Source organism: Haliotis rufescens, unplaced genomic scaffold (assembly GCF_023055435.1).
Source record: "Haliotis rufescens isolate VD_foot unplaced genomic scaffold, xgHalRufe1.0.p SCAF_16, whole genome shotgun sequence".
NCBI lineage: Eukaryota > Metazoa > Mollusca > Gastropoda > Lepetellida > Haliotidae > Haliotis > Haliotis rufescens.
In genome coordinates, this window is record NW_025963846.1 from 3,252,448 (window position 1) to 3,314,450 (window position 62,003).

The 62,003-nt window shown below is 40.0% G+C and overlaps 2 protein-coding genes and 1 long non-coding RNA gene across 6 annotated transcripts; 2 read left to right on the plus strand and 1 right to left on the minus strand.

The window, feature by feature from the left end:
• The first annotated feature begins 11,825 nt into the window (after positions 1 to 11,825).
• On the plus strand, positions 11,826 to 15,247 carry LOC124144892. Its single transcript, XM_048396714.1, has 3 exons — positions 11,826 to 11,997; positions 13,092 to 13,348; positions 15,171 to 15,247. The coding sequence occupies exons 1-3, from the start codon at positions 11,933 to 11,935 to the stop codon at positions 15,245 to 15,247; spliced, it is 399 nt and encodes a 132-aa protein (XP_048252671.1). The 5' UTR covers positions 11,826 to 11,932.
• A 205-nt stretch (positions 15,248 to 15,452) lies between these two features.
• LOC124144894 lies at positions 15,453 to 16,787 on the plus strand. Its single transcript, XR_006862482.2, has 3 exons — positions 15,453 to 15,789; positions 16,092 to 16,414; positions 16,682 to 16,787. It is a non-coding gene; the product is annotated as an uncharacterized LOC124144894 (long non-coding RNA).
• A 4,233-nt stretch (positions 16,788 to 21,020) lies between these two features.
• LOC124144893 lies at positions 21,021 to 59,268 on the minus strand. 4 transcript variants are annotated; one of them, XM_048396791.1, is made up of 28 exons: positions 59,170 to 59,268; positions 42,822 to 42,894; positions 42,245 to 42,364; positions 40,526 to 40,771; positions 40,032 to 40,214; positions 38,897 to 39,034; positions 38,563 to 38,700; positions 37,438 to 37,578; positions 35,245 to 35,376; positions 34,759 to 34,902; positions 33,322 to 33,433; positions 32,933 to 33,030; positions 31,570 to 32,204; positions 30,842 to 30,929; positions 30,627 to 30,691; positions 30,022 to 30,058; positions 29,299 to 29,396; positions 28,579 to 28,704; positions 28,231 to 28,370; positions 27,692 to 27,827; positions 26,752 to 26,898; positions 26,277 to 26,376; positions 25,532 to 25,605; positions 25,134 to 25,256; positions 24,241 to 24,372; positions 23,702 to 23,838; positions 22,767 to 22,902; positions 21,022 to 21,648 (listed from the first exon to the last, which is right to left on the minus strand). In XM_048396791.1, the coding sequence occupies exons 2-28, from the start codon at positions 42,874 to 42,876 to the stop codon at positions 21,577 to 21,579; spliced, it is 3,753 nt and encodes a 1,250-aa protein (XP_048252748.1). In that variant the 5' UTR covers positions 42,877 to 42,894; positions 59,170 to 59,268; the 3' UTR covers positions 21,022 to 21,576. The 4 variants fall into 4 exon arrangements, with proteins under 4 accessions (XP_048252750.1, XP_048252748.1, XP_048252747.1 ...); XM_048396790.1 differs by lacking the exon at positions 59,170 to 59,268 and adding an exon at positions 51,615 to 51,925; XM_048396792.1 differs by lacking the exon at positions 59,170 to 59,268 and adding an exon at positions 51,615 to 51,924 and having other exon boundaries at positions 24,244 to 24,372.
• Positions 59,269 to 62,003: the final 2,735 nt, after the last annotated feature.

The following is a 62,003-nucleotide window of genomic DNA, read 5'->3' on the forward strand; positions in this document are numbered from 1 at the left end:
ATACCGTATGTTCCCAATTTGTTGTTTTTCAGGTGAAAAATTGACATGCCTTTGCGCGTGTGTAACGGGCGCCAGCGTCGCGACAGGATGCACTCAATTTTTCACGAACACCTGGTATCATCACTATTAGATAGTGTTTCATAAATATATGGACCCGTGAAGATCCGGCGTGGAATAAATAGGTCTTCAGCAACCCATGCTTGTCATAAAGGTGACTATGCTTGTCGTAAGAGGCGACTAACGGGATCGGGTGGTCAGGCTCGCTGACTTGGTTGATGCATAGGTCATCATGATGTCAATCACTGGATTGTCTGGTCCAGACTCGAATATTTTACAGACCGCCGTCATATAGCAGAAATTTGAATTTCATGTGGATATCGAAAGGGTTTTGCAGCTTTAATTTATTATTAAATTATTAAGGATAAGGATAAGTTTTATTCCACACTGAAAGGCCACATGCCGATAGTACAATTCTACTTTCGGGAGTGGTTGCAGATATGTTAAACCACTCCCGAAATGCGATGCGATGACATGCATCAACCAAGTCAGCGAGCCTGACCACCCGATCCCGTTAGTCGCCTCTTACGACAAGCATGGGTTTCTGAAGACCTATTCTACGCCGGATCTTCACGTGTCGTGAACACGATGAAACTGACTGTCGCTCATTTCCCGATAGTTGTCAGACTATACAGGACTACTTTAGGGGAATTCCTAAATGTCTAAATGTAACATGAAAAATTATTAGGGAAAACTATTTTTTAAGGTTTCATGGCTGCTGTTTCCAAATATTCAAGTGTTCAAAATGGTACCCAGCCAACTGTCTGAGAGCGACATCGATTTTGACTATGACTCCAAGATTGTTAGTTACAATTCACGATAGACCGTTTGGCAATTCTGTCATGGGGATGAACACAGGAATATCGGGTCTCGGAAATCGATGTATGGTAACAAACACCCATGTGTATGCGCGTGACGGATCATACAATATGCAACTGTAAATGTGTGATCATTAGCTGCACAATCGCAAAAAAGTATTTTCTAGTTCACATACTTATATCGATTAATGAGTACGATAATCAAGAAACTTCCTTCAAGGGTAAATTAATATCATGCTATTGTGGACATAGGATTGGTAAAAAGACTGAGATGTACACAGTACACAGTGCCTTAAGAACATTATTGATAATCGGCTATCGATACGTGTGGATCAGGGATTTTTCAAATAATAGCAAACACAATGGCGTCGTCCACATAGCAAACAAACTAATGTAATACGAAAGATCAAACAAGCAAAAAACGTTTTTCATTTCTATTGAAACTTTGGATTTTGAACACACAACAGTGGAAGCATCTTCATAATGGTAATTCTCTAGTTTATTTGTGCGTCATTCATATTACATGATCAATATAAATTATAAGGATTCTGTCTTTTTAAATCATCAGTAGCCGACAAGTAGTGATAACACAACAAGCATTCTGCAAGGAAATATATTTGTAATTTTATTTTACTTCGGACCCGTGAAGATCCAGGTCAGAATTGGTCTTCAGCAACCCATGCTTGTCGAAAGAGGAGATCGGGTGGTCAGGCTCGCTGACTTGGTTGCTGCATATCATCGTACCACAACTGCGTAGGTAGATGGTCATGGTGTCAGTCTCTGGATTGTATGGTCCAGACTCGATTATTTACAGATTGCCGTCATATAGCTGGAATCTTGCTGAGTGTGGCGTTAAACAACAAACAAACTTTACTTCGAGATATAGATGAATAAACAATCTTTTTTATGGATAGTTTGTTCTTTGGTCAGTTGGTTGCGTTTTTCTGCATTTACCATCATGTTTATCACGATTATTTTGTTCAAGTGCTCATATCATCCCTCTCAATATATGATTCCTTGTTTCGTTGAATCCATGTGGTGTTAGCTACGATAGGTACAGAGGTGACAAGTCGTCATTACATGTATATTGAACAGTATAGCTAAATCTTTTTAGATTTTTGTTCATTATCTAAAACAATCAAAACAACAAAATGGTGTTATATATTTATAAATAAAGTTTACAACAGTTTTAAATCACTCTTGTTTGAACATCACAAAAGATAGACGCATGAAGTAAAATGAATTGAAAAAATCAAAATCGCAACGAAATCAACATTTATTATGACAATCATACATCATCCGATATCGGCATGACCGTATCCCGAATTAAAAGGTGGCCAAAACAAGCTTTCAACGTCACGGACAAAGAGCACACACATCTAAAATCGCTCAAGTTCATTGATCCTTCACATAATAATAATAATAATAATAATAATAATAATAATAATAATAATATAGTTTATTAATGTGTCATGTGTACATAATACACCTGGCCATTACTGGCCTAAAAGACACCTAAAATTATACAATCAATAAAATACATCAATAAAACATTATAACTTATAATGTCTTCATATGTAAACAGCAACCCCCCCCTAACCCCACAGACACACGGACATATACTCTCACGCAAGTTCAACCTAGTCACCAGTTCACACACCCCCCCCCCCCCCCCCCCCCCCCCCGTTCCCCCATATACATGTCCCAGATCAGCGAGCCACAAAAATTCCACTCAGTCACTCAATCACACGCATTATTCATTATGACCCACACACATTCAATCATGCACAAGTTCAACCGTGTCAATCAATCATTCTTTATTCAATCTGCCCAACCCTTCCTAGCACACACCCATATACGCCCCAAGTCACACCATGTCGCACAGTCAAGCATATACTTTAATCCAGTCATTCTGTTTATCCCCAATCCCCTTGGTCAGTCTGTCATATTTCAAATTTTCTACTTAATCACCTTCTCTCACAAATAATATACAACATATGAAACACAGAATTATACATAAGGATATTGTTCACTAAAAACAGATATTTTTATATTATGGTAGTTTAGATAATCACAAACTACTAATCTACTTAATCACATTCTCTCACAAATAATGTACAACATATGAACATAGAATTATACCTAAGGATATTGTTCACTAAAAACAGATATTTTTATATTATGGTAGTTTGGATAAGCACAAACGCCTTTTGCTGTACATAGTGTGCAAACATTGAGATAACTGGTACTGGATGTTGTCATTTTTAAGAAGCCACGGAAACTTTTCAAAATTTGAAAATTCAGTGAAATTTGTTTCTTGTATTTTAGCTATGTTAAATATAGACAGTCTGATATCTTTATAGAAGTTGCATTCTACAACAAAATGAAATTTATCCTCTATGGCTTGCTTGTCACGTGCGCAGAGAGTACATAGTCTTTCTGAAAGAGGAGTGATGGGCTTGGTATATCTTCCACATTCTATATAAATTGGCAGGTTACCACAGCGCAATGATGCTAATACACTTCTATATTGCCTTGGTAGAGACATTTTAACATAATGGCATGTTTCAATTTTTTGTTGAAATAATCTAAAAGTTCTTAGTTTCCATTTGAATTATTTTTGTCATTAAAAAGATCTGGATACCACTTCTCTCTGTCTTTCTTATCTAGCTCCTGCAATGCTTGATCAAGGAACACTGGCCGGCTTGTGTTATTACAGTAATCATATACAGTCTGGCCTCTGTTGGTGATAGCAAGCTTTTTAACCATGACCATAACCCTGTAGTCCCATGATGATTTCCGCCTTACTGACCACCTGTGAATGATACCTATTATTGAATCTGGTTCGGCTGTGACAGCTCTATGAAAACATCTAAACACTTCAACTTGAATCTTAGTCTGTTGATTTCTCCATCCCATATCACCTCGTACAGCAATATTTGAGCTATTTTTCCGAACACCCAGGAAATATCGACAGGCTTTGTTTTGTATATGGTTAATTTCTTTATAAGTGTTAATACCCCACACACTAGCGCTGTAGTTGAGGACAGGTTGAACATAGCTGTCAAACAAATTAGTAAACACTTCATGACTTAAACCACCCATGTTGTTGAACTTGGCTAGCACAGCCCCAAGGGCTCTATTTGCTGATTTACAAATTTCAGTCACAGTTTTTTTGTAATAACAATGCTCATTCAGCCACATGCCAAGATACCTGTATTCCATACAGTAATTAATATTGATTTCACCAAAAGTAAACTGGTAAGTTCCCATAGGGATAGATACAGGTCTGCAATGCATAATCTTTGTCTTATCTTTGTTTACTCCAAGTTTCCAATGTTTAGACCAGTCAGCGAGACCATTAAGAAGCTTCTGCATGTTATATTCATCCGGAGCTATGAGCACAATATCATCAGCATACAGAAATAGTGAAATGTTCAAGTTATCAATATTAATACCACATTTCAGGTCACTGATTTTATCTGCCAAGTCATTTATGAACATTGAAAATAAAGTTGGCGACAAACAGCAGCCTTGTTTCACACCCATGGAGACATCAGACCAATCAGTTCTTTCTGTATTGACCTTTACACAACATTTCACTCCTTGGTACAGAGACTGAATGGCATTCAGTATAATTCCTTGACTTCCAAATTGTTGTTTCAGTTTGAACCATAGTAAATTTCTTTGTACAGAGTCAAAAGCCTTTTTCATGTCAATAAAACACACAAATGTTGAGAGCCTTGACATCTTTCTGTTGTATAATATTTTTGTTAAGGACTGTAAATGGTCTTGACAGGATCTTCTCTTACGCAATCCATTCTGCAGTTCTGTTAAATAACTGTTGGTTTCTAACCAGTTACTGATTCTGTTATTAATAACTTTTGCATATATTTTATATGGTTGGTTGGTTCGTTGTTTAACGCCGCACTCAGCAATATTCCAGCTATATGACGGCGGTCTGTAAATAATCGAGTCTGAACCAGACAATCCAGTGATTGACATCATGAGCATCGATCCACGCAATTGGGATCGATGGCATGCATGGTACACATTGTAATGTAATGCCTCTGTAATTTGTTGGTACTCTCGGGTCACCCTTTCCAGATTTTGGAATTGGATTAATGATTCCTGTTTTCCAAAGTTCAGGCACAAGTCCAGTTTTAAACATAATGTTAAACATTTTGTGTAATAAATTCACACTCACTGAGTTCTTAAGAATTTCAGCTTTAATATTGTCTATTCCTGAAGTTTTGTTCAGTTTAGTATGCTTAACAGCTTCACAAACTTCTTGTTCACTTATGGGTTGATTAAGAACTTCAGAGTCTACAGCAGTTTGGATTGTATTCAACTCTTCATTGCATAGGTGATTAATGTTGTTTATAATGTTAGTAGAGTTGTCCTCCCTTTGATTATATATAATGCAGAAATCGTCTCTCCACTTTTCCATCACATCTTTGTGGTCTACCAAAAGTGTGTCATCATCATTTAATACTGTATTCGGGATCAATGGTCTCCTTTCATTTTGTATTCCCAGCTTTCCAATATTTTTTCCAGAATAGTGCAGGATTATTCAGTGACTTGTTTAATTATTTCAATGTTCTTTTGTTTTCCCGGTGACATTTATCAAATTGTTTTCTAACTTGACAGAATTCTTCTCTTAAATGTCTCCTAAAAGTACTGGAGCCTTTACATTTTGTCCATAATTTCTCTTTCCTGCAGGCAAGATTCCATAGTGTCTGTAGCTCCTCATGCACCAGTATGCTTACTTTCTTGATTTATTAGTCTTGTGTTGTTCTCTATTGTGATATATCGTCCTGTGATCTAGTTTAGTGTTCATTTCTTCTCTAAGGGCTTTTAGGAATATATCATACATATCATTAATGTCTCTTTGTTGTGTATTACACTCCTCAAGGTTTTTAATCCATGCATAAAGAAAATTCACCGTTTCATTGTTCAAGATAAACTCTTGTGGCACCTTGCTCACATCACATCTAATGTAAGTTCATTTGGTGTAGGTATTGTATTCTGTCTAGAGACTTTATTTCCAGTAGCCACATCCAGATTGACTCGAAGTGTGGTGGTGAGATAGGTGGTGAAAGATTATGTCACTTGTACTTGGAAATCTCCAACAAAATTCAATTGTTCATAGGGTGTTTAAACATAATCCACGACAGATCTACCTTGATCACTGATGTATGTGTAATCTTGATATCCAACTCTTCCATTTAGCATGCACAATCCACTTCCTGACATAAAGTTAAACATACATTCTCCATTGGAATTGACACAGGGATCAGATTATTTCTCTCAATTCTACTTCATCAACACCTTCGATGATATCTTGTAAACTGCCACACCTTGCGTTGAAATCTCCACAAATATAGATTAATCCCTTATTTTGGTAAGTATAAAATTGTTGTTGCAACTCTAGGAAAAAAAATTCACAATCAATTAATCTACTGGTTCCATGAGAAGGTAAATAGCAAACACATAAATAGATATCTGGTTGATGTTGTCTTCGGAGCTTAATCGACAGAATTCCTTCTGTATTAAAGTCACTCAATTGTTCCGTGTATGGGACAAGCTTACTATTCACCAAGAAACCAACACCACCGGAGCCTCTTTTTGCACGAGAATGTAAACCAGATCTATTTTGACCATACCATTCATAATTTCCTATTTCTATTAATTCTTTACCTTTTAAAAAAGTCTCACAAACACCAACAATATCACATTTTAAAACATTTAAAATATCACATTTGAAATTAAAAGCATCATAGTGTTTTGCATTTTTGATAAAACCCCTAGAGTTCCATATTCCAAGCCGCAACCCCTAATGGGCTGCAGATGTCTTTTCAGATAATTTACCATTCTTTTGCAATCTTAGCTTATTGCTCGTGTCAAGTGTCCTTAGCAACAAACGCATATTTCCATCACTCTATAGTTCTTCTTTTGTCTTATAAGAGTTGATGTACACTCGCTGCATATGGTCCATACCCTTCAGCTTGTGTTTGGTCCTGAGAACTTGTATTTTCTGTTCCTCTGACGCCATCTGACAGGTAATGTGACCGGGGTTGTTACCTTTAGGATTCTGTTTCCGTACACAGTTCACAACTTTAACATATTTCAGATCTAGTTTTACCTGTATTAAATGTTCTACTTTTTTCTTTAATTCATTTTGGGATTCACTCACTTTATCAGGGTTTAGCCCTTTAATTACTATTGAACATTTCTCAGAGTTCAGATTCTTGTCTTGTCCAGTCTTAACTATACTGGCATAAGTTTTTTCTAAATCATCAATTCTTTTCTGCACTGAGCTAAAGTCTCTTTGGAAGTCTTCTTTCATGTTCCTTACTTCTGTCTCTATTGTTGTGGTTATTAAAGTTTTTAAGTTCATCTCTAGGTTTGTTTCCATAACTGCCATTCTCTGTGTAAGAGACACCACAGCACCTCTCATTTCTTTAGCAAGTTCTGTCACTGCACCAAGTACTGCTGCATCCGTGCTACTGTACTGAATAGTGTTTGATTGTTTATCTCCCAGTGACGAGTGATTTTCCGACGCTTCACTCCCATTTGTCAAGACACCGCCACTTGCATGCACTTCAGCTACCACTACCTCAGGGTTTGCGGCATGTAAGCTTTTTGACCTCTTATAGCCAGGATTATTAGAATCATTGTCACTATCCCCCGAAAAGCATCTCTTGCGTGCGTTCTGTTCGTCAAATAATTCGTTCTCCACGCACACAGGTCGACATGGCTGACCCGCCATGACAGACTCCACAAATTCAGTGTCCATACTCATAATTTAGCTCTATTTCACGTGTTTCGACCGTAAATATAGGATCTAGGGTTTATTACAACGCTATCCTGATACAGTTTTGGTCTTGTGCTCACCTAATTTGGCACCCAACACAATAGCGTTTTTTGACCACCCACTGCTACAGATCTGATGACGTCACGCGGGATACGTAGCAATTCTTCTTTGAGGGCCTGCATCAGTTCTTGTGGGCAACACGTTGACGTTGTTGGCTGCAAGTAAGTTCTTTACAATTTGGCTGTATGGGGTCTGGCGTTGTTATATTGATAAAATGTCACCACGTGGCAGCTGTTGTGGAAAAGGGATGCCAATCGGACGAAGAATGTCATCTATGTAACACTGAGCTGTCAAATTTCCGTTAACGATGACCTGCCCACAAAGTCCTCCCCACACCATAACACTCCCTCCACCATACGGCACGACCTGCTGAACACAACATGCTGCCGTCCGTTCTCCCTTTCGGCGCTGAACAAGCCCTCTTCCATCAGCTCTGAACAGACAGAACTGGCTTTCATCACTGAAGACGACCCTCTGCCAGTCACGTCGCTGTCAACGACGTACAGTCCGGGTACATCTCAATCTCTGACAACGATGTTGCGCTGTCAATAATCATCATCTGTAACGTCTGTAAACCCTAATTCCTTGAGCCCGGAGTCGCCTGCCCCCACTGTCTGTTGACTAACCGTATGCCCTAAGGCATTCGTCGCTGCTGATGTCACTGTCAGGAATCAATTCCGGGGATGCAAAGTACGCAAGTTGGTTGGTTGGTTGGTTGTTTTACGCCAATATTCCAGCTATATGACGGCGGACTGTAAATAATCGAGTCTAGACCAGACAATCCAGTGATTGACACCATGAGCATCGATCCACGTAATTGGGATCGATGACATGCATCAACCAAGTCAGCGAGCCTGACCACCCGATCCCGTTAGTCGCCTTTTACGACAAGCAGAGTCACCTTTTACGGCAAGCATGGGTTGCTGAAGACCTATTCTACCCCGCGTCGAGGCGGAACAGTGTGATAACGTTGACTTGACACGCAGGTTCAACTTCCCTCGTCCTCGTTTATCAAGTCTTCATTCATTGCGATACAATTCATGGACCTATTTGTCCCTGTCTGTGCAGCCGATACCTTGTGGCCACCGCCGAAATAGGGTTAGATTATTACTAGAAGCACCATAAAATCCTACTCTTTCGCTATTGTGTGTAACATTACAGTCTCAAATAATGTTTAAACATCATGTTAGTTTTGTTTATTTTGTTGTTGTTTTAAGCTGCACCGAGATCTAATCAAGCTGTCATGACGGCGCTCTGTAAATAAATCGAGTCTGCACCAGACAGTCCAGTGATTGACATCATGAGAACCAATTGAGATACAAAGAAATGCATCAACCAAGTCATAGGTTGCTGAAGACCTATTCTAAACCGGATCTTCACGGGTCATTTAAGTATGTAGGTTTGATATAAAATAGTCACAAGGCGTTCTTAACATTTAATCGGCGGAAAAAGGTTAACCATGCTGGCAATATACCCAATTGTCTAATCGACCTTACATAGTATTCATTGTTTAGCGCTCTAGGCCACGTTCATTGTCATATATTACTGGGAAAAGATGTGTATGTGTGTGTGTGTGTGTTTGTGTGTGTGTGTGTATGTGTGTGTGTGTGTGTGTGTGTGTGTGATGGGATTGAACTTCGCGTTCAAGATTATTGCACTTATAAAGCGACGTGCATGCAGCACTTATGCCGATCGCCAGACAGGGTAACAACAAGTACCATCTTTTAACGGGACTCGAAACCACGAACTTCCGTTCTCATGGCAGACGCTCTAACACACAAGGGGGCGGTCGGGTAGTCTAGTGGTTAAAGCGTTCGCTCGTCACGCCGAAGAACCGGGTTCGATTCCCGACATGGGTACAATGTGTGAAGCCCATTTCTGGTGTCCCCCGCCGTGATATTGCTGGAATATTGCTAAAAGCGGCGTAAAACCATACTCACTCACTCACTCTAACACACAAGACCACGGAGGTGATGTTGCGGACTTGTGCATTTAGTTTGGAGAGATTAGAAAGTCGAAAAACACAAAGTACTGAAATTCACCCTTCCAGTCCATTTCACGATGAGACACAAGACGATATTTCCTGTTATTTACAGTCATTTGTACTGTTTGACAGGACGAAATGTACGGATATAGACCATTACAAAACGTCGTCATGTGAGTTCGTGAAGCGCTCGTATAATCATTACAATACACAAAATTACTCACAGAATTCATATCAATATCAGAAACATATTTTAATTCTTTAACGCTCACGTACTGTAAAATCACGTTTTCTGGTTTTAATGAGGGACATTGAACAATTCATAAACTCATGGCATTATCGAACCGGGTTTCGCACCCACGATCGTTGGTGTCTGGCGCACCCAAGGGACGTAACTCTGCACTGCGAATGCGGTGCCTTTGACGACCGGGCCACCCGTGCCTCCACAGAGAGAGAAAGTGTGTTTGTGTGGGGGTAATACCGGTTCTATAGTTTAGGCCCACTGAGATACCATGCCGTAGTTTAACCACTGACTCCGAGCTGACTCACTAGTCCTTGTTTTAGTCCCTACTGCCGAGCGTCAGAGAAACCACGAACACAGCTCCCCTGCACAGACGCTCGACCCCTTAAGACCACGGAGGTTTTCCGCACCTGTAAAAAAAGGGTTGACGTCTGCCTGGGCGTGGCACTTGACTCTTATGTTCGATTCACTCTCCAGCTGCAGTCTCTCGCGTATTTCCTCATCTAAATCGTTGTCGTTCTTCTAATCAGTTGAGTCATCAGTCGGCGCGCGAGACACTCGCTCAATCTCGCGATAAACTCTGCCATATTTGTTTACGAAAGTATGCAAATTATCCATGACGTCACAGGGCAACGTGACAAGATGACCAAATGTTCGCACTTTGCCTGATAACGCGCACGCCGTTTCTTTGTAATTGTAGCCAATTTAGCTATAATGTACCGCTTCAGTGACAAAAAGGATGTCTGATGCAATTTACTGCATATTAAAATTATGTTACCGTGTTTTTTTCAGGTGAACAATTTACTTGCCTTTTCGTGTGTTTGTGACGGGTGCCACCGGTTGGATACTCTTACGACACCTGGTATCGTCACTATTTGTTGAACTGCGCTAAATCTTCTGAAGCGCCCATGTTGCCAAATACAAGAAAGTCCCGTGAGGAGTCCAGGGCCCACTTGCACAAAGCGATCTTAGTGCTAAGATGATCGTAACTCCCATACTTTAACATAGGCTTACAATAGTTGTAGCACTAAACATCGTAAACGTAAAATTCATCTTTTTTTATCGTAAATGCTTAACGGAAAATACCACAAAATAACTGCCTGACGTAAATAAATTATTTACTGCGACCCCAATTTTTTTTCGCGACGATTATTTTGAAAAAGAAGAAAAAATACTGCTTAATGAAAAAGTACTCTAAATTTTACTGCTTACTGCTTATGGGACCCCCATCAGGACCCTCTTTTAAAGCAAGCATGGGTTGCTGAAACCAACCAACCGACCAACAAAGCATGTAACACACTGGAACGCAACTTAAATCCAAAGTTCAATATACATGTACCTACCTACATGACTATAACTGTTTGTTTGTTTGTTTTGGTTCTTTTTGCTTTTACGCTCTATGTTATGTGTTTCGGCAAATATTCGAGAATGATTATTCTCTGGCGTTCACGTTTCAACTTTAGTAATGAATGAAACCAATGATTCAAAACGATTTGTTATTTTTCTCTTTCCTTATTACAAGGGCTAGGACCAAATCCTCGTGGGAATTTAAGTTATGTCATCTGGTTAATCATTAAACCTTGTTATCAAGTACAAGACCTCATAAATGATTGAAACGGTTTCGCCATCATTAGTGTAAATGAATATCTGCTGATCTATATACTTCCTTTTGAAATAAAATGATTACAATCGCTGAGACTTTTTAATAAACAAACATATAGGGTGATTGTGATTTTAATTACAGTCAAACTTGTATAACTATTTTGTCATTGATTATCGTAATTGCTGTGTTTCCTGTGTTGCATGTACAGATTGATCTTTCGAGTTGTTTAAGCTTGTCAAGGAATATCGCTGTATTAATCACGCTTACCGTACTGTGAAGACTGCTCCACAGCGGTAACAGAGTTACAAGCAGTTCACAGTATCTGTTGTTCAATGAAGGTAATACGTAGTGCATGTATCCAAAGAAGATGATGCGACTGGAGATCATGCTCTGTCTGCAGTTGCTCTCCGCGTTGACGTAAGTGTTCTAACATTATAATGATAATAATAATAATAACTTTATAAATGAGGCCAGCACACTTACCGTTTCATTTTGCGTTAAAGAAGTTGCCTAGTTGCATACATTGTTGTTAACCACATGATTTTGTGTAGATGGCCATTCAAGAACTATGCTGTCAAATTATAACCACTTATCTAAGCCTGGTAGTGCGACATTGTAAGTTTCTCATTTTAATCAATGGAAACTATAAATTATATTTCAATAAACCAGAGGCCATAATAACTCAGTAATTTATATTCAATTTGAAGGTGATCGTGTAGAATGACAAGAACATTGAGATTTAGTACGGAAGGAGGGATACATTTCTTCGCTGTCAACAACGGAGTATCCGTTACACGTTCTTTGCCGTTCGTATCTAAAACCAATTTTCTTCTTTAGAATGTGTCTCTGAAATAAGTTAAAAGGAAAATTAAATTCTGCCTTTGTATGTTAGTGTTCTTTTCGCGTTTGGGTGCAATATCTGGATATTCACTTTCCCCAGCAGGTATGAACGAAACCTAGAGAAGTGACAATTGGGGTTGGGGTTGGTTTGGGGTGGGGGCTGGGGTGGTTGTACACATATGAGGGAATTTGGGTTGTTTGAGTGGCTCTAGTATGTTTCTATAAGCGCATCCAAACGAAAAGCAAGTCCCCGAATCCTAGAGCCAAGCCATGTTTGTAACAACATCATGTTGTTTTTTGGTACATATGGGACCTCTCCATGAAAATTATGATACAGAGTTTACAGTTATTTTAAGTTGATAATATGTTCAGGATGTAGTTAGGTAGTGACTTGGCCATTCATAAGTCTTCTGTTGGGACACGTTAATAATACATATAAATGATATGCATAATGATCACCCTACACCGTGTTCAGAGGATTTGACTAAATATGACACAATGCTTGTCAATATGATGCGCGATCTCATCACTTATTTTCAGTTATTATCATAAAATCTCATGACTATTTAATCTGTTTCGGCAGATATTTTAGACTGACGACGTTTTGAATTTATTGATGACTGGAGTCAATACTTCCAAATCATTGTTTTTTTCTCTGTCTTTATTTCAAGGACTGGAAGCAAATCCACATTCGAGCTCCTGGCACGACGTAAACACGACTTCTCCATGTACCTGTTCAAGAAAGCGGAAATGATGTCTACACGAGTAGATGCATGTGCTGTCAACTGTGCACGAAACCCAAGATGTTCTGTCTTCAAGTGCGACATGCTAGCATCCTTGTGTACTACCTTTGCGCCAGACAGGTTTCGTCAGGCTAGCACCGGAGACCTGGAAGCCCAATTAGGCTACTACGCCTACACAGACAGAGGTACATGTATTACAATTACAAAGCCCTACTTACTACTGACCACAGGTTGTTATACAGCGTTCTTTAACTTCAAAAACGAAGACACACGCACACACACGCACACACACACACACACACACACACACACACGCGCGCGCGCGCGCGCACGCACGCACGCACACACACACAGACACAGACACAGACACACACACATACACACACACAAACACGCATTCTCTCTTTCTCTCACATACACACTCTCATATAAAGTGACCTCAGATGCTGATACCCTTCTTGTCCATAAACACGCGTACAGTAATGTGCATAAACACATACACACTCTCTCTCTCACACACACACACACGTACACGCACACGCACACGCACACGCACACACACACACGCACTCACATTAAGAAACCACATATGCTGATATTCGTCTTGACCTCACACACACAGATGCACAATAACGCAGAATCAAAGACTCCATATACTTTATCCTTCGTAGGGGCGGTCGGGTGGTTAAAGCCTTCGCTCGTCACGACCAAGACCCGGGTTCGATTCCTGACAAGGGTACAATGTGTGAAGCCCATTTCTTGTGTCCCCCGCCGTGATATTGCTGGAATATTGCTAAAAGCGGCGTAAAACCATACTCATTCATTCATTCATTCATTCATTATCCTTCTTAACCCCACACACGTACGAAACGCCAACACTCGTCTTCGCCGACTTGTCTCACTGACCAGTGATCGCTAATCACAGCTGTCGTCTTTGACATAATTCACAATATATAGAGGTTATCACGCGAGTGTGTTTGGGGATGGTAAATATACTGCATAAGGAATTGTATTTAGCGAGCCTTGGCGATCAAAATACGTAGTGTTTATTCCTAATACAGAATATTTACCATCCCAAAACACACAAGCGTGATAACCTCTTTATCATATAATGTCATTCTTTAATTCTGTGCTTCAAAATCGCTTTCCCTTACTCATAAACATTACTAAAACATTGCAAGTTTTCCTGGAATGCGCGCATTAATATTTATTACGTCACAGGGTAAGTGATGTGTCAGTCGGACAGTGACAGTAGTCAATATAGTTCCAACTGAAATCTGTTTCTTGTACACTGGCGAAGCAACATATACGCAAAACAACAATTGTTTTCAATTGCCTTTCGCGGCAATCCATCGGTCTGTCCGCTAGAGTAACTGCCCTTTGTCAAAGGGAAGCTACTCTAACCCTAGTCTATGAGTCGTCACGGCCATGGTCAGACCTTGTTGACAGTCGGTCTGTCCTGTCATAACGATAAGAAGTGTAGTCAGATGTACACACGGCGACAAAACGAAACAAGGTAACAATTCAAACATATTTCGGCCAAATCCAACTATTTTAATTTGTGGAGAAGGCCTAGGTTTCAAGCCGCAGAGGTTTACAGGCACAGATATGGCTACTGATCTGGCTTGGCTAGGCCTCGTGCCCTCGCAAAATTGTTTCGAAATTTATATCTCCAAAGTTGCCAAAACTTATAAAATGCCTTCGCTACGTCACAGTTAGACACTGACTTTCAGTATATGAGACTGTTCTTTTGATAATGATAGCAATTATCCCTGTAGTTTATCCAGATATCCGATGGTTAATTCTGACTCGATCGCCGAATATCGCCACATCGGGCAAATTTATAGCGTCAATCTTTACAATGAGTGATACGCAGTTCTGCGTGGGTCTGCTCACTAACACGTGTGTTGGTACAGTCATATATGCAGCCTAATGATACCAACCTTGTAAATATATTTCACAATTGAAAGTACTGTAAATTCATGGATCCTTTTCACTTCACTCCAGAAATATACGTTTTCAACTTGGCGGTGTCAGCCATGATCAATCTCATAAAGGGGATTTACTCCAATGACTTAAACTAAATGTGTCGTGCACACTGAAGAGAACAGTTTTGCGTGTTCTATCCCTTTTAATTGTTAAAGCATGCACACCTTATATCCATCATTCACACTTTACTTACTGAGACATAATGAAAACGCAGCAAAATGATTAAAGTAGATATAAGTATTATGGAAATATTTGAAAATTTGTCAAACCTATCATTAGCCTCTTTATATTAACCATTTTATCAGGTTCTGGTAACCCTACGCTTCTTTGCAAGTGGAAGTTTCCTGCAAATCTCTGGCGACACAATAGGGATAGACAAATCAACAACCTCACGAGTTGTTAGGATGATTTCCCTTGCCATTGCGTCTCTTGTGCCGAGGTTTGTAACCTGGCCGTCCGAGAGGGATATAGGTGACATTAGAAAAGAATTCTACAATATATCTCGATTTCCTGGAGTCATCGGATGTATCGACGGGACACATGTACGGGTACTGGCACCATCAGACAACGAACCTGCTTTTGTCAATAAGATCAGGCTACCATTCGATCAACGTTCAAGCAATGTGTGACAGCCAAGGTGTGTTAAAAAAATTCTTAGAATATAATAAAACAACAAATGTCACTGTAAAACCTGTGCATGGAGCATACACGTCAACCCTTCAGAGTCAAAAGGACAATATGTATACGACCCTGACACCGTTCACATTGTTAAACGAAACAGCTATCAGACAAATCTTTATACTATAATATGATTTCAGTATTTGTTGTTTATCGCCGCGATCAGCAATATTTCAGCTATATGACAGTGGCTGCTATACGAACCAGGTTCGATGGCAATATTGACTTATATTAACATTAACGTTTTGTGTCGTTCTGCAGGTAAAGTTACTAACTTAGTGACGAGATGGCCAGGCAGTACACATTACAGTCACGTGTTCACGATGAGTAACGTGCGGCAACACCTGGAATCACACCATACCACTCTACAAGACGACGTTATTCTCGGTGACAGTGGATACGCATGTCGTTCGTATTTGATGAATCCGTAACTGAAACCATCTACCCCCGAGCAAGAGCAATTCAACTCTTCCCATAAAAAAACAAGGTCAACCATAGAAAGAGCATTTGGGTGGCTCAAACGGCGTTTCAATGTTCTGCACGTTGAAATCAGGATGAGCCCAGAGAGAGTTTGACCATCATTGGTTAGCTAACTAAGATAATAATATAACTATGAAATAAATTTGAAGCTAACGCATATATAAGATCCGAAAACTGTACTATTAATAAAGGTTTAAAATGAAATAAAATTAAGACATTAAATACTGATAATGTATAAGGTTTGTAAGTACCCCAGCTCGTATATAGCTGGAATAGTGCTAACATCAGTGGGAAACACTCACTCGCATAACATAAGAATCGAATGACTACAATACTGTAAACCCTTTAAACAATCTTACTATATTTCACAGGTGCTTGTGCTGTGTTGCATAATCTGGCGATAATTCTTCGTGAACCCATGCTGGATGTTGATGGAGAGGACGACCGTAACATTGAAGGACAATATACAGGTCGGGAAGATGGGCGGAGCATCCGTGATTATATCACAAGACACTATTTCACTAACTGAAATGGTCAAACTGTCTCTGCGTTAGTATAAATATCCTGAAGAAGGCAGAGATACCATATATTGTCACTGAAGAGTTAACAGTGTTCGCGGTAGCATATTTTGCCAATGCGTGCCATATAAAATTGTAACAATTGTTTAACCAAAATCTTTGGCGTGCACTGTTGTCATTTCATGTTGAGTCAAAGAGATATGGTTTCCCAGCTTTGGTTAACTCTAATTTAGATTACTGCGTACGTATTGTCCAGCGTATAGTGCACGTTTCCCCCCAGAAAACATACAGCTGAGCGCTACACGCATACAATGAGTTTGATTTTGTTTCACAACGCCAATATTTCACGGTGATCCTGTAAGGTTTCATTGTGTATCTGGAGTTATGAGTCTGTGATATCAAGTTTATTCACGGTATATTTCAATATGATTTACATAAATTTCGTCGAAATCGTGTGTTCACTGATCCGCATATCGCACCTAGTCACCTTTATTTACAGCAACATACGTAAAGAACACCCGGCAATACACAAAAGTACTACGTCCTGTTGTCCTTCCCTTTCTCATTTTTTGTTTGTTGTTTAACTCCGCACTCAGCAATATTCCAGCTATATGACGGCGGTTTACCTTTCTCAGAAGACAATCACAAAGGATAATGTTCCAACAGGACCATGCCAGGTCCCACACTGCTCGAAAAATCCAGGACTTTCTCAACGTCAGTACGGTACCCGTGTTGCCCTGACCGTCACGCTGACCAGACCTCTCACCGGTGGAACATCTCTTGGATTATCTAAGGCAACGCATAAGACACCGTCCAAACCTACCGAACCTACCGAACAGCGTACAGCTGGAACGTACATGTACATTATTGAATATTGACAGTAGCGGGTGACCTCGCCTAGGTGAGGTGAGGTGAGGTGAAATGGGGTTTAACGTCGCGTCCAAGATTATTGCAATTATACAGCGACGTGTATGTGTGTGTGGCTGCTTGTACTAGTCCGGACTGATGCCGATTTATAGTGCTAGCACACTGAGATACCATGCCGCAGTTTAACATGAATACCCCACTCAGACACAGTATACTGACTCCGAGCCGACCAGTCCTTGTTTTAGCCCCTTAATGCCGAGCGCCAGACAGGGTAACAACAAGTACCATCTTTTAACGTCTTTTGGTATGACGCGGCCGGGGATCGAACCCCGGACCTTCCACTCTCCGGGCGGACGCTCTACCACTAGCTCGCGGAGGCGGTCTCGCCTAGGTGAAAACTACCAGGCTGACTGTCGTTCATTTCCCAATGAACGTCAGTATGTCACGTGATTACGTTGTCAATCGCGCGGAGACATACAGAACTACTTCTGGGGAATTCCTCAATGTCTAAAAATAACATTAAAATGATTAGGGAAAACTGAGAGCGACATCGATTTAGGCTATGAATGATGCAAGCTTTGAAGTCAAACAGATCATGTGTATATCGGGTCACCGAAATGAAGCGTCCATTCGAAGCTATAACAGAGAATGCTCGACTTACTAAAAGAAATCACCGAGCTCCACACTATCGTTCCTCAGTAAATCCAACCGCGCCGCCTCCAGCGGTAATCCCCGTCATCAGCAGTCGTAGTATGACACACACCAAAAGTTCACAGAACGTTAACATTTATCCATTTTCAGCATGAGCCGGGTCTGGATTGCTTTCCAATTCCAATGCTACTTTACAGGGTGCAACTTGTATTTCAAGCGAATGACATCACAAGCTCCGACGTTCATACAGTTCGGCCCTCACTCTATGAAGGTTCATGCTCCAATGAACTCGCACAAAGTGAAAGTCAATATCGCGGAGTGAAATAGTTCCTCAAAAAGAGAGGTGATATGGGCGTATGGATGCAAAGCTTGCTCTTCAAAAACATCTTACGCAGCACATGCGTTCAAATCATATCCTCATTAGATGAGAAAGTCCTGTACAGAACTACCTCAGTAAGTCAGTCACAATGACATTGCATCGTAATACATTTACATAAAGTACAAGACGTCAAAATGGCCGACACGATAAACGTGGCGGGAGAGATTTCCGAGAGAAGTTGGTAATGAACCTGTGGCGGTTACATGTGTTAGTCATCATTGATCAACTGGCCGATCATTGAAAGGTGAATAAAGACACGTCAAACAGACACAAAGGTAAATTTAGCGATTGCTGGAGACGGTCACAGTCAGCCTAGACACGGATCGAGTCGACACTAAGATAGTTTAGATGTGCATTTCTTCGTTTGTTCATTAGGATAGGCCGTAGCGAGGATATTCGTGAACAATCATGCAGTCACGCTCTCTGACATTTCTCAATGTATACTGAAACGCTGAGACCAAGAATAAAGGTTCTAAATGATCAGAAAGAAGGCTTGTGTATGTTTTCGTGCTAGGGAATTCCCAGGAGTTTCCCCAGGAATGTGGAAGTAGTCCGTCAGTGTTTACGTCATTTCAAGAACACGGTCTCGTGAAAAACGTATGAACGTCAAATTGTGTCGTTCATACACTTTTGAAGGTCAATTTCGCGGTAATGAAACCGACCTCTCGTCCAGTGGAAAAGCCGTATATCGTGTAAACTTCAAATTAAAAAAATATTCCTAAATAAGTGTAACCGCATACCCAATAACGTCAACAGGAGGTTTACGTAAATCGACGAAGCGTTGTGTCTTTGCCTGGGCGCCGAAGAGGTCACGCAATATATTGATTACGTTACTAAAGTGATATGGAAGCGCCCAACACGCTTTGTTGTCAGAACATCATCTGTTTTATGTACGTGACAAGTGACAGTTATGACCACAGATGTGTTTGAGTGATGTTAATTCGCCCAAAGTGCCATAAAATTGTCTTGGGACGTATCGTACCATAAATAATTGGGCTTTAGAATACATTTCCAGTGAAATATGTACAATTTTAGTCTTAGTCGATGTATACGTTCTTTTGGAATATGGAGCAATACTTCCCAACAAAGTAAGACGCCTTATATATACATTTTTATTGCATGTAAACATCGATACATACTATGTGCTCTGCGATTTCATGGAGAATAAAACCACGTCTTTCAAAGTATATTTATTTTGGCCACGTTTTTAATAGTAGTATATATGTTCGTTTACCTTTGGCTAAATTTGTCATAATCGCCAACAGCTGAAGGGATGATGTAAATCCGGCCGGGGTCCATGCAGGTAACAAAAGTAAAAACAAAATGGACCCTAGCATGGTGGTCTACCTTCAGATGCTGGCGATCTATAGCCTGTTTTTATCTTGTATCGTTATGTATAGTGCTATTCTCTTTTATAATTCCGTACTAGTTTTCTATCTTTTTCTGTGATGAATCAAGTAATTTTACTGTCCTTCGTTGACAGGTTTTTATACAAGTTTCAATATATGTATTATGTTTAACTATTGATAGTCACGATATGGCTGAAATATTGCCGATGTGACTTAAAATTTAACTCACTCACTCACTCATTGAGAAACAAGTGAATCATAGAAAGTAGTGCAGGGTATATTTCACCTTTGATGACAGTGGTGGAGGAGTAGACACTTGATAGTGTTGGCTCGTCTTGTAGAAGACCCGGTTTTGATACTCTAGATGGGAACAAGTGCGAAGCCAATTCTCCTTGTCATGAAGATCCGGGGTAGAATGAGTCTTCAGCAAACCATGCTTGCCGTAAAAGGCGACCTTGCTTATCGTAAGAGGCGACTAACGGGATCGGGTGGTCAGGCTCGCTGACTTGGCTGATGCATGTCATCGTATCCCAATTGCGTGGATCGATGCTCATGGTGTCAATCAGAGGATTGTCTGGTCCAGACTCGATTATATACAGACCGCCGTCATATAGCTGGAATATTGCTGAATGTGGCGTTAAACAACAAATCAAACCAAACTAAAAAATCCTTGTCTTCACAATGATATACAGTGCCAATACAATGACATAGAAAATCTTGTCTGGACTAAAAAACTGATATGTGAGTGAGTGAGTGAGTTGGGTTTAACGCCGCTTTTAACAATATTCCAGTTATATCACGGCGTGTCAGCTTAATGTGGGAGGAAAGCCCGAAGTGATGCAGGTCTCCGACGTTTACCACTTCCGTGAAACCCACGAGCACGGGTATGGTGCTGACAAACCTAGAAACATAATCGGGGCGAACCGGGATTCGAACCCACAATCATAGGTTTCTGGCTTGTCCAGGGGACGCAACTCTGCACAGCGAATCGCGGCGCCTTAGACGACGGGGCCACCCGTGCCCCCCAAACTGATATGTAACATCAATGTTTTGCATGGTATACATGTTAAGTGGGATGAAGTACGTGCTACCTACAAAACAATACGCGACACATGTCCATAAAAACTATATTCACAGGGGCATTAAATGAATATTGACCAACGAGGCTGACATTAGGCTTGCTCTTGTTATAACATTTATCGTGATGTTTACACGATATTATTACTTTGTTAACAGAGTAATAAAAAACCCATCAAATGTAATCAAATATACAACAGATGTAGTTCACCATTTCAAACAGTCGGTGCATTGTTTTTCACACGATTGTAGAGAAATAAAACTTTCCTCAAGTTTGATCAACCATAAACACACATAGTTTTGAACACTTTGTACTGTGGATAAGATCAGCATGCAGTCTTGTAGGAGGGCGATCGTCATGTTCAAGGGGTCGGAAAATGTCATGACACATACGTTGTCGTACTCGTCGTACGTTGTCGTACTCATCACACGTTGGCGTAGATGCTGGCGTCGCGGTTGTATTCCTTCACGATGCTGTAACACAGTTGGTAATCCTCCTGAAAGTAACATTTGTAAATAATAATTCCTTCTATCATCACTCGAAACACAGATGGATAGTACGACTTATATTTGTTGGTAATTTATTCCCAGCAGGATTCCGGGTAAGGCCCCAAGAAAAATGTCCTTGTCGTAATAGACAACTAAATGAATGGAGAGGTCAGGAATAGTGAGTGAGTGGGTATGGTTTTACGCCACTTTTAGCAATATTCCAGCAATATCACGGCGGGGGACACCAGAAATGGGCTTCACACATTGTACCCATGTCGGGAATCGAACCCGGGCGTGACAAGCGAGCGCTTTAACCACTAGGCTACCCGACCGCCCCCTCAAGAATAGTGACTTAGTTGATTGCTTGTCATCGTATCCCAACGGCCTGGGACGTTGTTCAAAATATCAATCAATCACTCCATTACACAACAAATCCCTTACACAGTTTGTACATGAAGGTATTTGTTTGTTTGGCCACATTTATTTGCTTTGGTCGCTTCATTGAGCTGTATTCAAAGTTGAGACATATAGTACATTAAAAAAGTTCAAATTGTTTTAGCCACTGCAATGTGACAATGGTTTCCCAATCCGGGCTCCTCATTTGCAATAGTGTGAGCTGTTTTCATATTGGGTAAAAACATCTAATGAGAGACACGTGCACGCATTAAATCAAACAGACACCTTCTCTTCTTCAAAACATTTATGTGAGCAGTACTTCGCTATAACTCTGACGGGGGCACGGGTGGTCCAGTCGTCTAAGGCGCCGCGATTCGCTGTGCAGATCTAGAGCTGCGTCCCTTGGGCACGCCAGAAACCTATGGTAGGTTCGAATCCCGGTTCGCCCCGATTATGTTTCTTTGTTTGTCAGCACCATACCCGTGCTCGTGGGTTTCACCGAAGTGGTAAACGTCTGAGACCTGCATCACTTCGGGCTTTCCTCCCACATTAAGCTGATACGCCGTGATATAACTGGAATAATGTTAAAAGCGGCGTTAAACCCAACTCACTCATTCACTCACTCACTATAACTCTGACCATACAACATATATGGTATGGAAAATGGAACGTAAGGTATTATCAGTTTCCACAGGTTCTGTTGATACAGAATTGCCCTTCAAATACTCACAAAGGACTGTATGAACTGAGGCCTGACACATTGCAGTTCCCTGATGGAGAGGAAGATGTCCACATCTCTGTCCAGCCTCAGTCTGCTGATGATGTTGAGGACACTGCAGAAAACGCCGCTCACACTGGCGCCGTCACTGTCATGTCCAACACACGAACAAATGTGAGAAAGAATGAAGAAAGGTGTCCTGTGCCTAGTTCATATAAATTCCCTCTCACACCAGACAGCTGACCATGATTAATCTTGTATGTATTCAGCATGCTGGTAACTCAGCTGTATGCATTCGACTGAAGCTTATCATCCAAATAATGTAAATGATTTCATTTAACGTTACCGAAGTTTTGATGTGCGCTATTTTGACTATTTCGTGCTTCGAAATCCTCTCTCAGAGTACAAGTATGAAATACTATGTGTGGAACATCAAAGAACGACACGGTCAAATGATACATTTAATATAAACCGTTAACAGACCATCCGTGGTCTAATGGTAGAGCGTCCGCCCGGAGAGGGGAAGGTCCGGGGTTCGATCCCCAGCCGCGTCATACCAAAAGACGTTAAAAGATGGTACTTTTTGTTACCCTGTCTGGCGCTCGGCATTAAGGGTCTAAAACAAGGACTGGTCGGCTCGGAGTCAGTATACTGTGTCTGAGTGGGGTATTCTTGTTAAACTGCGGCATGGTATCTAAGTGAGCTAGCACTATAAATCGGCATCAGTCCGGACTAGTACAAGCAGCCACACACACACTCATACACGTGCATGCACGTCGCTATATAAGTGCAAAAATCTTAGACGCGACGTTTAACCCCATTTCACCTCACCTCACCGTTAACAGACCATCAAACCTAAAGATATTTATGGAATTTTCAACGTGCTACCACAGCATTGCATACACAATCATCTGTCAGGACTATGTATCTGAGAGTGTTGAACATACTGGCAGTGGACAAGGACTTTGTGATCGGCGGAAGTGATGACCATGTGCACGCTGTTGACCAGCTCCAGTAGTGTGGCAGGGTGGGACATCATGTCCCGAGACTTGAGACTGAACACGACGACGGATCGCTCACAACCCTAGATTACAGGGTGCATCCAGTGTCATTATGTGACCATGATGTTTGAATAACGTCTTAATTCTTAGTTTACAGTAGTAATAACATACAATCTTACTGAATATCAACGGCTATTGTTAGTCATGTTTAGATATATCCTTAATTCTGTGGTATTCCGTTCGTAAAGTAACTTCAATTATTAGCTCATGTAGTCAATTCAAAGTGAAGACAAATTCAAGAAGTTTCCGTGCTAGTGAATTTGGTCAACCTTCCGTCACATAAATTGATTATTTGATTCATGTCAACTGAAAATATCAGTTTGTGGAACCGTTAGTTTGTTTGACACATGGCAACATTTGAAGCTTATTATGGATTATGTGTCAATCATATGCACTGCTAAATATAAATCACAGGCATAACTGACCTCCTTGTCATACAGAACGGTAAGGCTTCTCTCTGTGTAACCCTCCCTGTTTGAATTCTCCTTCTCAAGTACAATTGTGAACGGTCCTTTCTTGAAGTTTTGGTTTTCTTTAGGGTACACGTTCTCTACCTCCTAGAATAAACACAAGCATAGTTTTAGATTGACTTCTCATGCTTACAAACAAGACCGTTTCTATGTGTATAAATTGTATGTTTTAAAGGAAACATTTCACCAATAGCTACACATTGTCTGATCACACTTAACACAGAGATCCCGGGTAGAATAGGTATTCAACGACCCATGCTTGCCGTAAAAGGCGACTATGCTTGTCGTAAGAAGCGACTAACGGGATCGGGTGTTCAGGCTCGTTGACATGGTTGATGCATGTCATCGATCCCTATGCTCGATGCTCATCGATCGATGCTCATGATATTAATCACTGGATTGTCTGGTCCAGACTCGTTTATTTACAGACCGCCGTCATATAGCTGTCATATTGCTGAGATTTGACATTTATACGTCTATATAATTTCTTGTAACGGTGGGAAAAAATGATAACTGAATACTAATCATTAAGGTTAGATTTTAACGAAAGAAAAAGTGATAGAGGAAAGTGGTATGAAACATTAACTTACTTAAAATATAAAACTTTAATTTTGCTGTTTGTTCTTTGGCTTATTGATGGGTGAAGTTAGAACGCAATTGCGTGGATCGATGCTCATGATGTCAATCACTGGATTGTCTGGTCCAGATTCGATTATTACAGACCACCGTCATAAAGCCGGAATATTGCAGAGTGCGGTGTTAAACAACAAACAAACAAACAAAAACTGCGGTGTTAAACAACAAACAAACAAACAAACAATAACTCTGAAGTTAACGATTAACGTGACCTTAGAGTGATCCAGGCAGATAACTGTGCAGCAGTCATGGTCGTACACCAGTCTCCAGAAGTCCACCACGGTGTCTGGCAGGGGCGTCTGGGTGACTATCAGGCTGCTGGGCCGGAGTATAGACTGCAGTAGCAAACATGAACATTTATGTGGTATTGTCAATTCCATTTCCGCAAATTTCGAAGAGTATTTCTCTTTATCAATAGGTGGTCTCTCCACATACCCAATGTTAAAAGTCAATAAATCGAAACAATAAGGCATTAATAGCTGTTAGCCTTGAGGTACCACACTCCTTGTAAAATACAGTAAGGTATATATATGCAATACATATGTTGCAAATACATTGGGTACAGTGTGTATGACATGTATACATGCGTACATGTAGAGGTTATACATACAGACAAAACTACAGCATTAATGTAGTTATTGCGCTGGTGAACCCGTGTGGTCAGATGAGGCCTCGTCTTGTTTCCTGCAACAGAAAAACCGTATTATTAATCACAAGATAAATAATCTAGAAAGGCACGAACATGTACAGTTTCTTATTGTCTTCTGTGCTAGCTCTCTCGTGAACTCTTGGAGCCGTGAAGCCAAATGTTTGTACTTTTTACAGCCAGTGTTGGTCCTCATCTTGCTGTTTTGATTCGCAAGAAATACATAAACGTTCAGCATGGAGGCCACTTAGTAGGTGATAACTGACGATGAGCTGTACGTAACATAGTCATGGGCCATCTATTGGTCATTGTATTAAGGTCGAAACATCCCTTCCAGCCATAATGCCTAGAACAGGAGGTGAGGTGAAATGAGGTTTAACATCGCGTCCAAGATTATTGCACTTAAATAGCGACGTACATACACGTGTTTGTGCGTGTGGCTGCTTGTACTGGTCCGGACTGATGCCGATTTTATAGTGCTAGCCCACTGAGGAACAAGCAGATCAGTCCTTGTTTTAGCCCCTTAATGCCAAGCGCCAGGCAGGGTAACAAGAAGTACCATATTTTAACGTATTTTGGTATGACGCGGCCGGGAATCGAACCCCGGACTTTCAGCTCTCCGAGCGGACGCTCTACCACAAGACCACGGAGGCGGTCGCTTAGAACAGGCATAGAAATTATGAATATATTCCATAGCGTATTATGGTACCTGGAAGAATAGTTCGGCTCCTGTTTTTAGCAGCATTCTGAGGTAGAAGAGCTGTCGACACTGTCTCCTCTGACAGCCTGGATGTACTTTCTTGCAGTAACTGAAGAAAAACATAATTTTTACCTCGTCAATTATCTTTTGTGAAGGCTTCCTTGTGTTAGTTAACAAGGTTAAATATACACAAAAACATTTAAGCAACGACGTGGTGTGTATATATAGTATATCACGGTCAGATGTCAAGTCTTTGATCAGTACTTATCAATTGATGAAATGAAGTGGATGGTATACTCCTTTATAACAGCGTTCATCACGACCTTCTGAACGTCCAGGTAACATTTCCCAACATGCGTGTCAATGAAAATGTATATAACCAACTACTTGAGAATAGCCATTAAGTGACGTAACATTCCACCAACTTGAACTGTATTTATTCTTACAGATTACACTAACAAACTCATATGTACAACTAACCTACCTGAAACTGTTTTCTCAGTTTGGTTTCCTGTGTGTCAGTAAAGGTCTTCCCTTGACCAAATTCCTTTTCGAACTCCGGCGACGTGAAGAACGTTCCCCGACTACGAATTGCTTCCAACACAACATCGTGCACGAACTCATACTGGCTCTGGCAGATAATGGCAAAAGGTTCAAACTTCAAACAGCTCGATCTATTTTAGGCTTTATTGTATTTCGTCATTCAAAGAGAGTGAAGGAACATGATATGCATTTAAAATTAATGTTACAATTTATATAAGATTTGGTTGGTTGGTTTGTTGTTTAACGCCGCACTCAGCAATATTCAAGCTATATGACGGCGGTATGTAGATAATCGAGTCTGAACAAGACAATCCAGCAAGACAATCCAGTGATCGACATCATGAGCATCGATCCACGCAATTGGGATCGATGACATGCATCAACCAAGTCAGCGAGTCTGACCACCCGATCCCGTTAGTCGCCTTTTATGACAAGCATAGTCGCCTTTTACGGCAAGCATGGGTTGCTGAGGACCTATTCTACCCCGGACCCATATACCCGCAATCCTTGTATTGTAAAGATATATTCTTTCACTTCTATGAGAACAATAGAAACCGTGGCATATTTAATGGAGAAATGCAGAACCTGTTACCTTGAAAACGCAATAATAACGTAAAGTACAACCCTGAATAGGATTCGAAAAAGGCACAAATTCAGCACTTCTGAGGTCTGCAAGTGTCATGAAGAAATATGAGTTCATATTCCGGAAATGAACCATCCCCTCATTAACCACTATTCAAACTTGTTGCCTTTGATTAAAGTTGAAACAGATAAAAGGTGCATATGAGATCTGGTCAAGTCTAAATCGTTAGTATGCTCATTGAGAAGCTACATCAGACAGGCTATAACATGGATATACGTAATGATTGCAACATTCGCACCATTGTTTGGACCATGTTCATCCGGTCTTCTCTCATCTTGCTAACACACATAAACACGTTGACTTTGTTTTCATTCTCAGCCTCATCCATCAGATGATCAAGAGCAATGAATGTCCCTGTCCGGCCAACACCAGCGCTGATGAAGAAGATCGCGGCATATAAATAAAAGTGACAAAACCCTTTCCATATTCATAAAAAATCTCTGCCAATTATCAAATGTACAATTCCGACTTCATCGTGAGCATGTGTTTATAAATCACTATCATTTGTTTGTTTGTTTGATTGTTGTTTAACACCGCACTCAGCAATATTCCAGCTATAAGACGACGGTCTGTAAATAATCGAGTCTGGACCAGACAATTCAGTGATTGACATCATGAGCATCGATCCACGCAACTGGGATCATTGACATGCATCAACCAAGTCAGCGAGCCTGATCACCCGATCATGTTAGTCGTCTCTAACGACAAGCAGAGTCGTTTTTACAGCAAGCGTGGGTTGCTGAAGACCTATTCTATCCCGGATCTTCACGGGTCTACCTGCAATGAATGACCATGGGTCTGCCTTTCGCGCCTTCCTGTTTGACCATTCTCCAGAAGTTGACGAGGGCTGGGGCGGAGGGGACACCATGGTCTGGCCAAGAGGTGAAGTGGAAGTGTCTCACTACTCTCTCTTCAGTCTGCGTGTAGGACCAATAATGAACTGACGTACATGTATTGATATAATTTGAAACTTGTTCCTAACAGGAATATGTTTCATATGATAATGTAAATATTTGACAATACAATATGTGATTATACCCCGCGAATACAAAAAGTACATACGAATTATATATTTCGTTACTTTCAAGTATATATAATGATACCGATATTATATAATATACATACAGATTTTCGAACCAGAAAGGTTGCTGTGGTGTAGTCAGCTCTCGCGACTGCCTTCTTGTTGGTTATGCTGAAGTCTCCATAGCAGTCACTCTCGTATTCAGCAGGCCAGTATTGTTCACACTTTTTCTACAGAAATGTAGAACAAATGACCACAAAATTCTAATGAGAAGAAAGAACTCATTTTCCTCTGAAAGCATGTGTATCAGTTTAATTTAGTCTAACATAAGAACTGAACTTTGAAATAGTTTATGCCGAACAATGTTACAGCAGCGCCAGCCTTTTGGGGTATATTTGAGCATGCTCTTCCAACCAAGATACGACTCTTGCTCAAACGTTGTTTGATCAAGCTTACACTATTCAAGTAAAGCTTTCAACACGTTTTATGGCAGCCATGCAGAGGGCACATTTCCAAATTTGACGCATCAGTGACAACAAGATGTCTGATGCAATTCCCTATTTTGACCATTATGGTCCCGTGTTCTTCGGGTGAACGGTTGACTTGCCTGTGCATGTGTTTGTGATCGATATCATCTTTAGGGCAGCATGCCCTCACCCTTTTCGTAAACACTAAGTATCATCACTATTTGATAGTGATTCATAAACATGATATAGTCGGAATTGTACAATCGACGGTTTTAGCAGAGATTTCTTGTGATTCGTGACGCTTTTATTTATTATTATTATTAATTTGATGTATCAAAAATACGAAATACGTCCTACTTTTTTCTTTTCCATCAGGTTTGTCAACATGACGATTTCCGTGACATTCTCTTGCCATATCATCTGCCAGAAGTCAGTGATCGTAACAGGTGTTGGGCCTGAAATTACATCCCACCATATGGCAGAGGTCAGAGGTTGTAACAAACCAAAATATGAGTTCATTATTACAACTAAAATATATACCTCTGCCCTTTCATAGTTCTAGCTTTAATATGTGTTGCTAAATGGAAATCGACCCAAGCTATTGATTAAATTGAAACACAATTGACTCCAAAAAAATATGTAATATGTGAGCATACATTCATTCTTATACATGGCCCTCAAAGGTGAGGTGAGGTGAGGTTAGGTGAAATGGGGTTTAACGTCGGGTCCAAGATTATTGCACTTATATAACGACGTGCATGCACTTGTGGCTGCTTGTACTAGTCCGGACTGATGCCGATTTATAGTGCTAGCTCACTGAGATACCATGCCGCAGTTTACCATGAATACCCCACTCAGACACAGTATACTGACTCCGAGCCGACCAGTCCTTGTTTTAGCCCCTTAATGCCGAGCGCCAGACAGGGTAACAACAAGTACCATCTTTTAACGTCTTTTGGTATGACGCGGCCGGGGATCGAACCCCCGAAATTCCACTCTCCGGGCGGACGCTCTACCACAAGACCACGGAGGCAAGACCTTTAAGGCAAAACAGAGACATGGTGCAGTTGTTTTTGTTACCTTGTGTTGCTATGTACTTGAGATTGTCATCGTGTCCCTGTGAACATTAATACAACCTCAAACAATATAATAGTGTTTGCTTTAAGATTTCAACTAGTGACCGCCATGTTAAAGAATACTGTAACGCATTTCTTCAGTCCAAATGAATATACATGCTGGGAACTATTTGTAACTTTACGTGGAGACTCGCAATGTTCATATTATAAACTATAGGTTGGTTGGTTTGTTGTTTAACGCCGCACTCAGCAATATTCCAGCTATATGACGGCGGTCTGTAAATAATCGAGTCTTGACCAGACAATCCAGTGATTGATATTATGAGCATCGATCCACGCAATTGGGATCGATGACATGCATTAACTAAGTCAGCGAGCCTGACCACCCGATCCCGTTAGTCGCCTTTTACGACAAGCATAGTCGCCTTTTACGGCAAGCATGGGTTGCTGAAGACCTATTCTACCCCGGATCTTCTCGGGTCTAATATCCACACCAAAGCATACACACTTTGATCTATCTCGATACGTGTTGAAGGGAACATGAAACAAAGTTAGAAAAAAACAATATAACCCTGATTTACAGTTATGTATAACAGATATGAGACTAACTTTGATGTAGTTAGCGTTGATATAATCGTCAGCCCCTTCCGTCAGCACCACTCTCGAGTGATCATCTGTAAATGCAAATATCATCTGTTTGCAAACTACTAACATGTATATTTATGTTACAATAGCTAAAAGAAGACATTAAATTTCCGGTTTTTGTGAAGGCTTGTGTGTTTTTATATTAATTAGTAACTAGAATGCCAATTGTTTTTACTTACAAGAATACAGGGCGACAAAGCGGTTCTTCTTCTTGTTTTCTGGTCTCTTTCCAACCACATGGGGTCGCCTTGCCCCATAAGGAATGGCCTAAAATTGTCAGAGTAAAGCTATGTTACTGTATTGTGTTGTCTCAAGTTCCTCGCGCGTATTGGTTCCCGATATCCTGTGCGTGTCGCAATGCGACTAAATGTGTGTGTGTTGTTAACGCCGCACTCAGCAATATTCCAGCGATATGACGGCGATCGGTAAAAAAACTCGAGTCTGGATCAGACAATCCAGTGATTGAGAACATGAGCATCGATCCACGTAATTGGGATCGATGACATTCATCAACCAAGTCAGTGAGCCTGACCACCCGCCGGTTAGTCGCCTCTTACGACAAGCATAGTCGCCGTTTACGGCAAACATGGGTTGCTGAAATGGTCAACAGCGATGGCGATGGTTGTGGTATAATCACATCCAGATTCTATTTTTTCCAGACCGCCATGTTATAGCTGGAATGATGTTGATTTCGATGTAGCAAAATATGTATATAATATGTGATGATAAAGTAGTGCCTAGATTGACAAAATAATATTAGCATAAAATACATCGAGTTATATGTAGTTCGATATAACAGACGTGCCGACGTTAGACCAAAGCAACAGCAAATGTTATACTGAGACCAACACATATTGTCTAAAACGAGTAAACAGGTTATCTTGTATATATCACCGTCTTAACAAACCTGGAATTCTACTTCAAATGATTTCTTCTTTTTATCCATGATGCACTGGGGCAGTTTATCCAGCATCATATGAGGAGGTATCCAGTTGTAGTAAGTAGCAGCTGCCTCGGTATCTACGTCTACATCAGTTTCCACAGAAAACATGGCGTCCTCGTCATCAGCATCTAGTAGAGGTCCTGAGTTTGCCCAAGAAGGGTCATCATCTAGTTGAGGTCTTGGTAATGCCCTACCAGATCCATGATCCAGCGGAGGTTCATGCAATGCTCCAGCACGTCCATCATCTAGTTGAGGTCTTGGTAATGCCCTACCAGATCGGTCATCCAGCGGAGGTTCATGCAATGCTCCAGCATGTCCATCATCTAGTTGAGGTCTTGGTAAAGCCCTACCAGATCGGTCATCCAGCGGAGGTTCATGCAATGCTCCAGCACGTCCATCATCTAGTAGAGGTCTTGGTAATGCCCTACCAGATCCACCATCCAGTGGAGGTTCATGCAATGCTCCAGCATGTGTATCATCTAGTTGAGGTCTTGGTAATGCCCTACCAGATCCATCATCCAGGGAAGGTTCATGGAATGCCCCAGCATGTCCATCATCCAGTGGAGGTCCCTCATTTGCATATACATGCAATTGTTCGCCTGTATTGCAATATTATCATGGGTTAATTGTGACTGGATCATATTGAAAGAATCAGATTTTACAGTACAGTGGAGGTTAAAATAATACTCTACTCTCAAACTGGTAAACTTTCAGTATATGTTTGGTTCAATTTCTTGTTTCAGCACTGTAACTTTCAGTCTGTGTGAAGGAATTTGTATTTTACTAATACTGTTACACAGGCATGGCCTTTTACAAAAAGTATTGCATGTATGATTTAAATCAAATGATTAGAAATTAGTTATAAGCTTAAATAGCCAATCCAAGTAAGGAATATTTAAAAGTAACTATCAACATTTACTCCAGAAAAGCGTTCACAGGAGGTCCATGTGAGCATCAGTGTAACTTTCTCTTCTTGTCATATTCATTAGACATTTTAATTTCTTAAATTATGAAGTTTAACATGTGCAGGTGGGGCCGTAGGATAATGACCTATTTCGTATCAGATAATTTGATAATGACTTTAAAAATATATGATTGGCGCAGCTTCAACGATTTACTGGTCGTAGGTCTGAATTCTTGTTTTGACCCCGTTGTGACCCTTGGTGCGTCCTACGGCTACTCGTGAATATTAATGAATATATTTTATGATTTCACCCAAATCGCGTTTTTCAGTTACTGACATTTCATCAGTTTGGCTGTTCAGTGAAGCGATTTAAAATCATCTTAAGGCATTAATATACTAAATTACTGATTACTCAATATTTACCAGAAGTTGAACTTTCCACCATTGTAATCACGTCATATTGAGAGTGCAGACACTCTCGTTTATGTATTTCTGGTTCTCCTTTGTCTTCAGTTATTCTCCTGAAATAAATATGGAAATTTGATTTTTATAGAAAAGTAATTATTGTGACAAAACCCTGTCCATGAGCATAACACGTCTTTTTAAAAGCAGAGTCTACTGCACGATAAGTTTAATAGAGATCTGTATTATGCAACATCACTAAATATGTTGAAGCACATATAAAATTTGAACATTTATTTAGTTAACCAGTCACTTAAGTATGGACAATTCACATAGTCTGATTCTCAGTTCAAAATAATTTCTTATTTCTTATTCAATAGTTTCTATAATTAAACATTGGACTAGCATACCGTCTCCTTCTGTAGATGACGACTGCTGCTAAAAAAACAGCGATGACCAACATTACTGCTATTCCTCCTCCAACTATCGGGATCACAGCAACAGGAGACTGCGATTGAGCTTCTAGAAAATATAAAATAACTGTTTTTAATATGATTATAATGCCGAACGTTCATGACGCAATCATGCTTTAAGGTTTTCGCATTCTGTGTTTGAAAAGAAACCTAGTTCGAATAAGGTCAAGATCAAAGTGAATGCCATTCATAATGTATGCGTATTTTCAGTAAAAATATTGTTTGTTTCTGTGCATGGGGTAGCTATACTGTTTGAAAACTTATCTATGGCAATTGAAGACAAGATATACGAAGTAGGACATTGTGACCTTCGTTCAGTGTGCAGCATACACAATCACAAAAATATTGTTTGAAATCATGTATAAATAATATAACCAAGAGAACTCAGTTTGGCACACTGATATGGCATGTAACGGGTCAATGCCGTTCTCTAGATCATAGCATGAAGAACACTGTTACCACTTAATTCAAGAAGGATGGCGATCAATGAAACTGAATACATGCCATCCGTATAGTTTCCAGATCGTACAACGTCATGAGTGATGTGTGTATAAAGTCAAGGTCATAATGATAGTCATTCGTAAAGGATGCTTTACATCTTCACTTTAATGCCCTTTTCTGCATATATATTAAACTATTTTTAAATCTTATCAATTGTTATATCATTTGAATACTTAATTAATATTAGTGATGACAATATTTCGGTGTTACATTAATTCTACCAAGGGACATCATATTTGATTTATATGCTAGATAGGCCTTTGGGATGTTCTTGAAATAATTGTCGCTAATAGCGAAGGGCAGATTCACTCCAAAGGTCATACATCCAACATGTAAGAATGTCCATGATAACTCCATGTTCTGACTGTCCATTGTAATATGATATTTGGTACATATGTTCAAAATGTTATAGTGGGGCATTGAATATGGTAATCTCTTGAGCGACTTCTTTGACGATGAAGGTCACTGGAATGATCATTCTTAGTTCTGCTTCCGTGTGTACTGGACCAATCCTGTGTTTGCATTAGATGTTTTAAAAGCATGTACTGGAAATAATCAATCATGTGATTGTCTGAAAGATCATTAAAACTAAAGTACATGATAACATTCTATTTAAGGTAACTAGTGGCACGAGGCTTCCTGTGGTTCGGATTAGTACATGTCTCCAACCGGAAGGCACATCATTCAACTGGAAGTGCATACGACGTGATGGAGGCAGTTGCACTGCATTGAACATATGTGTATCCAAAACGAAAGTACTTATAACTTTGTTATTAAGGTACCTAGGGGCAAAATCTTCTGGCATTCAAAAGAAGTTAGGAAGGAGCTGATCCCTTTTTGCATGCGAAGCAAACATCGTTTTAGAGTACTCACCCGTCCGACAGATAAGATCTGTTTGGTCATAGCCCGATAAACAACCCCCAGGACACTCTCCAGACAATCTCTCACATGGGGTATTACCCTGACACTTGCCACATGTTTCATTACATGCTTCTCCGTAGTGAGTTGAGAGGCAGTCTGTAAATACAATCAGTTGACCTTTAAATGTTTAAATGCGAAATGTAGATTTTCAAAGATGTACATGAAGTTGTATATGTACTATACATTTTGCGGAACTTGAAGTCTGTCAGTTGGTATTTCAATTATATTACAAGCTTACATCTTAATGTCAAAGAAACATCCAATGAGGCCGTATAAGACGTAGGCATTTACTGCTTGGTGAAACCTAGGAGTCTGTATAAGACGATCGGGTGTGAAGACAGAGGGATATGACGAGGGACATCACATATCATAATTATTCTTAATGAAATGATGGTGTGAAAGTGTTATTCAACAACGAAATGGATTAATTTAATTTACCCTGACACAATGGCATTGAAAAATTTCCAATACAGCCGTCAATGCAGCTTCCGTCCCTGTTGTTACATTGGAAGTTCAGACAATGCTGGCATTCTGACGTACAGTTTACGCCATACATACCGACACTACATGCTGAAACATATACAATAATATTTGATAGAGTTGTGGATATGAAAAAGTAGTAGTTTTGAAAAGTTTAGTAAAATATGTTAAGCAGCTCTTGCAGACAAGGACCAAATGATATATAGTAGGTCACCATCCGATTTACACGTGCATATACATTAAAAGACTGATGTTTACTTTACTTTAGGGTAGCAAGGGCTCAACGACTTTTTGTTAAGTGAATTGAATGTCACCGAAGACAAAATAATATAGTGTCCATCATATCACCACTTGAAGGGCCCGTATGTAATAAATCAAGACGACTATATGTTTCTGTATCCTCGTTGAATGACAGTATTTCCGAATTCGAGAAACTCCTACTTCCTTTACCTATTTTCCATGTTACATCTTTATGTGAGTGAGTGAGTTGGGTTTTTTAACGCCGCTTTTAACAGTATTCAAGTTATATCGCGGCGTGTCAGCTTAATTCTGGAGGAAAGCCCGAAGTGATGCAGGTCTCAGATGTTTACCACTTCGGTGAAACCCACGAGCATGGGTATTACAACTTTAAGAGGTGACCTCATTAAATTGTAGGTACATTGAACATGCATTAATTGTTGTGTTTCTCGAGGTATTGTATGCATAACACTCTCGGCCTACTGAAAAATACTACATTTTACCACATACCACCAGCAGGCTTTTCTAATGAAAACCATACACTATTAGATGTCGTCGTACATTCGCGGTCTAAACAAAGTACAGTTTATACCTCTAGCTCTTCTTTGCTCTCTCACAATACACACGGAATGTTCAGTTTACAGTAAACTACGGTTATAACGAACTCGAAGGGACTACAAATTTTAGTTCGTTATAACCGTAATTCGTTATAAGCATATATACAGCGTAACTACAGCACATAATCGGAACTTAAAAGTTAGTTCGTTATATCCGTTAGTTCGTTATAAGCGTGTTCGTTATAACCGTACTTAACTGTATATCTATAGACTTTATAGTCCCATAATACAATGATCAAATACATTCTTCATATTTCGGGTTCAGTGTTCAGGTTCATGAAGAATTACTAACAGTTAGTTGTGAGGAAAAGTGTTATTTGATAAGCCTATAATTACATAAAAGGATAAATACCACAAAAATACCAAACATCGACGAAACCATTTCCATTATCACAAGACCTGTCTTCTAAAAGTAGCATACATTGTACGATTCTGACGATGTCATAAACGTGTGTTTATGAATCCGTATCGAATAGCGAGTGAGTGAGTTAACATTTAACGGCACGTCGACAATATTTCAGCAATATGGTGACGAACTATCGAATAGTGATGACACCAAGTATACCCGAAAGGCACAGAGTGTTCGCACGGTTGAGCATTGACTTCTTGAACATCTTTTAAAATGCGTTTATCAAAATGTACATGTAAGTTTCTTTATCCTTTATTTTCGAGCAATATTCCAACGGCTCAAGTCTTGTCACCATTTCAACACTTTTGAAGTACAAACGAGCACGCTCTTTCTACGAAAATTAAAAGAGCGTCTTACGACTCTTGCTTATCGGATTACATTTCCGACATAAACCATGTTATGCGTCATAATTCGCTCTTCATAATCCGACTCGACATGGAGCTACACAAAGTGATGTCCGATGCATTTCCCTATTTTGACCATAAATTATTATGTTCCCTTGGGCGTGTTTTTTTAGGTGAACACTTGGCGTACCTGGTATCGTCTCTAACTAATTGTGATAAACATATGCTTATGATGTAGCATGAATCGCACCACCAACTCTGGTTTCAGCAGAGATATCGTATGATTATGGAAATGACTTTGTCGTTAACATTTGCATGTGTTTGTGCTGGGTGCTATTGGTGGGGCAGGATAGGCTCAAATCTTCTGGACCACCTGTCACCACTATTTGATTGTGATTCATTAACACGGGCTTGTGATGTAGTCGCAATCATGATTTATAGAAAGGGTTTGTTGCTCATATTCGCATCATTTAAGTGACTGTGCTAATGTGCTGTTACTGTTTCAGATATTGTCTGCCCTGCTTCATGCATATTTTGTACTTACACTGCAGGCATGTTTCACCGAGCCATCCTGCTGTACATCCTCTAGGACATGCCCCGGTTGACCTGTTGCACATTTTGACATCATTTATACAGTTTCCACATCTAAGAGCACAGTTGGTACCATAGAAACCGTCTGGACATACTGCAACAAGGATCGAATGACAATGAATAATACGGCCTTAATATACCAATTTTATTGACCTAAGACACATAATACAATAATTATCATATAATATGTTATAGAAGGATACAGTATAATAGCAAACCAGCGCTTTTTAGTACACAGAACTTGTATGTATAACGTAAAATCACACAATATCCTCGTGGGTGTGACAACTAAACGGAAATACGAAAAGGCGACACTCGCATGTGTTGTGTCCGTTACAGTAGCTGAATCCAATACTCTAAATTGACAGAATAAGACAAATGCTGCCACACATGAGGTAAATCGAGTGTCTAAATACATGTACAATAATTAGCATTATCAATCAAGGTAGAGTGACCTCAAATTTGAGCAAGTGGGAAAGATCCATTTAGAACAATTTAGGATTATGCCAAATACACAAAATCTACAAAGAAATATGCGGAATGTTTCATAACCGGCGAATGTCTACCTCCCTAATTTAAGGCAAATCATTGGATGAGAATAGCTAACACGCGTATTTATTTTTTGCTGTTTTGTTTTTGTTATTTAGCGCCGTACTCAGCAATATTCCAGCTATATGACGGCGGTCTGTAAACAATCGAGTCTGGCCAGACAATCCAGTGATTGACATGATGGGCACCGATCTTCGCAATTGAGATACTATGACATGCATCAACCAGGTCAGCGAGGCTAACCACCCGATCCCGTCATTCGCCTCTTACGACGGGCATGTCACCTTTTCCGGCAAGCATGAGTTGCTGAAGACCCCTATTCTACCCCGGATCTTCACGAGTCGCGTATTTATGATGAAGTAAACATAATGTGCGTGTATAACGTAAATGGGTTTATTCTATCCTGATGAGTGACATATCCAAACATAGATCCGATTAAGCGACCCACTTTATCGCCACCACATTGACAGAATAATATATCCTAAGATATATAATGTGCCCCTTAAAAGTAGGCGTGCTTAATACATACGTGTTTGGCAATCTGTACCATTAAACCCCGGGCGACAACCACTTGAACACGCGCCAGTAATCTTGTCACATGTTTCTGTGCTATTAAGACAATTGCATCGTTCTCCACAGCCATCACCAAACCAGCCGTCACTGCAGACTGAAACGTACAAAGATATATCTGGCGTCCACAAGAAAACTGATGCTTATTTGAGGACAGGGAATTGTCGACTTGAATGTTTGATTTTGCACCTTTTACCAATATATGCTACCACGCTTACGAAGGATTTAAAATGTAAACACAAAGGTGAGAGAAATAGAGTGTATCCTAAATTGCAGATGTCCTTCATACATACGTGTTAGGCAATCTGTACCATTAAACCCTGGGCGACAACCACTTGAACACGCGCCAGTAATCTTGTCACATGTTTCTGTGCTATTAAGACAGTTACACTCTTGTTCACAGTCATCTCCAAACCAGCCGTCACTACAAACTGAAACGTGCAAAGACATATCTGGGGTCCACAAGAAATATCATTTTTGTTTACGGAGCTATCTACTGATGTCGAATGGTCTGACCTAGAACTCTTCACGAGCACGTGTATGGTGCTGGCAAATCGAGAATTACATTTGTTTTTTTTGTTTATTTGTTGTTTAACGCCGCACTCAGCAATATTCCAGCTATATGACGGCGGTCTATAAATAATCGAGTCTGCACCAGACAATCCAGTGATTAATATCATGAGCATCGATCCACGCAATTGAGATCGATGACGTGCATCAACCACGTCAGCGAGCCTGACCTCCTGATCCCGCCTATTACGACAAGCATAGTCGCCTTTTACGGCAAGCATGGTTTGCTGAAGACCTAATAAGAGCGAATCTTGGATTAGAACCATGAAACCCGTTTAAGATTTTGGCACGCCAAAGAAACGCAACTTTGTATAGCGAATTGCGGCGACGTAGAAGTCTGGGCATTCGTGATCCCTGTTCACGTCTAGACACCTGGTAGGTAAAGATGTGTTACAAGGTGGATATTGTTAATGTATCTACGTGTAGCGCTTATGTTTACGACATTCGTGGACATTCCGGCTAAGGCTAATGTCCGTAGCAACCTATGCTTGTCGTAAGAGTCGACTTACTAGATGGGTTGGTCAGGATCGCCGACTTGTTTAATTGCATGTAATCGTATTTGAAAATTACATGGATCGATGCTTGTGATGTCAATCACTGGCTTGTCTGGTCCAGATTATATTATGTATTGGCCGACGTTATACAGTTAAAATATTGTTAGTTGAGGCATTAAACAAAAAAGGCAAAACAGAGTATACGATGTTAACAACATTTGCATTGTTCAAATGGCAACACGAATAATGCGCGTCAAATAGTTGATAGATCAAACTGACTGTATTCTAGGTCTCAATACTCGCAATAAAATACAGCCTAAAAGTAAGAGTAAAGGGGATACATACAGTTCTTTCATTTCCTCACCAAATATCAACACCTCACACAGGGTCACGAAGGTCCTTCTTGGTATTTGTATGGTGACCTTGTTTCCCGCAAGAGGTTGTCGACAGGTAACGTCAACGACTGACGAAGGAGTGACATTCTGTGACCAGTTGTAGCACATTTGTTCACCCACAAGTATCTGCATGCCTTTGTCTCGGGCTCTATCTATGAAAACACACACTCGTGACATACAATAACAATTAAAACATAAAGGAGCGTCTATTACCAGATGTACATTATCTCCATACTTATTATGTTCAGTTGCGTTACCACAATATGCTTAAACGTTATATGTAGACTTCCACTGATAACCCATCTCTAGATACCTATAAAACTACAGCTTCCACAGCAACAATTAATAAACATGAAAATAATGGTACAATACACGTGTACTTTCTATATATATTATTATGCAGTGTTTTTACTTCATCTGAACTGAGAGATACGTAGAAGGCATGGTCCAGTGCTGTACTCACGGTCATGACGCAGATAAAGTTTAATGTGGTGAATCCTTTCCGTGCTGGACGTGTTCAGGTACACAGTCCACATAGGGAGCATTTGTTGCAGTGTGTGAGAACATGTATATGGCTCGCTATAGAAACCTGTATTAACCCCGCCATCTACAGCATGTTCTGCGGTGAAAGAATATTTGTAAAGTGGCCGACTTATGTATTCCCCGTAGGTACTTGTTTGGTTGGCAGGCCTTCCTCTGGCAACATTTTCTGCAGAAAACGTAAGTTTCATATATAACACAATATCAATTGAAATAAAAACATCTCTGGAGAATATTATGTATGTAGCAGATCCCAATACACTTGAAAATACATTCCCCTGGTAATAAATAGAAGCGATAAACCCCTTCCATAATCACATTACATTATCTCATAGCAGTATTATCCAAACAACATATGCAATATATCTACACAAATAATACTATGTGAAATAACGAAAGACAGAAATATGGTACGATATAATATACTCTTGTACAGTTTGACCAGAAATTACTGAGAATGAGAACATTGTAAACTATAGACTTTTTATGTCATAGACCAAGGGATAAATAATGTGTAACAAACACTGCTTACCTACAAAACAGCACACTGCCTATTAAGGAAGTTAGAAAAGTCATACTGTCCCAATATCTCGCAAAATCTGCTTTCATATCACATATATTTTTGATATTTTTTTGTTTATTGATATTGTCCTTCAGGTCCGGACTGAAGTTGGGCCACTCCAGGAATTTTGCTCGTTATACCTTTCCTGAGAATACTTAACTCTATGTTTTGGATCATTGTCTTGCTGGAATACCCACCCGTCACCATACAAAACTTGTGCTGTTGATAGGCGAGTATCAGTCAACACGGCACTTGTCATGTTACGTTCAGATACACATGGCACCCAACAATGACACCCCACCCCACACATGAAATAAAGTCGCTATATGGCTGATATAATGCCGATGGGACGTTAGGCTTTGACTCACCCACATGACATTTAGTACTGTACATTTGACGCTGATATATTGTTTTTTCTGTACCTTTGATCCACATTTTATGCGGTTTGGATATAGCCACGCTGAACTGTCATCTGAGAACATAAAATTGTCCCAATTGAAATAGCTATGCTCCAAACGTCGTTCTTGCTGTTCAGGTTTCAGGAGTGGTGGTGTAATTGCTCGTGGTTTCTGCATCCATTGTTCGCACATGCGTTCTTGCTGTCTCTTTAGAAACATAAACAGTTCCTCTATTAAATGCCTTATGCTTTCTATGCTCATGCGTCTGTTTTAAGACGACAATATACCAAGTCGCCAACAGTCAATTTCTTTGGCCTACCTGGTCCCGCGTATTGTGTTCAATTTCAAAACACGTTACACAGTTGATAATGGAATGTCTGGTCTCTATGTAATGACCTGTGTTGATCTGTTTCCTTCATTGTGTAGCTCAGAAATAATGTTTCTTCTTCCCAAAGCTGCCATTTCCATAGTGGTCTTGTTTGCCGTCAGCAAGCTTGTTTACCAAGGGAGACAACTCAGGTCATACTTTACAGATATGACATGCGGAGTTGTCTCCCTTGAATCAAAGCCAGAATAAGTTCTACATATACCTTTGATATGGTCAATATTCATGGCCAAAATGGTAAGAAAAATTCTCAACAAACTCTGGTCAAACTACACTTTCAATATTTGACAAACTCACGTTTCTGACAGTACGGACCAAACCACCCATCCTGACATCTGTCTGGACTGCCGACCTGGCTACAAGGGGTAGAGGGGAACTCGGTGCAGGCAGTAATGGTGTTACAGTGACACTCCGCCGCTGCCCAACACAGAAACTAGATTTGATGCAAGGTAACCATACTTACGAACACATAAAATTTAGCTTATATTGTAACCCCAAACTAGGTTTTGATATATTAAATTCTGAACATCTTCTGTACATGTTACCTGAATTTTGAAAGAGGTTCGAGCGAATCCCTCATTGAGAATTGCGTACGAAATATCTTAAAAAGAATTTATCCTATATCTTATAAAAAAGCGCCACGTGTAGTTTGAGATAATGCCAACTATCTTCAGCATGAGTATTAGACGTTTCTATCGACTTTGTCATTGTAGATGTAACATACAGGATATCTACTCCTGGTTTGATTGAAATAGGAGTGAGTGAACTGTATGCACACTAGGCAATATCGCAGCCTTTTCCTGATGGCTGGAACAAGAAACCAAGAGTTGCAAGGGATGCAGGATTGAAGCAACTATAAATAGATATGTCCTACCGATAAAATCGTGGATTGATGAGACCAAAAGCACGATAATCAAGAACCAATTCATGGCGTTTCCCTTCTGTCACTGGAAAAATGAAAATGAAATAATATCAATTGTTTCATTCAAAACCATGTGTAAATCATTGAACATAACAACCACAAAGCATGCACAAATCAGTCATTTAAAGGAATACCTGATCTCCTTGCCCGAGGTCAGACACCTCGGTATGACCAAGGGCATTACTCCTGAGGATGGTCACGTGATAAAGATAATTCAGCTTCAGATTCAGTTTCGCATGCATTAATAGCAAAGATTCCCATTCACTTGCTGCATGTATTTCCCTGAATGTCTTATAGGAATACTGAGAACCAGATAATTTGGTACACACACACACACACACACACACACACACACACACACACACACACACACACAAAGTGTCTTTTAGTAACTCGTTTGCTCCCCTTGGTTTAACTTAAACTGATAAGACGCTCACAAAAAAATTGCTTGACTGTGTGGATTCTGCAATTGCAAGGTTATCACATATCAGACAGTAAATCTGAAAGATCTTGTTTTCGGTGTGAGCGGGCATGTGATTCTAAGCTACCTGAAAGAAATCGATATGAATCATCAATTTTAAATATGTATGCGAATAGCTAATTGCTTGTTTTTAAATTTGGTGTGATGGTTTTATCAACTGACATTATTAAAGGCTCTGTCCCAGAGTGTCACCCTGTGTGACATGCAATCAGAATCGATGTAACTATCATTAACCAGTGTTTTAAGCCAACTACTTGCTGAACATATGTTTTTAAACATTAGCTAGTAATGTACACATCAACAGGTAGCTAAAGTGATGGCGCAAATCTTGCTGGGGTATCGTGAAGGAAGCTGAGGAACCGTAAGTCTCTAGCTTTGGTTACAGTGTTTTAAATAGTATCAAATAATAGTGTTATGCCAAAATATGTTTTACAAATTTGGTTTTAAATATGACTCTGTATTCAGGACTCACTTGTATGTATCTCAACGTGTTCACGTCGCTGTATGGCTGAAATAATGCCGAAGCGAGGTTAAATTTTAACTCACTCCCTCAATCAATCAAATAGTGTTCTAATGAGTCAATAACCTCGGCTGCGTTAAATAGGGTAAACACAGAGGACCTATCCCTAAAAAAAGTGTCTTGGACAATACTACAGACGAACAACGCCTGAAAGTCAAATAAGTGTTATAGACTAAAGTCACTTGACTGAGCGAGGAAATTCTAAACCTACCAAATATACAAGGTACTTGACCTAAAAGAGTAGCTAGACTCACAATCGTTGAGAAAGGTACAGGATCAAATTAAAGAGTAACTTGACTCCAATAGGTATTTGACCAAAAGTAGGCAATCATGGAAAAAAACACGGATTACTAGAAAACCGGAGTATGAAAAAGCCAAGCTAGTAAGTAAAGCTCAAAACAACCAGGGTAAGTCAGTCCTAGATTTTCGTAACCTGATTTTCGAATGACCACCCAGTGCGCGGACCTCGGAGAGAACAACTTGCCCTGTTCAGCCGGGGAATGATATATACTGGAGAGCTAAACAAAGTAAGGAAAACCCGAATAACCAACCAACTGCTAAACCAGTAGGGGAAATGTAAGTACCAAACTAAAGCGCTGAACATATGCTCTCCAACGGTACCACTAAAGATGTTCAACCAGATATGCACAATTATTGAGGTGACAAAAATGACAATAAATACATAAGAAATATCTACCAGTACCAGATAATCGCACTACTGCGTGAAAATCAAAGTTACAAAAACATTTTCAATACATGAATAAGTTTGCGTACATATACGAGATAACATATACAATACATATATGATAAAAGAATGCGATTAAACCGCTAGATAATTCAATTTACGGGTCACTGTCGGAAATACTCAATTATAAAGCGGAGAGAAAAATATTGTTTGATAGTGATTCATAAACACATGATATAATCGGAATCGTATACTCGACGCAGGTGTTAGCAGAGATTTCTTATGGATATTGAAAGGATTTTCTCGCTTTTATTTATAAGCTTCTTATCCATCTAGCTCGGCGTGAAAACAAGAGGTCCAGGACGATTGTAAAACTACGATTATGAAAAGGTATGTCATGGGAGTTGAGGTTATTTTATGTATTAAATGTTCGAGGTTATCCCTTAGTCATACTTATAGTTAACGTTCAGATTATTTTGGTGACACTTTGCGAATACGAGCATGGTTAAACAGTTAGTATATCCATGCATTTATTTGCACTTTCTTCACGTAATCGTTTACTTTCATTGCCTTTCATTGCACTGTCACATACATTTATATCACAGCTATATCACCTGTGGACGAGTTCTCGGGTCATTTTGCGTTGCGACAGGCCTATTATGTGACGGAGCACATACCTTTAGCAATCAATTTCAATGCTTATGAAGCTATTTCAAACTGAAACCTGTACCACAAGTGCTCCTTTATCGTCTCTTTATATAACGCCATTAACCCTGAACGAATCTGAATGAAACACGTCATATTTACATACGTACTTCTCATATCAACTCTCATTTTCAATCTTTCAATTTTGCGACTTCAAAGAATTATGACAACGAAATTATGAGTATGTCTCTACCATCAACACCACTCCTTGATGACATAATGGCGGACTGACGACGATAGAGTGTGTACTGTTTCTTCCGGAGATTCAAATGTCATACAAGCTTCAACAAGTAAGTGCAAATATGGTGTCTTAAATTAAGAAGTACACACATTTGAAGTAATATGCTTTAGAGGTTGCTACTCTATGGCAATGACATTTATATTTCATAAATACATTATAATAATTCACCAAACCTGATCACAGGTGAGTTGGCCAATCACTCAAATTGAGGTATGATATAGGAATTACCCGAATGTGCCGAATATGCCAAAGATAAATACACTGTCTCCTGGTCATGAAATAGTTGTTAGGTTAGGCAATCTATAGGTCTCCTAACATACAGTATCAATTCACGAAGGAGTCTTTACTACTACTACTACTACTACTACTACTACTACTACTACTACTACTACTACTACTACTTTACTACTACTACTACTACTACCACCACCACAACCACCACCACCACCACTACTACTACTACTACCTCTAATACTACTTCCGTAGATTAAATATAGACTTTTGGATGGGTATTGTAATCTGATTCCACGCATATCCAGAGTTTATTATTTAATGCCTCATTATTAAAAAACACATTAATACAAAAACAAACGCAGTCAAGATATAGCTTAGATTTTGTGCATTTCAACCGTATCTCGCTAGATTCCGAAAAATATTATACAAATTAGGATTTCTATACACTAACTTAAATTGAGGGAACTATAGCATAAATGTGGGCAAGTTATAGCTCTCAAACCTTTTACAATATAGCTCGGTTGACTGCTTGTGGTGTGAGGTTGTTTTCCGTCTGAGATAGCAAACGATATTTGTGGAAACATACCTTATACGCTATGAAGCAATGATACACAGGTATCGTTTCCTATCAGACGGAAAACAATCTTATACAAATAAAACGTTTAATAGTTACAGGGTACATAGAAATACAATAACATATCACGCAAGGTATCAGGTAAGTGCCCTCACGAAGGGCCACTCTCAATTACATCAGAACATGACGTCACAGCCAAACCTAACTATAGCGTCTGAATGTTACGATACTGGCTCTATCGGTCCGGCTGATTCAACGGGCGCCTTACGAGGCGACTAATGACATAGGGGTGCATAGGTTTAGAAGACAACTGAGCTGATTTAGATAAGAAACCACTCGACAAATTCCAAATGGAGGGTTTGGCGAAGTGCAACAGTCCTTAATGTGCATTAAAGGCAAACTCCGCCAATTGACGTGCGAAAAGCTAGACAAAGGCTTCATTCGGACGTTGGAGAAAGTGATGGTCAGGTCGAATGACGTCATACGACTTTTTGGGGCATAACTAATTTTTGATGACGTTTACTTATTTCTAGGCTTTCGTATGGAGTTCTATGTGTGAACAACAGCTGTTCAATTACCACTCGCCGTTTCTTGTTTGTATTGATTCACATTTGATATGATCATGGTTAGAAACGATCATCAGCAACCCACGCTTGTCGTAAAAGGCGACTTACGGGATCGGGTGGTCAGGCTCGGTGACTAGGTTGATGAATGTTAGGATGTCAATCACTGGATTGTCCAGTGTTAAACAACATTGAACAAATAAACAAAGGATATGATCAAGATACTCAATAAGGATTCTTTTCATCCATTTTAGGTAAAATATCGGTAAGGATCTCTTCCATTCACTGTTCTCCTTTGCGATTGATAATGCTCTGAAAACATACTCTATCAGAATGACATAAAGTGTAATGTTTCTCACAATATCACAATATAAAGTATACCAAGGGGCGCGGAGGGTGTCATAAAGTGTGATCCTAATGTATGTACTGAGGTATGTACTAAGTGTGCCAACGTGTGAACCAAGGTGTGTATCAAGGTGTGTACCACTATATTTGTACCATTGTGCGTATCAAGGTGTCAACCAATGTGTGTACCAGCATGTGTACAAATGTTTGAACCTATGTGTATACACATGTGTGGACCAGTGTATGCCCTAATGTGTACACTGTTTTGTGTTTAAAGGTTTATAAAATGGTATGTGCCCATCTTCCAGAGGCAAGGGCGTTAGCTGACTATAAAAAGTCCAGTTTCCACTCTTGCCGAACTAGGCTGAAATTCCGGAGTCACACATTGGCTAACTAACGAGTCTATGCATAGTCATATCAAAATCGCGTAACGAACGAGACATCAAGTTCGTAAACAACATGGATTTCAACGTGCAGATTTTGCAGGATTTGTAGGATTTGCAAAGCATGCGTACCATCAACTTGGCGTCGACAGATATTTTCCAAATCTTTTATGTTTAATCAAGGTGCTCAAGTGATTTGATGCACTTTGCCGGGTAAGATCCGTTTTATTACAATACAGATCTTGATTATTTATCTGATCGTCTTGACTGGGCGATGCCATTTTGTTTGAAGCATATGCAAGTGATATGAGAGATGGAATCGGATTGGTCTATAGGAGGGACATAGAAGGGACATAGCTCGTAACAGCCACTGGTGGCGCTACGACAGAGCCTGAAAATTCCAGCCTGGTTCGGCAAGGGTGGAAACTGGACTTTTATCATCCAAAACTGGCTCCCACAGGAGATATTGCTTGGGTGAGATCAAGCGATAGATACATTGTAGATATCGCTGCAATACAATTGCATCACAATGCTTCGCAGAACATTGTGACGCCAATGGTTACCATGACGTCAGAATCAAATGACATAACTCATGGCTCTGCTGCTGAAACTGTTAGCAGTACTTTTAACACTTAAGATACTGCCTATTACTGTCTACAAACTGAAAAAGTTGGAAGAATGATGTTGGATGATAAATAAAATCTCACCCGAGTGTCTTTTGATATCAAATATATCAACACTCGTTGATAAGAGTGGAAAAGTTCCTCGGCAAGCCTCGGACTTTTTCCACTTTTATCAACTCGTGTTGATATATTTGATATCAAAAGAGACTGGGGTGCGATTCTCTTTATATACATTTATGAATGATGAAAAAAACCTACTATTTTCCATTCAACACTAATTTCTCTTTGACGTTAAATGTATATCTCTTAGTTTGAAAGGACGTAGAGATGTTATTTCATTACAATTGTTATGAGTACAAAAGTAAGACGCTGTCCAGTAATGAATGACGCACTAAATCCATAACCTACATATTCAAAAGGATTATGTACATATTTGTTGATGGAAAATTGTAGTATGTTTTCATAATTACACTACACAATCCTATTCAGCAAAGTACTCATACAAGAATGCCCAAATTATCTCACTTGGTCCTTGTTGAGAAGGAACATTTGATTTGGTAGCCCCTCATATATTTTCTTATTGCAGCAATGTTGGTTGGTTGCTTGGTTGGTTGCTTGGTTGTTTTACGCCGCACTCAGCAATATTCCAGCTATATGACGGCGGGCGGTAAATAATCGAGTCTGGACCAGACAATCCAGTGATTAATATCATGAGCATCGATCCACGCAATTGGGATACGATGACATGCATTAACCAAGTCAGCGAGCCTGACCACCCGATCCCGTTAGTCGCCTCGTACGACAAGCATGGGTTGCTGAAGACCAATTCTTACCCGGAATCAAAACACCACACTTTGCTCGGATGATCCTTTCAATTTAATCTTTATTCATTTTTAACAGAACATAGTTAATTATAGACGGACTTCAAGTTCTTCCAGGAGGAACAATATCGATATTACTTGAATACGAAATGTCAATTAATATAACGTTGACGACGTCGACTATATCAGTTTGATAAAGTCCAGTCACGCTGTTATTTACAGTTTGACAAGGCGACGTATTGTGGAAAACTAAAAAATAATCATAACAATGCTGAAATTGTACAGGAACTGGAAATGTAAAAACAAAAGCAAAAAAAATATAATTTTTTTATTATAAATCATATTTAACGGTGAAAAGCTGTCTATTGAGCAGTATTCATGTTTTTTCTCAGATGTTTGAAAATGCCAGTGCGATCGCATGGTCATGTGGCCCTGTGAGCAGCGCAAAGGTCACAAATTACGTGAAGTCAAACAACGATGTAGCAGTCGGATGGATGACCGCGGTCGGCAGGTTGACCCCTGAGAATGTTTGGGGCCTTAGTCCTGTTTCACATTTAGCACATGGGGTGTCTCCTTTATTCGAACAGTGTCTCCGTTCACCAAGCAGTGAATGGGTACCCGGTAGCATGTCTGTTAACTTTCTAGTGCCTCACGGGCAGCTAGGGTTGTATACTCCCCTGGGAGAGGAGAATGGATATCGAGTGCCCACATCCGTTCATCGGGGTAAGGGCTTTGAGCATGCTTGAGGGTGTGGTTTTGGCGCATTATATGCACATTATCGGTGTTTTTACTAGTCGTGTCAAGCATAATAGTGCTACTATGTGCCAACTCTAATAATCATTTTATGTACAAATCCTTGTTTGAATATTGAACTATCCTATATTTAAGGCTGTATTAGCACGGGTGTACAAAAATGCTATTTCCTGTATTACCAAATAATTTTGAGACAGATGCATCACATATAAAAGTATATTTCACATATTGTTCACAACGCCCATATTTGTATATTGCCCATAGTTGTCACACGTGATTTTGTAATGCTCTAATTGCATTATGAAGATGGGTTAACGTTGGCAGGACAGTCGATATGTCCTGGTTTTAATAATACATAGAGTTAGACAAGCCTGGACATTAACTGCAATTTCAGGGAATAGGAACGAGAACGCAGAATACATCCACACACATTTAAGCTTACTGTTTTGCAACGTCTTTGCTCTTTCATATATATTTCATACGATACTAAATACGTCCTTGTTCTTAGCATTGCGTACATGGAAATCCGCACCAGTGTAATACCAACGCTTAGCCTTGGTGTTATTTTGTAACCTAGTAGTATTGTTGACTAATAGTTCAACAACTTCATTTGGATTGTGAAGCTACAAACAAAGTTTCTGGTAAATGAGCTTCCATCTGTCAATGGAGCAGATGTGTCTTCCCATGGTAGTTAATGTCTTACTGTTTTCTTACAAACCTATTATTGCATGTATATATGTAATACCTTTTCACAATATGTACAGATCTCATATGTCATAACTACAATATTTTAATTGTCCCATAACTATTACAGGGAAACGCTGGGACCATGTATGTGTGCAATGTACCTAGTGGCCTGTATTTGGTACGGTTCATGTGTATTAACATAACAGTGAGAATGCTCGTTTAAAAACCCAGTGAGCCCTTCCACGACATTTTCAAAATAAGTTTCTCCTACACCTACATGAACGTGTGTATTCATGCATGAAACCTCGTTCAAAGTCAGAGTGAATGCAACATTGTATTCTGTGCTGGCGAATGCTACCACCTGTTTAGAGCTTGTCGATATGTAAAAAGGTATAGGATATATGGCCATTATTCATATCAAAATATAGTTAATGACCTGGTGCATTTGGCACATTGCTTTGAATCGTGTTTGAATCATGTCGAATCTACATGGTAAAGTTTTCGAGTCGAACACTCAAATCAAACTTGCCTATGCATAACACGCTAGTGTCATAATACTGTACATAATTAACTTCTATAATTGATCATTGAACATGTATATATTTACTGGAAACCATAATAATCAATTGTTCTATGCGCTTACTACCGGGCAAAAGAAAGTATTCACCCACGTTTGATGGCGGCTAAAAATGAAACAAACAAAAAATGGTTATTCGATGATGATGTGTTTGATACAGGTATCATAGTTGTGTTTTGGACCTCAAGTGTGCAGTATGTTCGGTGATGTTTTCAGCCTAGTAACGTTTTCATAACGTTTGTAATTTTTGGTCAAATCAATTTCTCATTCATCTGTAAATAATGTTTGTTTTCAGGCAAACAACTAACATACATGCACTGTGAACTGCTTAAAGGGAAACTTATAATAAATACAAAACATCAACGCCAGATAACACCCAGTTTGGATCATTCCACTGGGTGTAAAGCTCGAAATAGCGGTGAATATAAAATGAAAGGATATCACACAAATACAGTGGTGACACCAGGTTTTCGAGAAAAGGGTAAAACAAATCCATTCTAAGATATGACTTGAGTTACTTTCACATTCTCCTAATTTCAGAATAAGCCCTTACCTTGTCGCAGCTTGCCACGAGCAACCAGGAAGCAAAATACGCGCACAGGCACACAGCTGTTTGTCGTGAAGCAGTTGCATCGAGTAGGACATTGTTATATGAGTCATCAGAGTAAACACTAAACCGCGTCTACTGCTTTTTTTATTCTTGAATGTGATAATATGATCTCGAATTCTCCGGGTTATTCAGTCATAAAATAAACAGAGTGTATTTTGTGAACATTTTCCTACACTATAAGCCAAAAATGTGTACACAAGTTGCCTTTAGTTTAGCCCTCCTATGGACTACTGTAAGGATCGAAGGCTATTGTAAGTCCCTGTTAAAGTATCGGACTTCAAATCGTCGGTGTGTAAGGTCTGCGTGTGTACATCCTGCTTGTTTGTCTGTCTGACTGTTTATTGTTTAACGCCGCACTCAGCAATATTCCAGCTATATGACGGAGGTCTGTAAATAATCGAGTCTGGACCAGACCATACAGTAATTGACATCATGAGCATCGATCCACGCAATGGGGATCGATGACCTGCATCAACCAAGTCAGAAAGCCCTGACCACCCGATCCCGTAAGTCGGCTCTTACGACAAGCAGAGTCGCCTTTTACGGCAAGCATGGGTTGCTGAAGACCTATTTTACCCCGGATCTTCACGGGTCCCTGCTTGTTTGTGTAAGATCATCTGCCTGGTAATTAATGATAGATTCGGTTGTATATAAATGTGGCTATGAATAGTAGTTCAGTATTATCACGGCTTTTCAGCTATATTTAAGAGGAAATCCCTGGAGTGATGCAAGCACGAGATATTTACCAGTTTGGTGAAACACACGAGCACGGGTATGATGCCGACCAATATTCATATTTATAAACACAACGAAACTAAAAATTCGAACGTAGACCATTGCAATTTATTACTTAACTAAATGACGTTCTGCTAAAATGTACTTATGACGACGTTCATTCAAATTGGTATATATTGGATGATGCAAGTTTCTGAAATGGGTGTACCTATGAAAATATTTACAATATGTATATTTATCATTGTTGATGTCCAAGAGTTGACATTCTGCCACCACACAATTGCAAATCCGCATCACAGCTTTATCTCACGTAAACTGGTTCTCCCGCTACGCGGCATTTCCATCATATGTAAAATATAAAAATCCTTCTATAATCATACGTGAATCATACTAATCCATAATCATATCGTTTTTGTAATCCATTCCAACAAATCTATTCTCAGCTGAAACTTGTACCGCAAATGACCCTTTGATTAACTCGTAATATAGTCGACCAAACATGCTTACTGACATCAACTTCCATTGTTTTGCGACCTCAAAGGGTTGATGAAGAGCCTAGTATCTTCTTCACGTTTCCTCAGCCATTACAAGGATATCAAGTCTGCTATAGAACCAGCGAAGTATATACGTATATGAGATTATAAATTGCTTGTTAGGGCATTATGTAAATTCAGATAGTCATTACACAATTTCAGTGTAAATCTTAGACGTAGGTGTGAAAAAAGGATGTTAATGGGTATCTGTAAAATCTGCCAATTAAGAGAGATTTCATGCTTTCTTAGTATGTGATAAGTATGAACATCTTAGAGAAAAGTATGTTCCGATGTTTAACAATAGGCATAAAAACAGTATTTTAATGGTCAGTCATATAAATTCCAACAACTCTGCGGTTCAATCTCATTGAAATCAGACCTTAGTTTTCGCTACCGCTAAACAAAGATCTGAGGACATCCCATTACGGGTCACCTCAGAACGACCTCTCGCAAACTTTGACCGACCAATGAAATGACTGACAAGAAATCGACATTAGCCAATCAGAAGGCAGCTTTCTCGAGCTTTACGACACTGGTTTCAAACTGGCGACTACGCGTCGAAACATATTTTGACGTATTCTCGGTTAATTTTTTTAAGCTGATAAAAAGAACATTCTGGAATGGCTTACAGATTGCCTAGATTGTATGGATAAAATCATAAAACCCGTCGTTTGGAACACCCTCTGTTAAATATTTCGAGGTTGCATGATTAGAAAACACATTCCGTCTGTCACTTTCCTGATCTGGTAAGCGACGCTCTGATTGGTTGGATGAAAGGTCGTTCTGACGTGACCCGTAATGGGATGTCCTCAGATCTTTGCTTAGCGATAGCGAGAACTAAGATCTGATTTTAATGAGATTGCTCTGCTGTTATACGTTCATCAGCCATATTGTTGAAATGGATAGTCTCTGTCGATAGTTTTTATATATCATATATGTCACGTGACTAAACAAATGAATCTTAAAATGTCAACTGTACAATTGGCCATGTGGCCTTAAGTACCGAAAGCATACCAAATAAAACAAGAAAATGCATGAATATGATGTTTATGTCACAAAGTGTTATCTTTTTGCCGTTTGTAAATGAAAGTAACTGTGAGGTTGGAGTGAGAAATGTTCCTTCCTGGTTTCAAACAATCAATACAAGAAGCGGTAAACCCACAGTGAGGTCAAACACATAAGCACAATATAGTTATGCTGATACTAACTTAATGTAATGGTATACAGTTCATTTATACTCTGTGATAACGCACCTGTCATTTGAGTCCCTTAAATGATCTCACAGTAACCCCCACCGCCAGCTCAGTGATGAATTCATCAATACCTGGGGGCGGTGGGGTAGCCTAGTGGTTAGAGCGTTCGCGCGTCACGCCGAAGACCCGGGTTCGATTCCCCACATGGGTACAATGTATGAAGCCCATTTCTGGTGTCCCCGCCGTGATATTGCTGGACTATTGCTAAACGCGGCGTAAAACCATATACACTCACTCATAAATACCTGTGCTAGGCGCTCTGTAATATTTGAACAATTGTCAATTCAATAATCGCCCCATATCCAATGACGGAAGTATAAAAGAAATGTATTGTGTACAGATAAATCCGTCCATTCCTGTGTGGACATTAATTCATTGCCGTCTTGTCAAACGAAAATGTCAGGTTGGTTGCCGTTATAATATATTGGGCTTCTGTTTCACAGTATCATGTTTTACACCGCTTTTAGCGATATTCCAGCAACATTGATATCACGACAGGGGACACCATCAATGGGATCCACATATTGTACATATGTGGAGAATCAAACCCGGACCTTGGGCATGGCAAGCGAATACTTTAACCATTAGGCTACCCCACCGCCCCTCAATTGGTGTCATACTCATGGTAAAGCGTCACATAAAATTCAGCGTAAAATAAGAGATGGCATCCAGAACGAAGCATGCTATTCTGCGTGTAGCGTCAGTCTAAAATGCGAGGAAGTGTAGTTTACATACATCTGTCTGTGTGATTAATGGCTGCGCGGACCTAGCTAAGCAAATATATTACTGACAATTCAAAATATTTAGGAATTATTTGGGATAATTTAGGACATAGTGACTCAACGTGAAGATTTATCGCTGCGTTATTGTTAATCAATAAGGAAAGTTTATTCAGTGATACTAAACGCGAATCTGATCCAGCACTGTTAAACACGTGTTAAGACCTGTGCATTGTTATGTGAAGATAGGTCCATTTGTACTTCATTTGTGTGAGATAGTATCCCGTATAAGATTTTAAAGTTTGTCTGTTGTTGTGAGATGTTATCAAGCGTTAAGTGTGAGATTGGATCAGTGTTCAGAGAGAGAGAGAGTATAAAGTCTCAAATATGAGAGGGTATGCGGTGTTGAGCGTGAGATAGTGGCAAGTTTGAAGACTGTAATTAATTTTTTTGTACACTAGTACATAAAAATTTAACTTTAAAGTGATATCCGGTACGAAGTATAAAGTGACATCCAGGATGTAATATGAGGTTGTTTTCCGGGTATGATAGGAAAACGATATCCGGGATGTACATACATGTAGTGTATTGCAGCTAGAATGGAAGGAATTAACAACAAGTGGTCCACGCGTTTTCAGGGAATGTCTGACTGTATCAATAATGATTTCGCAAGTAGTTCAAGATATGATGGCCACAGATACATTAAGTCTTTACTTGTAACCGAAAGATATTTCAGAAATACAACTTACAGGAAACTTTGACAACACCTTTAGAAAAATTCGTTTCCAGCTTTCCAATATACAAAAAAAAATATTGGCAAATGGTTGTCTTGTTTATGAATGTAGAATGCAAACGAGTCTATCCTCATACTTGTGTAAAAGCTTCTCACCCATGCTTGTTGATCCTTACTTGGTACCCCCACTTCTGAATGCCTCTCAAAGACGTTAAATGCAGCAGGGTTTGCATAAATGTGTGTGCTAAGGTGTATTCAACTGGTTGTACCAATGTATGCACTGAGATGTGTACAGTTAAGGTTTGTATTTGAGTTGTACCAGAGAGTGTACTTAGGTGTGTACTAAGGTGTATTCAGCTGATTGTACCAATGTATGTACTAAGATGTGTACAGTGAAGGTTTGTATTTGAGTTGTACCAAAGAGTGTACTTAGGTGTGTACTAAGGTGTATTGAGCTGAATGCACCAATGTATGTACCAAGATGTGTACAGTGAAGGTTTGTATTTGAGTTGTACCAAAGAGTGTACTTAGGTGTGTACTAAGGTGTATTGAGCTGAATGTACCAATGTATGTACTAAGATGTGTACTGTGAAGGTTTGTATTTGAGTTATACCAAAGAGTGTACTTAGGTGTGTACTAAGGTGTATTCAGCTGATTGTACCAATGTATGTACTAAGATGTGTACTGTGAAGGTTTGTATTTGAGTTATACCAAAGAGTGTACTTAGGTTGGTACTAAGGTGTATGAACTGAATGTACCAATGTATGTACTGAGATGTGTACAGTGAAGGTTTGTATTAAGGTTATACCAAAGAGTGTACTTAGGTGTGTACTAAGGTGTATTCAGCTGATTGTACCAATGTATGTACTAAGATGTGTACAGTGAAGGTTTGTATTTGAGTTATACCAAAGAGTGTACTTAGGTGTGTACTAAGGTGTATTCAGCTGAATGTACCAGTTTATGTACCAAGATGTGTGTTCTGCAGGTTTGTATTTAGGTTGGTTGGTTTGTTGTTTAACGCCGCACTCAGCAATAATCCAGCTATATGACGGCGGTCTGTAAATAATCGAGTCTGGACCAGACAATCCAGTGATTAATATCATGAGCATCGATCCACGCAATTGGGATCGATACCCCTGATCTTCACGGGTCTTGTATTTAGGTTATACCAAGGAGTGTGTACTAAGGTGTGCACTGTGTCTGCAAAAGGGGTTCACCAAGGTGAGACTGCCTCCGCGGACTGATGAATAGAGCGTCTTCCTGGAGGACGGAAGGTCGGGGGTTCGATCACAGGCCTCGTCATACAAAAAGACGTTAAAAGATGGTACGTGTTACTCTGCCTGACGCTCGGCATTAATGGTAGAAAACAAGGACTGCTCGGTTCGGGTAATCATGTTCAAACTGCGGTATGGTATCTCAGTGGGCTGGTACTGTAACACCGATTATATAGTGCAATACTCTTGAAGGCGACGTTAAGCCCCATTTCACCTCACCTGACCTAGGTGTCTACCTATGTATTTATCAAAGTGTTTATTAAGGTGCGTAATATTGTGATATCCCTTTGGGTTGTAGGAACTTGTAAAAACAAAACCAAGATGCCTTCCAATTTAGTATGCATATACTAGTTTTAAAAACGCACGTGAATCAACTAGGTAACACTTAGACTAAAAAATGTACATATCTGTTGATGCATATGCAACTGTACTTGTTTCATAAATTTACTACAAAATATTCAGCAAACGTTAAATGTCTGAATAAAATCCCCATAAGATCACTCCTTGTTGAAAATGAGCATTTGATTTGGCATGAATCATACACTGCAGGGCAACAGGTCGTGCAAACACCTATTCATTATTTTTTGTTAGGTTTTGAAATATGCTTTAGAAAAGTCACGTCCAGTCAGTCCTCGGGCGCCTCTTTTCCATGTCGTTGTGACCCAAGGTAATTCCAAAGGTATTTTATGTAGCTGCAGCGGTGAGTTATTTCCCACTGGTAAACATGTATATAACGTATACTGTGAACCAACCCTCTCAATTGAGATTTGAGCATGACCCATTTAACCTCCACGTATAAGGAACTAAATCAGCTTTATATTCAGTGCACCTGAATTCGAACAATGTGAAACACACTATATACTATATCTTAGACTAGCTTCTACGTCCATAAACGATGTTGTTTTATATAATTAATGCTTATAAGTCAGATGGATGCAGCACACCTATAAGATTCTGTTCATATTATGTTCACAAGGATCCTATTTACGTATTGGATATACCTCGCCCGAGTTATTTATGTAATGCTCTGATGTTATTATATATTTATATACGGACGGTTTGGTTTGTTTTGTTTGTTGTTTAACGCCGTACTCATATAAAAATCGAGTCTGGACCAGTCAATCCAGCGATTGACAACATGTGCATCGATCCACGCAACTGGGATCGATGACATGCATCAACCAAGTCAGCCAGCCTGACCACCCGATCCCATTAGTCGCCTCTTACGACAAGCATAGTCGCCTTTTATGGCAAGCATGGGTTTTCTGAAGACCTATTCTACCCCGGATCTTCACGGGTCGGTGTAACTAGTTATATATGGTGAATGTATAGACATCTTTTCTCGTTTGAAAACGTGTTGAACCCTTCCATGACACCCGCGTGTGTGTATCCATGCATGAAACCTCGTTCAAAGTGAGTGTTAACGCAAAAGTATATTCTGTTGTACTTCACATCCGATGTACAAAATGCAAACGAATGCCACAACCTGTTTAAAGTTTGCCGATACGAAGAGTGATAAAGGATGATGGCCGCCACACCACAATAATTAATGCTCCGGGGCTTTGATATATTTCTATGGTTCGTACCACCTCGTGTATGCAAAAGTGTTGGATCGACACACTTAACACACTTAGATCGACAAATCTAAAAGCCAATTTGAATGCTCAGCATATTGACGGCATAATACTGTCAACACTATTTTCTATTTCATTCAATGATGTATGTGGCAACTTATGAATACAGGCAGGAAGCCATACCATTCAAGTTTCCTAACGCTCTTACCACATCTTGTTGGTTAGTTTGTTGTCTTACGCCGCATTCAGCAATATTCCAGCTATATGGCGGCGGTCTGTAAATAATCGAGTCTGGACCAGACATTCCAGTGATTGATATCATGAACATCGCTCCACGCAATTTGGATCCCCTCGATTTTTTACAGACCGCCGTCACATAGCTGGAATATTGCTGAGTGCGGCGTTAAACAACTAACCATCCAACCAATCGCATTTTCGAGCTTTGGTTCATTACGTTTGATTTTAAGTTAATTTTATAAGGCGGCAACGCGACAATGCGACAATGTTCCTTATAGGATTCCATAGTCTATAATTAACATGATGTAGCCTATTCGGTGAAGATTGGTCGCTTGGTTACTGAAGACTTATTGAAACAACATGAAATCAATTATTCACAATCGTGCCATAAAAAATAGTACAATTTCAGTCAGAAAGATTGCTTCGGAAAAACATCTTACCTTGTCTCACCTTGGTACAAGCAAACAGGAAGTAAATACGCAAGGCAAGTAAACATACAACTGCGTCCTCTGCTATGCAACATCGACTATGAAATAATTATTTTTATCATTAAAGTGGGCACTGAATCACGTCCATGTATTTTCCTCAATTTGATTACAATGTTTATGAATTGCCGGGGTTCTCTGGTTGTCCTCTGGTGTTAACGGTGTATATTTACTCGGTAATAAAGCAGAGAGAGGGTGGTATTGTGTTCTACCCTATATGCCTCAAGCGTGTAAACATGTGATCAATGGCCCACTTGTAAATGCGATTGTGGACAATTGTAACACTCTGTTAAAATTCAAATAGTCGATGTGTAATGCCACGTGCTTTTTGATTTTCTGTCAGAGATAGTTTGTCTGGTTGCTTCCTTGTTTGTTGTTTAACGCCGCACTCAGCAGTATTCCAGCGATATGGCGGCGGTCTGTAAATAATCAAGTCTTGACCAGACATCCAGTGATTGAAAACATGAGCATCAATCCACGCAATTGAGATACGATGACATGCATCAACCAAGTCAGCGAGCCTGACCACCCGATCCCGTTAGTCACCTGTTACGAATCTACTGGAGTCAGTTAGATACAGCTACGAACAGTATTTAGACGGAGAACTAAATTTAATACGATAACTTCTGAAATGCCTATCATCTATGCACCGGTGTTAGGCGTCCTATAGTGTCTGAAAAAATCCTTCTGGGTTATCGTGCAGGAAGTTGAGGCACCGTAAGTCCCCATGATCCCCAATGAGGTGGCCCGGCTTTGGCCACTAGCTAGCCCACTGAGATACCATGCCGCAGTTAAAAATGCCTATATACTGAACCGCAAAAGAAACGACACCATGGATAGATATATGAGCAACCTTATTCGTCCAAACACTGTTAACATACTTTGAGACATATTAAAAAGATGAAACTTGGCAAAACTGATCATCAAGGTTGAAATAAAAGTGTCACATGTTCTTAAAGTGAAACAAAACTGTTGTCTCTGAGAAAATGCCAGTGAGTATATCGTGTGTCCGCCATGTGCATTGATGACTGCTGTGCAACGTCGATACATGGCATGGATGAGGCAGTTGATGAAGGCCATAGGCACTTGAGCCCCCACTCTGAGGAACGCCTGACGCATTTCAGCTGCAGTTGTCTGCCTTGGTCGGACGTCATTCAGCCGTCTTTGAATTTCGTCCCACAGGTGCTCAATGGGAATTAAATCGGGACTGAGAGCAGCCCTCTGCAATGTTCTGATGCCATTCTGCTGGAGGAAGTCTCTTGTTGATCTCGCAGTGTGGGTACGGGCGTTATCATGCTGAAACTCGTCACGAGGTTGCGGCGACGTGACAAATGAGGTATTGCTAGTGGTCTCAAGACTTGTTTCAATGTACCGAACTGCTTTGACACCATTTGCTCTCCCTGGACTGATGTTCAGGAAGACCATAGGGCCGACCCTCTGAGCAAGACCAATTCCACCACACACCATGATGCTCGGACCACCCCACGAGTCTCTCTCAACAACACAAGCATCCGAATAACGTTCCCCACGGCCTCGCCAGACTCTCTCTGCCATCTGCTGTTGAGATACAGTAACGGCTCTAGTCTGAGAAGAGGACTCTTCTCCACTGCTGATGGCGCCAATGCTGGCGCTGTGTTGCCAACTGAAAACGGTCCCTGCGATGACGTGGTGTCAGAATGGTTCCTCGGTGTGGCCTGTGACAGTGGAGGTGTCCCCGTGGTCTGTCGAGCAATTTTCGCAGCAGTAACAAAGCGATCTTGAAGATGTTGTCTATCCTGACGTCGGGTGGTGACCCTTGGTCTTCCACTACGTTGTCGGTCGTCTGTAGTGTTGGTGGTCTGGCACCGTTGCTTGAGCCTGTATATGGCCCTTACGTTGAGTTGAAATGCATTGGCTTCTTGTCGGGTGGTTTGTCCAGCTTGCAATCGTCCAAGGGCTTGGTATCGCTGATATCTTGTCAATCTTGACATGTGGTAGCAATTCAATAACGAATGAATGTTATCCGGTCTGGGTGGATTTTTATAGGGCAAGACATGGGGGAACGCATGTGCATTTCAATTTGAACGGAACTCACGTGCATCGGGTTACCATGGCCGTTGCCGTGATGCGTTTTGGCAATCGGTTTTATTATCATCTGCTTTTTTTTATCATCAAGTTTCATTTTTCCGGACAAAGTAGTGTTAAAATTTAGAAACTTTGATAAAAATAACCAGATATTTAAATGACAACTTTTTATGCAATGTTACTTGGGATGACGTTTCTTTTGCGATTCAGTATATAGATACCCAACTCAGACACAGTATATTGACTATGAGCCGAGCAGTCCTTGTTATAACCCCCTAGTGCCGAGCGCCAGGCAGCGTAACAACAAGTACCTTCTTTGAAGGTCTTCTGATTTAACGCGTCCGGGGATCGAGCCCCCGACCTTCCTCTCTCCAGGCAGACGCTCTACCACTAGACTACAGTTGGTTGCTTGGTTTGTTGATTAACGCCGCACTCATCAATATTACAGCTATATAACGGCGGTCTGTAAATAATCGAGTCTGGACCAGATAATCCAGTGATTGACGACATGAGCATCGTTCTACGCAATTGAGACACGATGACATGCATCAACCAAGTCAGCGAGCCTGACAACCCGATCCCGTTAGTCGCCTTTTACGACAAGCATGGGTTGCTGAAGACCTATTCTTTACCCGGATCTTTACGGGTCAGTAGTTGTTGTAGTTGTATACTCGGTAATTGCACCAAGCAACCAATACTAGTTTCATAATAACTGCGATCACTTA

Bases quoted from the DNA above. Each gene is read 5' to 3' on its own strand.
- LOC124144892 (XM_048396714.1), top strand. From the start codon at position 11,933: ATGTATCCAAAGAAGATGATGCGACTGGAGATCATGCTCTGTCTGCAG. The intron at 11,998-13,091 runs GTAAGTGTTCTA...CTTTATTTCAAG, and splicing joins CAGTTGCTCTCCGCGTTGAC to GACTGGAAGCAAATCCACAT. The intron at 13,349-15,170 runs GTACATGTATTA...ACTTCACTCCAG, and splicing joins CTACGCCTACACAGACAGAG to AAATATACGTTTTCAACTTG.
- LOC124144893 (XM_048396791.1), bottom strand. From the start codon at position 42,876: ATGAATTGGTTCTTGATTATCGTGCTTTTGGTCTCATCAATCCACGAT. The intron at 32,205-32,932 runs GTAAATATTGAG...ATTGCAATACAG, and splicing joins GGTGGAAAGTTCAACTTCTG to GCGAACAATTGCATGTATAT. The intron at 29,397-30,021 runs GTAACAAAAACA...ATGTAATTTCAG, and splicing joins CAAGTACATAGCAACACAAG to GCCCAACACCTGTTACGATC.